This window comes from Saccopteryx leptura, chromosome 11, assembly GCF_036850995.1.
Source record: "Saccopteryx leptura isolate mSacLep1 chromosome 11, mSacLep1_pri_phased_curated, whole genome shotgun sequence".
Lineage (NCBI taxonomy): Eukaryota > Metazoa > Chordata > Mammalia > Chiroptera > Emballonuridae > Saccopteryx > Saccopteryx leptura.
Genome location: NC_089513.1, coordinates 47,746,633 through 47,799,107, shown reverse-complemented (window position 1 = coordinate 47,799,107; position 52,475 = coordinate 47,746,633). Strand labels below are relative to the sequence as shown.

Here is a 52,475-nt window from a genome sequence, read left to right as displayed (position 1 = left end):
TGTCACCCAAAAATAAGGATTACTTCTTCCTTTCCAACGTTGACATCCTTGCAAACGCTGCAAAAATGTGACTAGGTCCAGGGGAGCCAAGAGCCGGACTAGCAGCTTTGGTAGGAAGGGTCTGGAAGTTCACTGCATTGCCCCGCCCCCAGACCGCGCAGCCAATCAGCACCCGTTGTGCTGGGCTCTGCCTCCGCCCCACCTTCCGCAGCCTTCCGCTGCAACCACGGGTCTTTATCCGAGTTTGCGACGGGAGCGACTCTGGGACTTGCGGCGACATGGTATGTGGCAGGATCTCCCAGCTCTCGGTCCATGACGTGCGTTTAGCCACGTCACTTGGGGGCTACGGCCCCGACGCCATGGTAAGTGCTGCCCAAGCTCTGGGTGCCCTCTCCCCTACCTATCCCAGGGCTCGCTTAGGCCTGGGAGCTCAGCAAGTCGCAGGGAAGTTCCCAACTTTGCAAGAGTTTCGTAAAGGAGAGGCAAGGACAGAGAGTAAAAGTATACAGAAACTTTCCACCCCTCTAGATCTTTTCTATTTTCATTTTATTTCTTGCTGGCGTTTAATATTTCCTGCTTTTACATTTATGACTTGCATTTTGCTGGAAATGGTAGAATAGGCAACAAAAGCAAAATGGTTTTGTTAGGGCTCCACCGATAAAACCTCAGAATATAACACTGGCTGCTTCTTTACTGAGAACTTGTAGGGTCCTTGGTGCTGGGCATTTTGGTGGGGATCCTGATTATGCCACAGCTTGCTGCTGTGTGACCTGAAGAAGACGCTACCCTCTCTGGGGCGCTTGAGCCCGTCTATGAAATGAAAGAGTCACAGTCTGGCTGGGAAGCCAGACAAAGAAGCTCCTTCCAACTCTGAGTCAAGTGAGAGAGAGGGGCCCTCATGACTAGCTGAATATATGGTTAGAAAGGACTTGTCACTGCGAAGAATTATGCAAATACCAGTCTTTAGAAATACTGGAAAGGCACAGACTGACACTGAGGGGCGTTTTGCTTACCAAGAGGGCCCCCTGCTTCCTGCCCCCACGGTCTAGTGCAGTGGTTCCCAAATATATGTGCAGGGTCTCCTTGAGCTCTGTCACCCACGGAATTCTCACTGCCTCACTTGGTCCACTGGTGAGATGACTACACAGAAAAACAAAGTTGCATGAGCCTGAATGTGTGAACCCACGCTGGGAAGTGAAAAACATTCATGTTACAATAATAGTGATTTGTCACCTGAGCAGAGGGAAGAGAATGGGTCCCTGAGGACTCTTAATTCACACTGTAATGTTGTGCTTCTTAAGTGGGTGGAGAGCATAGTGATGTTCATTACCTAACCTGTGCTGTTTGTGTACCTGAAATATACTGCTCACAAAAATTAGGGGATATTTCAAAATGCATATGAAGTGATAAAATATACCCCCTTAATTTTTGTGAGCAGTATATTTGATAAAAATAGGCTTCTCGCCCTGGCCAGTTGGCTCAGTGGTAGAGCGTCGGCCTGGCGTGCAGGAGTCCTGGGTTCGATTCCTGGCCAGGGCACACAGGAGAAGCGCCCATCTGCTTCTCCATCCCTCCCCCTCTTCTTCCTCTCTGTCTCTCTCTTCCCCTCCCGCAGCCAAGGCTCCATTGGAGCAGAGTTGGCCTGGGCGCTGAGGATGGCTCTGTGGCCTCTGCCTTAGGTGCTAGAATGGCTCTGGTTGCAACAGAGTGACGCCCCAGATGGGCAGAGCATCGCCCCTGGTGGGCATACGAGGTGGTTCCCGGTCAGGCACATGCCAGAGTCTGTCTGACTGCCTCCCCGTTTCCAACTTTAGAAAAATTAAAAAAGAAAAAAAAAAATAGGCCTCTCCTTAAAAAACACTATTGAAGTCGTTATTACATTTAAAAGACTGTCCTTTATTCTGAGATTAACTTCTTCCTGCCTTTTAAAAACCTATTTGTCTTTTCTTATATGGTATTTGTTGGAATCCATGGGAATCCGAAAAGACCAGAGTAACAGGCTTTATTGAAAGGAAGAAAGGAACCCTGCTGGGCCCTTCTCCCAGGGAGAAGAGCACCAGTACAAGCTAGGGGGACGAATTTATAGGGTAAAAGGAGAGTCTCGATCAAGTGGGTGTTGAATCAAAAGTCCTGGTATGTCCAGAATGCTCCTCCTTGAGGGGCTTGCCAGCTTCTTGGAATTCCTCTGCCTCAGGGGCGATAGTCCAGTAAGGGTGAGGTCTGACAGGTAAGCGGAACATCAAGACAGCAGTTTGATGTTCACATATCTATCATTTCTCAACTCTGTGGTTACATATAAAAGAAAAGCAGTTATTAATTTTATAATATACAGTGAGGGGTGACGAGGAGAAAGAGGAGAAAAAAATAGAAAATTATTGCTTCTTCTGGAGAATACTCAAGAAAAGAACCTTGCCAAGCCAAGTCCCTCATCCAGTTAAGGAGGTCATCAATTTCCATGCTGTAAGGTCTGAACCAGGCAATGGCTTATAAAAAATTTTGCGAGGTAATAATTGTGAATTGCTTGCTGCGAGTGCTGAGTGGACAGAGTGACATGGTGATACATGGTCTCCTGGATGAGCCTCATGAGATGTGCTGGTCTGGTTCTTCTCAAATGGGAGGACATGTGGAGATTTTTAGAGACAGGGAACTTGTTGGTGTAAGTTTTTAGAAGGACTGAATATGTGTGGTTTAAAAGGAAGGGGGTTTGGAGAACATTCAGGAGGGAATTCTCTGGCCGAGGGGCGGCTGCTTCCTGCTCTCATCCTTACCTATTTGATATTTCCCTTGTGAAGTTCTCCTTGAGGTATTGGGGGAATAGGAGTGTAGGAGCATTTGAGTGTAGGTAATCCTAGAGATTTCTCTCATCCGGGCCTGTAGGAACTTGATAAAGAAGGGGGCAAGTATTTGGAGATCAGGAATGCAGAGATAAGGAGAGTTGTATAGCGGGGGGTGAAAATTCTTCCATGTTAAAGTTAGAGATATTCTTTCCTGGCAGCCCTGGAGAGAGCAGTTAGCTTGAGCTAAAAGAAATGTTTCATGTCCGTTTGTAGGCTCTTCTTCAGCCAAGAAGACCCAGCAATCTTTTCCCCTTAACTATGTGAAGGGTAAAAAGACTGAGAAGCATTAAGAGGTGAATGCTATTCATTCTCCTAATTCTTCAGGGATACAGGAGAGCTTTAGGGTTAGGGGACCTGTAGGGGTTGAAAGATAGGATTTAGGAGGTTTGCTGATATAGGGTTTCAGATTTTTCTGTTTCACGAGGGCAGGTTTCAGGGTTGGTGCATAGGGTTAGGTAGATTTTTCCAATTTTCTGATTGGTGAAGGTCTGCATGCAGTTCTGTAAGAAACTAGTGAACAAACATAAGAGGCAGGGTTCAAAAGTTAGAAAAATAGGAGAGACAAGATGGCGCTGGAGTAGGCGGACGTACCAGCATCTACATCCCAGAACCAATGTGGATTACAAACTAATTTTATGAACTATCAGCTGGAAAAACCAACTTTGGACTAAACTAAAAGGACTCTTCAACCAAGGAACGCTGAAGAAGCCACACAGAGACTGTTTTTAAAAATGTAAGCAGACCGCCTGACCTGTGGTGGTACAGTGGATAAAAAAACATCAACCTGGAATGCTGAGGTTGCCAGTTCAAAACCCCAGGTTTGCCTGGTCAAGGCATAAACGAGAGGTGAGTTGGTACTTTGTGCTCCTCCGTCCTTCTATCTCTGAAATCAATCAATAAAATCTTTTTTAAAGAAATATAAAAAAAAAAAAAAAAAAAAAAGTTAGAAAAATAAATAGGAGAGTGAGTGGACCAATTAAAGGCAATAGTCAAGACACCCAGTTTGTGCGAAACCACTGATTCCATGACTTGGTTTGTTTTTTACAAATTCGCTGTGCTTCAGAGAAGAGAGAGAGAATGAGTAGGAATAAGACAGGGAAGTAGCCAGTCCCTCTACTCCTAGACCTATTTTTGTAGAGATTTCTTTTTTTTTTTTTTTTTGTATTTTTCTGAAGCTGGAAACGGGGAGAGACAGTCAGACAGACTCCCGCATGCGCCTGACCGGGATCCACCCGGCACGCCCACCAGGGGCGACGCTCTGCCCACCAGGGGGCGATGCTCTGCCCCTCTGGGGCATCGCTCTGCCGCAACCAGAGCCACTCTAGTGCCTGGGGCAGAGGCCAAGGAGCCATCCCCAGCACCCGGGCCATCTTTGCTCCAATGGAGCCTTGGCTGCAGGAGGGGAAGAGAGAGACAGAGAGGAGGGGGGGTGGAGAAGCAAATGGGCGCTTCTCCTATGTGCCCTGGCCGGGAATCGAACCCGGGTCCCCCACACGCCAGGCCGACACTCTACCGCTGAGCCAACTGGCCAGGGCCTGTAGACATTTCTAAAGCAACAAGAAGAGGGATTATCTGTACAGCTCGTTTGGTCCTTAGATTGATGGCTAATGTACTAGGAATTGAAAGAGGCTCATGGGGTGGGATTAGGTTGATATTTGGGGTGAGATAGACTAGGGTACAGGTTTCTGTCCAATTAGTAGGGGGAGACATATAGGTGTTGGTCCCACACAAGTAGAAAGCCCCTGATTGGTTGAGGCAGGCTGAGAGGTGAATAGAGAATAGAAGAACAAGGGGTCGGTTTCGTTTCTCTGTTTCTGAGCTTCAGATGGTCAGGATGGAGGAAAGAGTCACCCTTAGCAGCAGTGGGAGTTGTCAGGATCACGGTGTGTGGACCTGTCCACGTGAAAGTCAGTCCTTGGGTGATGTAATGCTGGAAGCGCCTCTTGGACAGTCTTTGAACAGTTTGCTGAGTAACCTGTAAATCCTGCAAGTACTTAGGGAAAGGGTGGTTACATTTTTATACTTTGCAGTTAGAGTTTAAGTCCTAGTGACCACTGCTTCTAGCTGGAATTAGCAGCAGGTCCCAGCCTACAATAGGCATGGGGCATTGAGATAAGAGGAATAAAAGGAGATACTATACATTAAATAAAGCAGCAAAATCAGACTGTCAATACCCACAGTAGAGATCTTCGAGGGATAAATAAAACTCAAATATTCAGGCAAGGCATAGTAGATGGCCCTTGTGTTTACAAGAAATGAGATGAGCTTATCTGCTACTTGGAAGAAATACCTTAGGCTCATGAACTATGTCCTTGGGCCTTCAGTGGCAATTCCCAGCATGCTGGGCAAGGTCAGGTCACAGGTAGCTGGAGCAGGGCTAGAAGAGACTGAACCCTCCCTCCATGGAGCAAGGGGGAAGCTTACCTTCTCATATCCGTCTTTCCACAGCAATGATGTGTCCCTTGATGGGGCCGGGAAGCCTAGCAGGCTTCAGTTTAATGACCTTTCTTTCCACTCTGGAGCAGAGCCCTGATGGAATCCTATAAAGCCCTTTAGGGTACTGGAGCCTTTAAGGACATATGTCAAAAGCTGGTATTTCTGACTTCTTTTGGGTCTTATTTGCCTTTTCTGTTACTTCCTTGGCCATTATAGACCTTAAAAGCCATGCTCAGAAGATCTTACTGAGGGGCTTGACTAAGAGAGCAAAATTGGGAATTCAGTGTCTAAAGAAGCCTATTAGATTGAGGAAAGAAAGGATTTGATTTGCGGTGGTGGACTGAGAATGAAGTTGAGCCTTAGCAGAAAAGACACGATATCCCTTTACAGCAAGGAAGTTAAAAAGGGTGGTGGTGTGTCTCCTTGAGGCAGGCAGGGAGGGGCTGCAGAGGAGTAGGTTATCTACATATTGTAAGAGAGTACTAGTTTTGAGATTGCATGCTGCTAAATCCTGAGCTAGTGCCTGCCGAAACAGGTGTGGGCTGTTTTTGATCCCCTGGGGTAAGACAGTCCATGTAAGTTGCTGGGCTGCATTAGTGTCTGGGTAAAGGCAAACAGAAAGTAAAAGGGTGTAGAGGAATGGTAAAGAAGGCTTTCTTGAGGTTTAGGATTGTGAAGTGAGTGGTGTCTGAGGGAATGTGTGACAGTAACTTGTAGAGATTAGTGACTACTGGATGGAGGGGAATTATTGCCTCATTGATTAGGTGTAAGGCTTGTACGAGGCGATAAGCCCCTGAAGATTTTCGAACAGGAAGGATGGGGGTATTGCAGGGAGAGTCGTGGGGATGAGTAAGCCTGGTTTAAGAGGCAGGTAATTATTGGTTTAAGGCCTTAGAAACAGACACAGTTACACATTAAACAAAGACTTCATGTATAAATTATGAATTAAGGAATTTAAATGAGTGCGCTTTACTTGTTTCAATTAAAATTATACTAGAGATATTTTCTGACAAAGAGACAAAACAGATTGTTCACTCACACTGCTCAATAGACAATTCTGCTTTTTTAAGCTTTTCGAGATGGCAGGGAGTTGTCAGTATAGAGGGGAGGAAGAGAGAAAGCAGACGGATGGACAGTGTGAGCAGCTGGATGGAAAAGAAGGAGGGTCAGAATCTGCAGGAGGAGAAGGTGGTGGCATCACGTGGTCAGAGGAGTCAAAAAGATTTGGAGCTCTGAGGAGAGAGAAGAGGACGAGGGGTAGTGGAAGGCAGAGTCAGTCTCTGCGGAGGGGGAAGGATGGGGGAAGAAGAAAAAGAGACAGAGCTGCCAGTCTTTAAGGAGGGAGGAGGGGTTTAAGAACACAGTGGAGAAGGGAGGGGCCCCTGGCCAGCAGGGGAGGAGAAAAGAGAAAATGGTATTTGCAGGTGAATGAGAAACAGATTTAGCGAAGAGAGGAGAGGGGGCTCTTGGAGAGAAGAGACTCAAGCGGAAGAGATCTGCAGAGGGACCAGAGAGGGGTCCCGAGAGAGGGGCGCCCCCGGGGGTCAGGCAGGAGAAGGAGAGAGTTGGGAGTCCGTGGAGAAGGAAAGATTAGAAGCGGAGGTTTTAGGTGAGGTTTCTCTGGCCAAAAATGGCCTGTATGTAGAACAAGCAGCACAGAAATTAAGGACAGGAGCGAAAGTAAAAGGAAGCCTGCACGTAAGGAATTTCTGATGCCCTCCTCATCCGGTGGCAGAAATTGTCAAGATCTCTTAGGATATTGTAATGGTAGTAGAAAGCAACCTAGCTAGGCATCTAGACTTTTGAGGAAGCCCGTAGAAGCTAGCCGCCTGGACTGGAAACCTCCCAAACTGTGAACCTCAGAGAGTAAGGAGTAGTCTCTGAGGCCTGGATTGGGAGGAGCCCATGTTCCGAGGGGAGCATGGCTGGACGGTTTGGACTGAGAGGAGCCCAAAGTAGAGGAGACTGGTGAGAGAAGGGGGCGTCCCCGCCTTCAGTCACAGTTCTGAGAGGAGAAAATCTCCGTAGAGAGTCTCAGACAAGAGGTCGTCACCCCAAGGCCGAGATCTTGGTAGGAGAGGGGCCTGGGTAGGTGCGCCTAGACTTTTGTAGAAGTCCATAAAGGAGTAGAGGCAGACCACTCGTAGATATGGGGTCCAAAGTCAAAACTTTCCAACCAGGAAGGGGTGTTTTGGTGAGAAATTTGGAGGCCAACCAGGAAAGGGGAAAGGAGAAACTCCTTACCTTTCTGATCCGGCAGGGATTTAGGACAGGGTTAGACTTTCTGCCAATCAACCTACAATTACACGTCCAAACAGAATCAGGGAGTAAGCCCAGGACGAGCTGCTGCTGCCCATTGCTTCCCTGGTTGTAAGTTTGGACGGCAAAGAAGGATCGTCCAGGCAGTTAGTACCCTGTCCTGGGTTTCGGCACCAAATGTTGGAATCCATGGGAGTCTGAAAGACCAGAGTAACGGGCTTTATTGAAAGGAAGAAAGGAACCCTGCCGGGCACTTCTCCTGGGGAGAAGAGCACCAGTACAAGCTAAGGGGACAAATTTATAGGGTAAAAGGAGAGTCTCGATCAAGTGAGTGTTGAATCAAAAGTCCTGGTATGTCTGGAATGCTCCTCCTTGGGGGCCTTGCCAGCTTCTTGGAATTCCTCTGTCTCAGGGGCGATAGTCCAGTAAGGGTGAGGTCTGACAGGTAAGCGGAACATCAAGAGGACAGTTTGGAATTCACATATCTATCAATATTATGGTAAATGACTTAAAAAAAACCCCACCCCAGTTGTTAATCTTTGGTGGATCACCAAATAAGTGAAATTTTACTGGCTTGTAAAATCTAAGCACCTGACCCTCTGAGGTAGGGGTCAGGAACCTATGGCTCAGGAGGCAGATGTGGCTCTTTTGATGGCTGCATCTGGCTCTCAGACAAATCTTTAATAAAAACAATAATAACATTAAAAATATAAAACAGCCTGACCAGGCAGTGGCGCAGTGGATAGAGCATCGGACTGGGATGCAGAGGACCCAGGTTCGAGACCCCGAGGTCGCCAGCTTGAGCGCGGGCTCATCTGGGTTGAGCAAAAGCCCACCAGCTTGAACCCAAGGTCGCTGGCTCCAGCAAGGGGTTACTCGGTCTGCTGAAGGCCTGCGGTCAAGGCACATATGAGAAAGCAATCAATGAACAACTAAGGTGTTGCAACACACAATGAAAAACTAATGATTGATGCTTCTCATCTCTCTCCGTTCCTGTCTGTCTGTCCCTATCCCTCTCTCTGACTCACTCTCTGTCTCTGTAAAAAATTAAAAATAAATAAATAAAAAATAAAAAATATAAAACATTCTCATGTATTACAATCCATTCATTTTCTATTGCTCGTGTTCATTGTTGCGGGTGGCTGGGGCCAATCACAGCTGTCCTCCGGGACAACACCAAATTTTTATTGGATAATGTATAACGTACATGGGTCATTGTATGGCTCTCAATGAGAATGGAATTACATTTTAAAATATGTGGCGTTCATGGCTTGCTCAGCCAAAAAGGTTCCCAACCACTGCTCTGAGATATACCATCTCAGTCTCTCCCAGCCTAGGTTTTTCTCATCTGTATAATGATATCCACTTCATACATGTAAATGAGATGCCTGTGGAGAGCCTGGCACAGAGAAAGTCATCATTAAGTGTTGGCTCTAACTACTATTTACATATTAGCAAACCAAAGCAGAATAGGCTCTGACCTAGGCTTTCTTCTACTTTGAAGTTGTGAAGTGTTAAAGTGGCCTGTTTTACTGTAGAATGGAGTTTCTCTGCTTCTGAGTGGTCTGTGACTTCTAGGTCAGGAAGGATTATCTGACCCATATTGCAAGTTCATAAATCCTTAAGTACTTATCTCCTGGAGATATGGGTGTGTGTGTGTGTGTGTGTGTGCGCACGTGCGCGCGCATGTGCTGATTCTCAAGTACCTTCTTAGTAGATAGAATGTGCTGCTCTGCAGTTCTTGGTGGTGCTGCCATAACACGCGTGCTTGCTTTCTGTGCCTTCGTGGTCTGCTGGACTCAGCACTTAGCAGCAGAGTGAGCTGCTGATGGAATCAGACAATATTCCCAGAGCTCTCTCATTTTAAAAAAATTCTTGAGTCTCTCTCTTCTTTCTTCTATATCATCTCTGGTTCCCTGTCTTTGATGTCACTGATTCTGGCCTCTATCTGGCCTGTTCTATTAGCTAAAGTTGCTAGCTCTTTTTTCTATTCATGTATTGAGTTCTTCATTTCTGTTTTTAAAGTTTCAGTCTCCTTGGTGAGGTACTTGTTTTGTTTTCTGAGCTCATTAAGTTGCCTATCAGTGTTTTTTCGCACCTTGTTGAGTATTTTCAGAACTTCAATTTTGAATTCTCTGTTGCATAACTCCAAGGTTTCCATGTTATTGAATTGCTTTCTGGAGATATTTCATTTTCTTTCTGAGTGCGTCACTTTCTTGGGTATCCACAGTATTCGGTATTTTTTCTGCCTTGAGGGCATTTGATAATAGTATTGTTAAGAAATCAAGCAAAAAGAAAAATTAATTAAAAAGATAAAACTGAAAAGAAAATTAAATAAAGTATAAATATAATAAAAGAAAAAAACACAAAATAAAGAACAAAAACAAAACAACAAAGAAAAACTAGAAAAAAAGAAAAAATTAGAAGAAAAGGAAACCCCCCCCAAAAAAACTTCTAAGCAAAAAGTGGCTTTTCTATTTTTTTCCAGTAAGTGGCTCTGGATACAAGTTTTAGCTCTGTGGAATTCCCAGGCTGATCTCTGCTATAAGTGGCTCTTGTGAGACGGAGATGGGGCTGCAGTCGCAATGATGAGTGGGGCTTTATGGCGTTAGCCATGGTGAGCTCAGGCCTCTGGTTGCTCCTCCCTGTGTCCCAGTAGACCAGGGACCAAACGCTGAGCATCTCTGTTCCTCAAGGGAAAGAGTGGTCCTCTAGAACTAGCTGTGGGGTATGTATCTGCCACTCTCCATACCCACAAAGGGAGGGAGGTGGCATTTGGGAGATTGGGGGCCACACGCTGTATTTTTTGTCCAAGTGCAGCCTGCCAGTAGACCATGGGAACACTGGCAGTGACCCCTAGTTCTGCCGCTGCTTTGGTTCAGTATCACACCAAATTCCCCCCAACCTCTCCTTTCCTCCTGGCAGAAGGAGACCCAGTCACTCTGGGTTTCTCCTCTCTCTGGAACCCTTGTGGACAAAAACCCAGACAGTCCGGGTTTCTCAACCCCTCCAGAGCCCACCACAGGTGTTTCTAATCTCCCACCTCACTTCTCAATCCTTCCCACCTTTAGTCCATTCACTGCACTGATTCTCTCAGACAAGCCTGCCAGCCCAGCTGGGGTGATAGCTATTTAATTTGTTGAAATTTCAAGGGGAGAGATCGTGGTATCTCACGCTGCCATTACTTTGGCGTCATCTCCTGATTCTGTTTTGATAGAAAACATGCTCAAGTGTATGGTTCTTCTATTCTCAGTGATGTCGTCGTCAGGTGTCAGATTTCTTATGTGTTGTTGTGGGGTGGGGGGGTGGGGGCATTTTTTTGGCAGCACACAGACCCTGACTACTCGGCTGCACACAAGACCCTGACTACTCAGCTGCCTATGTTGTCTTAGAGACTGATGCAGAAGATGGACTCAAGGGGTATGGAATCACTTTCACGCTGGGAAAAGGCACTGAAGTTGGTGAGTTGAACATTCTCTTAAGGTTCTAGAATGCTAAATTTTTACTTAGATTCCAGTTCTCACCTTATTTTTCTCTGTATTTACTGCTCAACATGAGTGAAAACAATCTTTCATGCTTTCTTTATTTCATTGGGAGAAACTAAAAAATGGCAGGATTTGGCCCCTCCCCTTGTAGTCATGGATAGGTGGAGGGAAAATCCTTGGATCTCAATTTCTCTGCAGAGCGTGAGGCCCTCAACTAGGCGAGTGACTGAGGAACATGAGAGGGCCGATGTGCCCTCACATAGCAGGGCTTATTGTGATGTGCACAGTGAGGCTACCAACTTTTCAAAATACTTCACACTGAGTTGCTTTCAAGTCCGTTGTTTGTCATGCAGAAAAAAAGGTCTTTGGGCCGGCCCAGTTTCTGAGCTCTCACCTGGAAAGAGCAGATCGTGTAGGATGCATGGTGAGCCATGGGTCCGTCGTTCTTCTCTCAGAGCCTGACGGGAGCTCAGTGGTGGTCTTCAGCCCCTCATTTTTCAGAGATAAGGAAATTGAAGTCCAGACAGTTGTTCAGCTAGTCACACTGAACCCCCTGACTGCCCAAATCACTTTCTGTCCGGAACATTTAAATACAGGTTATTGGGTTTTTTCTCCCAATGCATAATTCATGCACAGGATACAAAATTCAAGAAGTACAAAAAAATTATCTTTGCAAGATCAATTTCAATGGATCATTGGGGCTGAAGCCAAATTGTGATAGGTTCAAGAGTCAGGGTTCGGGAAGGGAGGACACCGATTATCTATATTTGGTTGTGATTCTCCCCTGGATTTTTATTTGCACTGTCAGCGGTCTCTTAGTTGCAGAATCAGTCTTGCCCCACTGAAAGGTTTTAATATTGCTGAGCAGGTAATAGGAGAGATAGAGAGGGTTTGTGTAAAAGCAAAGGGGAACTTTCTTGAACATCCAGGGGGTACCACCAAGGTGGCCGCTGTCCCAGCTCTCCACAAAGCTAGCATTCTGTCGTGCCCTCAGCCAGGCCTTCTACAAACTTCTCTTGAGCATTCCTGTGCACTTTGCCAGGCACCAGAAATAATAATCTTAAAAAGAGAAAGGAGACAGTTATGCAGGTAAGGACAAGGAATGCCCAGACTTCTCAAGGTGACACACATAAAGAACATAATAGTGCAATGTGAGAAGAACTATTTTTTAAAAGTGGGTACAAGTGAATTGATTGTGCAGGAGGATCGGGAATGGCTTCAGAGGGTAGGTGAAGCTTTGAGATGAGCCTTGATGGGAGACCAGGAATTTGCCCAGCAGAATGAGATTCAACATTGATTCCCTGTCCCCTTCTTCATTAAGTCAATGGTTTATAGTTAATATTTTCCCCAAGGCAGTGACTGTTGACCATGATAGGTTTACAAGCTGTGTTTCAGCCTCTCCTATGATTTTACTTGTCTCTGGTCTGTGTTGAGCACTTTATGAAGCTGCTTTTTCCATACCACAGCCATCCAGGGCAACCCAGAAAAGTTGCATAAAACTGAGCAAAGTTACAAAATATGTTATTGGCTATTGTACCTACTCTCTGTTAACCCCTGTCCTGACAGGCATCTCAGGTGTGGTAAATTAATTTCCATCTCTTTATGACTTTAATAAGTAGCTCTTTTGTGGTGATGTTATTGGTTTCTGCCTTTTTCAGACCACAATATAACAGAATCCATTTTAACTTTAACCTTGCTACATATATCAGGTGACTCACTGCGGTCTCAATGAATGTGTTACAGAGTGTTCGCATTAAAGGAAAAAAAAATCCCATTAGCTCATCACTGTTTTCCTGCAGCCTTTATCAGATTACTTACCTAATCACTCTTTTATGATCCAAAAAGAAAGAAAGAAAGAAAGAAAGAAAGAAAGAAAGAAAGAAAGAAAGAAAGAAAGAAAGAAAGAAAGAAAGAAAGAAAGAAAGAAAGAAAGAAAGAAAGAGGAGGGGAGGGGAGGGGAGGGGAGGGGAGGGGAGGGGAGGGGAGGGGAGAGAGGGAGGGAGGGAGGGAGGGAGGGAGGGAGGGAGGGAGGAAGGAAGGAAGGAAGGAAGGAAGGAAGGAAGGAAGGAAGGAAGGAAGGAAGGAAGGAGAAAAGAAAAGAAAAGAAAAAAGAAAAGAAAAAAGAAAAGAAAGAGAGAAAGAAAGAAAAACAGTCTTTCCTCATTACCATGAAGAGAGTGCTTATGAGGGCAGGGGGGCAGGGGAGTTGTAGTTGTTTTCTTAATGTATAAAATAGACAATGTAGTTGTTGTTTTAAGGTAGGAAAAGAAAAAGAGAAAGAATGTTTAAAGAGACCAAAGACAGCCTGAAGGGCTCACACGAGCTCTCAGGCTAGGCACCCATGGTTATCCCCAGGCCTTACTAACTTGTCCTTCTCATGGCAGAGGGTCCCAGAATTGAGCCCTGGGTGGATGGAGTACAGGAAAGAACGCTTGGGTGTAGTCAGCAAAAAGCTGCCTTCAAGGGCCAGTTTTTTTCCAGATGAATTTTCCAGCTATGGCATCCAACATTCAAAGCTGAAGTGGACTTTTTCTCCACACTGAAATCAGACCACCACAATCAGCATTTCTATCGAATGCACCAAACTTATTTAACTTCTGGCACTGGCCACAGTTTGAGCAAGGAAAATCCATGTACTATAGAGTAGGGATTTTCAACTGGTGTGCCACAAGAGTTTTAAAAATAAAACATGCAGTATCTGACTATTTAGTCAGGGGCACTCACCTCGTTTCCTTTAGATTGTCAAATAAAGAAATGACAACAGCCAACACAATAGCCATCTTGTGTGAATGAGTCAAAATTACTGTCAGAGCAGCAAAAAAAATGAATTTTGGTGTGCTGCAGAATTTTAGTTATTAGTTTATGTATGCCCTGAGATGAAAAAAGTTGGGAGTCGCTGCTATAGATGAACATGTTAGTGTTGCTTGTGCATCTCTCAGAGCTGTAAAAGATGAGACCATCCTTAACTTTAGATAACTGCACTTGCCCTTGGAACACAAACCAGAGGTATGCTTCATTCGCTGATTTCAAGCAACCATTTCATCAGTGAGATGAAGGTTTGATGTTGATAATTATACACCGCTCTCTGAGTTGCTGACTTACTCTTCAGATGGCTTTAATCCAACCATCAAGGACTGAGGAGGATTCTGTCTTCTCACAACTCTAGGGTGTGAATATCTGAGCTATAATGATTCTGTATCTCATTAACAAAAGCCCTAGAGAACACAGGATGGTTGGTTCAGCCTTAAATGCTCCATAAGAGAGCAAGTACGTTATCATCTGAGATCTATTTCACTCAGAGGCCAGGCGTGTTTTAAGAGCATGTTTCAGATTCTTTCAAAGGTCTTTCTCCTAGGATATGATTGAGATAGTAAAACTGCACCTCAGCAGCTATCCTAGGCTCTGGCCAGTTGGCTCAGCGTTAAAGCAGCAGCCTGGCATGTGGAAGTCCTGGGTTCATTTCCGGTCAGGGCACACAGGAGAAGCAACCATCTGCTTTTCCACCCCTCCCCCTCCTTTCTCTCCCTCACCCCTACCACAGTCATGGCTCATCCAAGCAAGTTGGCCCCGGGTGCTGAGAATGGCACCATGGCCTCACTTCAGGTGCTAAAATAGCTTGGTTGCTGAACAACAGAGCAACAGCCCTAGATGGGCAGAGCACTGCTCCCTAGTAGGCTTGCCAGGTGGATCCCTGTTAGGACACATGCAGGAGTCTATCTCTCTGCCTCCCTGCCTCTCACTTAATAAACACACATACACACACACACACACACATACACACACACACACACACAAAACAACAACAACAACAAAAACAGCTATCCTATTTATTGACCTGACAATTTTAATATTGAAGTAATGGCAACACCAAACAACAAATTTATCAGATTTTTTTCTAATAAGTTAATTGTTTGGGGGATATGTTGATGATTTGATTATTTTGGCCATTTATACATAGACCAAGTATTTTATAGACTGAGCAAAGGATGGACAGAATATCAATTCCCCTTCAATTTGTTACTTATTTTTCATCTGTAATAACAAAATAAAGCCTTTTTAAATAAAAAACACCAAAAATAAATAATTGATGGTAATGCTGACTCAAATTAAGTTTAACCTTCCAATTATTCACGGAAAATGTGTATTATAAGTAACTCAACAGTAAGTAACTTAATGTTTATGACTAGTATTTTCATGTACTTTATTTTTTATTATTATTTTATTTTTAGTGAGAGAGAGAGACAGGGACAGACAGACAGGAAGGGAGAGAGATGAGAAGCATCAGCTCATAGTTGGGGCACCTTAGTTGTTCATTGATTGCTTTCTCACATGTGCCTTGATTGTGGAGCTCCAGCAGAGTGAGTGACCCCTTGCTCAAGTCACCACCCTTGGACTCAAGCCAGTGACCTTGAGCTGCAAGCCAGAGACCTTTGGACTCAAGCCAGTGACCATGGGGTTATGTCTATGATCCCACGCTCGAGCCTGTGACCTCGCACTCAAACTGGTGAGCCTGCGCTCAAGCCAGATGAGCCTGTGCTCAAGCTGGCAACATCAGGGTTTTCTCAGCATCCCTGGCCAGTGCTCTATCCACTGTACTACCACCTGGAAAGGCATGTTTTCATGTACTTTAATTTTGCATGTAAGCTAATTGCAAATTTATTTTATTTCACCTTTAATACTATGTTATCTTGTGAATTCAAAATATTTTCTATACTTGATAATAATGAAAAGGAATTTTTTTAAAATTCTGTAAGTTAGTCTTATTCCTTTGGAAAAATGAACTAGCAAAGTTTGGTTTTGGATCTGGCTGTCGGGACACTTCACAAAGTGAACAAGAAAATATTTTGGGAACATGATTTAAATGTTTACCTGTAAAGTCTGTTTTCCACATGACAACCAATCAAAATGTGTTTTCTTGACTCAGAAATTAACTTCAGTACATAGATTAACAACTGTTCTACCTGTGTGATATCACTATGATAACCACAGAAACCATATGTGGGGCAATTTATAAAAACATACACCTTTTATATTTAAAATTATTTTCATAAAAAGCTAACATTAGTTTGTTTGAGGTAGTTGCATGTCTTAATTTGTTGACCTCATACCAAAACATACACACGAATTAAAACCTCTTTTAAATTATTTTTTTTATTTATTCATTTTAGAGAAGAGAGAAAGAGAGAGAGAGAGAGCTAGAGAGAGAGAAGGAGGGGAGGAGCAGGAAGCATCAACTCCCATATGTGCCTTGACCGGGCAAGCCCAGGGTTTTGAACTGGCAACCTCAGCATTCCAGGTCGACATTTGATCCACTGCGGAATTAAATCCTCTTTTACAGTCGTCTGTGCTGTGAATGAACTTGCCCACCATGTGCTTAATAAGGACCTTGTGGAGACTGTTGATGACTTCAGAGGCTTCTACAGGCAGCTCACGAGTGATGGGCAGCTCAGATGGGTAAGGGGTCTATTATGTAAAATGCTTCCATAAATAATGCTATTAAGGTCTAAGACGTTCTTTGATTGTGAAAAATGTGAAAATAGAAACAGGTGTCCAATTTTAAGGTAAAATATTTTATTTAGATAAATTAGGACTTGAACCATTTAGACAATCAGTGTTTTAAGGTAACTGATTCCTTTCTGTAAGACTTGAATCTGGAATTTGTATTCTGATAACTGTCTCTGCCCTTCTTGGCTTCCTGCCCACTCCCTGAATGGGAAGAAGTGGTCTAGACCCTGGATTAAGCATGGAATGGACCACCTTTCTGGGGGAGAGATAATGTAAGTAGTATAGGATTCAGGACAGAAATGCAAGCGAACACAGAGACCAGAGCACCTTTTGTGTGTATAGATCTATTTGAACCTTAAGTTCAAGTCATGAAAAAAAGTGAACTTCCCAGAGAAAGGATTTTGTCATATTAAGATTGGTCCTGGCCCTGGCCGGTTGGCTCAGCGGTAGAGTGTTGGCCTGGCGTGCGGGGGACCCGGGTTCTATTCCTGGCCAGGGCACGTAGGAGAAGCACCCATTTGCTTCTCCACCCCTCTCCCCTCTCCTTCCTCTCTGTCTCTCTCTTCCCCTCCCGCAGCCAAGGCTCCATTGGAGCAAAGATGGCCCGGGCGCTGGGGATGGCTCCTTGGCCTCTGCCCCAGGCGCTAGAGTGGCTCTGGTCGCAGCAGAGCGACGCCCTAGAGGGGCAGAGCATCGCCCCCTGGTGGGCAGAGCGTCGCCCCTGGTGGGCGTGCCAGGTGGATCCCGGTCAGGCGCGTGTGGGAGTCTGTCTGACTGTCTCTCCCTGTTTTCAGCTTCAGAAAAATACAAAAAAAAAAAAAAAAAGATCGGTCCTGTAACCAGGTACTTGCCCTTGCCTCCTAATGCTGGCTCTGTCTCTGTCCATGAATAGAGGAAAAAGGCACAATAGAATGCCCTTTCACACTGCTTCAGATTTCATTTGCAAATTCTGCAAAGTTAAGCTTGATTTTAAAGGCTTCCTCTTGAAGAAGCTCCCAGTGGCCAAATCTGGGACAATTCGAGCATCAAAATAAATATGGTAGCAATGGCTTGTAATACATTGAATAACATTGGAGTCCATGAATCCATTAAGATAGTAAACAAACAACTAGGGAAAGCTTGTCATTACAATAGAATACAAACTGGTATAAAAAGAAGGAGGTCTGGCCTGTGGTGGCACAGTGGATAAAGCATTGACCTGGAACACTGAGGTTGTCGGTTCAAAACCCTAGGCTTGCCTGGTCAAGGCACATATGGGAGTTGATGCTTCCTGCTCCTCCCCCCTTCTCTCTTCTCTTCTTCTCTCCTCTCCATAAAATGAATAAATAAAAATCTTTAAAAAAAAATTTTTTTAAAGAATGATAACATTAAGGCCTGACCTGTGGTGGCACAGTGGATAAAGTGTTGACCTGGAAATGCTGAGGTTGCTGGTTCGAAACCCTGGGGTTGCCTGGTCAAGGCACATATGGGAGTTGATGCTTCCAGCTCCTCCCCCCTTCTCTCTCTCTGTCTCTCTCTCCTCTCTCTCCCTCTCTGTCTCTCTCCTCTCTAAAAATGAATAAATTAAAAAAAAATTAAAAAAAAATGATAACATTAGACAATCACCATATTAGACAATAACCATGATAACTATAATCGTCTGAAGCAAGAACATTTCAGTGCCAAAACTTTGAGGGTAATATTAATCTCCTTACTTAGATAGGAAACATGGCAGCTTCATAGTGCAACAGTCTAATGAGCACTATCTTATCCAGGCACTAAAGATTAAAAGACCTAACAGAAAAACAAATAGCAACATCACTTATGTAGAATTTATGCCAAAAATGTACAGACTGAATCTACTCATGAAGGAACTTCAGATGAACTCAGATGGAGGTACATTGTACACGTCAACTGGCCTGTACACTGTAACAATATCAATAGCATTTTTTTAAATAAAAAGAAAAAATTGTTCTGGATACAAACAGACTAAAGAGACATGACAGCTAAAAGCAATATGTGAATAAAATAAAGTACATTATTGGGACAGTTGATAAACTTTGATTATGAACTGCCTTTAGGTAATAGAATTCTATTAGTGTTCTAGTCCCTGAATTTGATTGTTGTGCCCTGGTTATGTAAGAGAAATATCCCGGAACTGAAATATTTAGTTTTTAGGAACACTGAAATATTTAGGATTAAAGGAGCATGATATCTGTAACTTGGTCTCAAATACTTCTATAAAAAATTTTTCATTTATATTTTATTTATCTGTATAAATATACAAATAATCTGTGTACATATACAGATAAATAAAATATTATATATTTATAAAATATATATTTACAGGGTCAGGCAAAGTAGGTTTACAGTTGTGAATATGCAAAACGCAGAGTTAAAATGAATTAAATTCTTGCATTATTGTATTATTTTCAACATATGAACAACTATAAACCTACTTTTGCCACCCACCCTGTATGTGTGTGTATGTGTGTGTGTGTGTGTGTGTGTACACAGAGAGAGAAAGAGAAGAAATATATGTATACAGGAGGGTTTTTTGCACCATTGTTACAACTCTTCTGTAGATTAGTCACTATTTAAAAAAAAAAAAGCCTGGGCCCTGGCCGGTTGGCTCAGCGGTAGAGCGTCGGCCTGGCGTGCGGGGGACCCAGGTTCAATTCTCGGCCAGGGCACATAGGAGAAGCGCCCATTTGCTTCTCCACCCCCACCCCCTCCTTCCTCTCTGTCTCTCTCTTCCCCTCCCGCAGCCAAGGCTCCATTGGAGCAAAGATGGCCCGGGCGCTGGGGATGGCTCCTTGGCCTCTGCCCCAGGCGCTAGAGTGGCTCTGGTCGCAGCAGAGTGACGCTCCGGAGGGGCAGAGCATCGCCCCCTGGTGGGCAGAGCATCGCCACTGGTGCGCGTGCCGGGTGGATCCTGGTCGGGCGCATGCGGGAGTCTGTCTGACTGTCTCTCCCCGTTTCCAGCTTTAGAAAAAAAAAAAAAAAGTTTAAAAAAAAAAAGCCTGCCTGACTAGGCAGTGGCGCAGTGGATAGAGGGTCAGACTGGGATGCGGAAGGACCCAGGTTCGAGACCCGGAGGTCACCAGCTTGAGTGTGGGCTCATCTGGTTTGAGCAAAAGCTCACCAGCTTGGACCCAAGGTCGCTGGCTCGAGCAAGGGGTTACTTGGTCTGCTGAAGGCCCACGATCAAGGCACATATGAGAAAGCAATCAATGAACAACTAATGTCGCAGTGCGCAACGAAAAACTAATGATTGATGCTTCTCATCTCTCTCCATTCCTGTCTGTCTGTCCCTGTCTATCCCTCTCTCTGACTCTCTCTCTGTCTCTTTAAAAAAATAAAATAAAATTTTTTTAAAAATTTAAAAAAAAAACAAAAAAACCCTTAGCATTTTATTTTATTATTTTTATTTTTTTGTATTTTTCTGAAGCTGGAAACGGGGAGAGACAGACAGACTCCCGCATGCGCCCCACCGGGATCCACCCGGCACGCCCACCAGGGGCGACGCTCTGCCCCTTCCGGGGGGCGTCACTTTGCCTCGAGCGACCAGAGCCACTCTAGCGCCTGGGGCAGAGGCCAAGGAGCCATCCCCAGCACCCGGGCCATCTTTGCTCCAATGGAGCCTTGGCTGCAGGAGGGGAAGAGAGAGACAGAGAGGAAGGGGGGGGGGTGGAGAAGCAAATGGGCGCTTCTCCTGTGTGCCCTGGCCGGGAATCGAACCCGGGTCCCCCGCACGCCAGGCCGATGCTCTACCGCTGAGCCAACCAGCCAGGGCTTAACCCTTAGCATTTTAAGTGAATATCTATGGCTGCCTTTTCATTCTTGAAATGTGACTCTGGCTAAGGAACCCAAATCTCTCTTTTATTTCTAAGATGCGCTTGTGTGTTTTACTTTCTAACCAGATCTGTCCTGAGAAAGGTGTTGTGCATCGGGCTACAGCGGCTGTTCTCAGTGCTGTGTGGGACCTGTGGGCCAAGCAGGAGGGAAAGGCAACGGGCCCAGCAGCATGTCTGTGGAACAGCACAGTGTGTGCAGAGGAATCAACACTCCTCTGTGAGCAGCCTGAAAGGCAAATACTTCACAGGCTTTGCAGGAAACAGAGGCAGCTGTTGGATTTTTTTCTCCCTTAGAGATGTTGGCCGTAGATAAGAGATTGTCACAGCAGGTTAGAAAGGGCTGAGAAAGAAGTGGGGGCAGCAAATGTTAGGAGGCAACATTTGGGACCAGTGGGCCGGTGAGCAGGGGTTTGTTAGCAGGACTTTGCATTTACGTTCATACTTGACACACATGTTTTATTTTTATACATCTTTTCTTTTTTTTCTTTTTTTTTCTTTTTTTTTTTTCTGAAGCTGGAAACAGGGAGAGACAGTCAGACAGACTCCTGCATGCGCCCGACCGGGATCCACCCGGCACGCCCACCATGGGGCGAAGCTCTGCCCACTAGGGGGCGATGCTGTGCCCATCCTGGGTGTCGCCATGTTGCGACCAGAGCCACTCTAGCGCCTGAGGCAGAGGCCACAGAGCCATCCCCAGCGCCCGGGCCATCTTTGCTCCAATGGAGCCTTGGCTGCGGGAGGGGAAGAGAGAGACAGAGAGGAAGGCGCGGCGGAGGGGTGGAGAAGCAAATGGGCGCTTCTCCTGTGTGCCCTGGCTGGGAATCGAACCCGGGTCCTCCGCACGCTAGGCCGACGCTCTACCGCTGAGCCAACCGGCCAGGGCCTCATCTTTTCTTTTTTCTTCAAGCCTCTGTGGAAGTTACTTGTTGACATGGTAAGTAAATTCTTTCACATTATTATTGTTTCTGTAAATGAAATGGATTTCATGGATTATTTGCCTTTCAATAATCAGTAAATATACTCAGGATTGTCCAGGGATCACTAGTGATGATAAAACATTAAACCAGTAACATCTGATATTTAAGTAACAGTTGTGTCCCCTACAAGCAGGGTGGCCCTGTGGGAAGCACTGAGTTAGGTCACCACCTGCCAGCCCCCCAACGTGGAGCTTTCACATATAAGACAAACTCTCGGAGCCTCCATTTCTAACGATGAAAAAAGGGATTATCATGACTTCTCTGGGTACCTGATAGAATTAGTTCAAAGACCAAATGAGAAAAGTGCTTTACAAACCCTGAAGAGCAAGATATTATAAAGATGTTATTCGGTCACTTTGACTTTGAAAGAAAGTGACAGATGAGATTATTGTGTCTCTGCTGTATGATTCCAGCTGGGCAGGAACCAAACACTGAATTCAAAAGATCCACACGTCGCTCTCCTTTCTCCTCCACCTGTCTGTCTGTAGCAGGGATGAGCACTTGCAGCATCAGGCAGACCTGGCTGGGTGACCTTGGGCATATCACTGCAACTCTCTTGAGCGGCAGCTGCCTCAGGGTGATGCCTAGAATGGTCCCTAAATTCTAGTAGTTAACAAATGAAGGCCCTATTTCTTATTTGGCATTACAATTACGGAGGAAAGAGAACACCATGGCCTTGAAGATTGTTGGTCCCTTCTCTGGGGAAAGTGAAGACAGGAAGATATCACGCCATTTCTCCACGTGGCCATGGGTGGCATGAGGGCACCATCTGAAGGGGAAGCACAGGGACCTTTTGGAGCCCCCTCTGGCTCAAGGTCAGCTTTTCAGAGGGTTTCAGGAGGAGGCCCCCAAAACTGAATGACCTGAGGTGCCTGCGATCCCAGCTGTGGACGTGCCTGTTCCGGTTTCAGTGCCCATCCTACTTTTTCTATTATTGATTTTAGGGAGAGAGAGAGAAACATTGGCTTGTTGTTTGGCTTACTTATACATTCATTGATTAATTTTTGTATGTGCCCAGACCAGGGATTGAACCCACAACCTTGGAATATCAGGACGATGCTCTTAACCAACTGAGTTACTTGTCAGGGCATCCAGTACCCTTAAAAGAAGCAGAATCTCAGCACTGAAAGAGCTTTTATGATTTTTGTTTGTTTGTTTGTTGTTGTTGTTGTATTTTTCTGAAGCTGGAAACGGGGAGAGACAGTCAGACAGACTCCTGCATGCGCCCGACTGGGATCCACCCGGCACGCCCACCAGGGGGCGACGCTCTGCCCACCAGGGGGTGATGCTCTGCCCCTCTGGGGCCTCGCTCTTTTGCGACCAGAGCCACTCTAGCACCTGGGGCAGAGGCCAAGGAGCCATCCCCAGCGCCCGGGCCATCTTTGCTCCAATGGAGCCTTGGCTGCGGGAGGGGAAGAGAGAGACAGAGAGGAAGGAGAGGGGGAGGGGTGGAGAAGCAGATGGGCACTTCTCCTGTGTGCCCTGGCCGGGAATCGAACCCGGGATTTCTGCACGCCAGGCCGACGCTCTACCACTGAGCCAACCGGCCAGGGCGCTTTTATGATTTTTAACAGTTATAATGGAGTAATATCGGTCACAGAAAACCTGAGTGCTTCCCATGTGACTGTTAATTGGGACTGAGGGAGGTCTCAGCCAGAGGCCTAGCTGACTCTGCCTCCTGGTGCAGCCCAAGCCCTGAGCCTGCAGAAGGGAAGGGTGTGGAGAAGAGGAGAGGACAGCCAGTGATGATCCAGGGACTCAGCTCGCTGGGCACTCTCACATTTAATCCACTCTGTTCCGGTCAGGGGAGTGAATTGTCCCTATTTGACAGCAGAGGAAATCGCCCAAGGTCATGCTGCTAATAGTGCACACAGAGCAGACCCTGAGTGGCCTGGCTCTGAGACCAACCTTCTTTCTTCTCCCTCTAAGCTGCTCCAGTATCATGCTCAGCCCTGAAGTGGGGAGCAGTGACATGTAAAGTGATATCATACACGCTTCTATCCATTTAACGGGTGCTGAGTGATTGCCTCATGCCCTGTCCTCTTTTCAGAAGCCTGGAATAGGGAGCTAGGTTTTGAGGGAAAGGAGAGGCAGGGAGGGAGTGAGGGTCAGTTGGAGCACAAGGAACTAAGGATTTCATCAGGAGGTGGCGATGACCCCTGAAGGACTCTACACCAAGGGATGAGAGAATCAAACAATGTACTTTCCTGAAAAGGATAATCCCTATGTGTCAGTGTAAGCAGATTCTTAGAAACACAATCCACTTGTGAATTGCTTCAAGCCTTTCACCCTCCTGTCCCACTGCCAGGACCCCAGGACGCTGCTATCCTGCATAGATTTCAGGTACATCACCAATGTCACCAATGTCACTGAGGAGGAAGCCCACAGTGCGTCATGTTCAGGGGATGGAACTGAAGCATTCTGGTACATGTTGATGTGTAAAGAACATAGTGTATGAAACATTCGTTGTGTAAGAGACTGATGTTTTTATTTTTTTCCAGAAATACTGCAGAAAAGTCAAGTTGGTAAAAAAAAAAAAAAAAAAAAGAGGTGGGTTGTGAGGAAATTCCCTTCATTATTTTTTGTTATCATGGCTTATTTTTGAGTGTCTCTGCCCTTTGGGGCTTCACATTGTCCTCCCGAATGTCACATGCCCAGCAGCCCGCACTGAGCAGATTGAGTCTAGAGGAAGAGGCCTCCTGAGTATGACTGCGGAAGGCCCTGGGCTAGTGGTCAGTCCTGGAGGGTATCCTAACCACCCCTATTCCACACTTCCCACACACCCCCATCCCCCACTTCCTATTGACATTCTCAGAATGTGTGTGATCCTAAACGTGGCCAGGGGCTGCAGGGGTGGGGTGCGGGATCAGAAGGAGATTCTCTGAGGGGTAGCAGTTTAGCTACAGGCAGGAGTCTGAAGGCTCCTGGAAAGAGCAGTGTGTTGACAGGTACTGTGTTTCCACAGACGAGCAAATGCTAATGCATGGCTACCCTGCCTACACCACATCATATGCCTGGCCGGGGTACTCGGACGACACGCTGAAGCAGGAGGGCATTTGAGCCTGCTTGGGTAGACAGGTTTTATGTTCCAGGCTTTCTGGAAGAGTTTTCATATTTTCTTGTTAGCCTTTCTAAATCCTGTGGCTCCAAGGCCTCATTCTGGAAGTACTTATACTCAGACAGAAGCAACGCCATTCACATTGTGGACACGGGACTCTGTGGCCAGTGGCTTTCACCTTGGGTTCTGAAAGGTGACAGCCTAGGATTTGATTCCCAGGCAGAGAGCAGCGTAACATTGTACACTGTCACACATCAGGCTGAGCTTCAGTTTCCTCACTGTGAAATAGGGAAATAATCTCTTATCTCACGGGTAGTATTGAGGATTCAGAAAAATGCTCTAAGTTGTGCAGCAAGTGACACAGTCACTGTATGACTGCCGTGTTACTTTCCTATCATACTGTCCTCATCCACAGCTGAGAGGAGAGACTAGATGCAGGGGTCCCCAAACTTTTACACCGGGGGCCAGTTCACTGTCCCTCAGACCATTGGAGGGCCGCCACATACAGTGCTCCTCTCACTGACCACCAATGAAAGAGGTGCCCCTTCCGGAAGTGAGGCGGGGGCCTGGATAAATAGCCTCAGGGGGCCGCATGCGGCCCGCAGGCCATAGTTTGGGGACGCCTGGTAGAGTTTGTACCTCACTCTTACATGTATTAGTTCTGTGGATGCCACAGAATATCACAGCTTTAAGAAGGGATATAAATGCGCCATTCTCCCTTCAGCAGTGTTGTGACAATTAAAGAAATGTTCCCATAGAGATGAGTAAAGAAAGTCACCCTGCAAGTACAAAGACTTATGCTTGTGGGCTAAGCTGTTTCTGCTGAGTTCCAACAACACATGGCTGTTCCTCTGGTTCCCGCTGTGAGAGCAGAGCAGAAGTGACTGGGTGCTCATTAGACCAGGAACACTTTTCAGTGTTGGGTCGGCTGTGCTCCTCTCCCCGCTGCTCTGCACTGAAGGGCGGCTGGACCGGGTCACTTATTTGTGTGAGAATGAACTTGACTCTTCCTCTTGGCAGCATGAGAGGCTCAGCAATGGAGAGGAGCCAGGATCAAAAGGCTCTAAGAAGGCCACGATCCTCCAGGAGCAGTCCAGTGTGTAGGGACACGTAGGAGACATTTCAGCCTAGGCAAGGTTCTTTTCCCAAAGATAAGATGTGGACACTAATTAAGAATCATAGGACATCAGAATTGAAAGAGACGTTGGAGGTTACTGGTTTCGAGCAGCATTCAGTGTAAGCTGATTCTTAGAAATCCACTCTACTGTATCAGTAACAGGCGTTGATTCCGCTTTTACTTGGAAACCTCCGGAAGTAGCGAGCTTAACTGTTGAAGGAATTTTTGCATTGTTGGAGGGCTTCAAGTGTTAGAAAGAGCTTCAGTGTCCTTTGTTTCCATATAACCTCTAGTCACGGGTCCCAAATCTTCGCAGAGTTCCCAAGAGCCAGGCCCCCATGCAGCCCTTCTCTGCCCCGGGCCCATGTCCTCTCCGGACTAACCATCTGTGCTTCTTTCCTGTCTCCCTCCGGTGTGGTTATGGAGCCCTCAGCATCCCACGGTCTTCCTCTGGATAAACTGATTGTCAGTGGCCCTGAATCCTAACAGTGCAGGGCACAGTGGGACCACCATCACTTGACCTAGTAACTCTAAGTCCATCAGTACAGCTCAAGGTGGTTTGTTTGCTGGGATAACTCACTAGGATTTACATGACTCTCGGTCAGTCTGGGTTGCCTGGCCTCCTGCTGCTCCAAGTGTGGCCTGTGGAGCAGGCGCTCCAGCATCCCCTGGAGCTGATCAGAAGTGCTGACCCTCGGGCCTCTCCTCAGACCTGCTGTGTGGGAATCTGCATTTTAACAGGACCCCTGGGTGATGTTGTGTTTGAGAGGGCTGAATTCTTGTGAATTCCTCAGCTAAACACAGGGTGGAGGAGTGAGAACTCAAAGGAGGCAGCATGATGGCGGTGTAAAGAGGCTTAGAGATGTGCTGGATTTGGGATCAAATCTTACCCTTTCCCTCATTGCCTGCATTGCTGTATGATCATGGGCAAATCACTTAACCTCTCTGAACCTCAAGTTCTCTCTCTATAAGTAGGGAATAGTACTGACTCATACTTTTCAAACTTGCTGTGTCTGAAAAAGACCAGCACAGTCAGTCTTCATAGCAAGGGCTCAGTCAGTGCCGGGACTGTTCCTCTCGGCATGTACCCAGGAAAGGCCGGAGCCTTCACGGCTGATGAGTCAGAGAAGGCTGAGGAAGGACTGCTCTGACCTCCCGTTGCAGGAAGCCCACCTGGGACAGAAGCATGTTCGGTGCCGAGCGGAGGGGAGAGAAGGGCAGAGGCCAAGAGCGTGTTGTTCTGCAAGGGGGTTTTGTTGGCACAGAGCGTGGGTATCATGGAAAGTACAGGGAGGACCGCAGGTTCTGTCTGGAGTAGAAGCCGTGATGTTGAGTGTGCAGGGCAGAGAGGCTGGTGAGCAAGTGGTGGTAGCATCTCTCCCACATGGCATTGTCACACTCAGGCCAACTGCGCCTCTCCTGACAAACAGAACAGCTGCACAAAGTCATGTGGAACAGTGCGGAGGCCCAAGTCTGAGCAGTAGTTGGATGTCAGCACAGATTAAGGAAGCTCCTGAAGTAGCTACCTGTGACATAAAGGAACCCTCTGCTGCTCCCTAGTTATGTGACCAAATAACTGAAACCCCGAACCTCAGGCCCCTGAGCCACAGGGTTCCTGTGGCTGACCTCTCAATGAGGTGACTTAGGATGACTCACTCTTATAAAGGAGCATGCAGACAGGTATTTTATCAACTATTCCCTTTCATTCAGGATATAACAGGATGGCCTACCCAGCCCCCTTCCCAGTCCTCTGCTCGTCTTCAAGACTGGCCTTTTTGTTCTTAATTCTTTTTCATGGCACAGCAGAAACTCAATGTTACTAAAGATCTAACTGCTCTCTCAAGTTTCTTAACTTTATGTCAGCAGGTAATGTACAGTCATTGGCCCTGGTAATGAGTTGAGCAATACTGTCTGCAGGGTTGTTGTCTAAGTGATTTGTCTGAGGATTGATAGGGAAAGAGTAAGAAGTGATGAGAAAATGTGATCTGTGAATTATTGACAGAGACAGTCACTTCTGCAGAAAATCCAAGTATCTTTGACCAGAAAGGGAACATAAACTATCAAACCAAATTGATGTTACATGTTTAAGGTAAAAGTTGGTGCTGATCTCTAGGGTGACATCCGTAGATGCCGACGCATCAGAAATGTGATTGGACCTGAGAAGACTTTGGTAAATATCCTCTCCTCCTGTTGAGAAATAAGAAGCCTTACAGGAAGCCTTTGTCCAGGGCCAAACTACAACTCATTAAAGCAAGGATTAAAGAGTAGTGGGGCCTCACCAGGCTGTGGTGCAGTGAGTAGAGCATTGGCCTGGGATGCAGAGGATCCAATTTTGAAACCACAAGGTCACCGGCTTGAGTGTGGGCTCATCTGGCTTGAATCCAGGGTCGCCAGCTTGAGCATGGGACCATAGACATGACCCCATGGTTGCTCGCTTGAAGCCCAAGGGCGCTAGCTTGAGCAAGGGGTTACTCACTCTGCTGTAGCCCCCCAGTCAAGGCACATATGAGAAAGCAATCAATGAACAACTAAGGTGCCGCAACAAAGAAATGATGCTTCTCATCTCTCTCCTTTCCTGTCTGTCTGTCCCTATCTGTCCCTCTCTCTGGCTCTCTCTTTCTCACTAAAAAACAAAACAAAACAAAAAACTAGGAATTTTAAAACCAAATGCCAGAAGTACCACTTTATGGTCTTGTTACACTAGCTGAACTCTTTAAAAAACAAACAGCTGAGGGGGCTGATAGTTAAAAAATTTTAATTCTGCAGAACTAGTTAAGATCAGTATTAGGGATTGTTCCTTCTTGCTAAAATGTATATACCTGAGCAAAAGATCTTCCATTGGTGCCCTGATGTGTCAATCATTTAATATCCCTTCTTAAGAAGTCCACTCTACACATAGTTTATCAGGTAAGCAGGTCTTAGGGAACCATTGTTGAAGAAATGCTGGAATTTTTAGATAAACAAAAGGACAATATTCCTAACTATGTAGTTTTGAAAACATTACTTATTATGTGTAAAATATTTTCATAAAAGGAAGTCACAGTAAGATGTTTTTATGAAGTTTTTGAGATGTTTTTCCTAAGTTAAAATCAAAATTTGTGGAGTCCTTGACCTAGGATCAGATGTCTTATTATTATACATGAATTAATGCTACTTTTGTCTTATGAGGTCATACTCATCCTAATTATTTATAATAATTGATTCTGGGTGTACTGTCCTCTGGTTCTCATAGAGTCCCATAGGCACTCTTACTTCATCGCACATCTGCTAGAGCAGCGATTTTAAACCAGTGTGCTGCCAGGATTTTTAAAACATGCAACACCTAACTATTTAGTCAGGACCACTGACTTCTTTTTTCTTAGATTGTCAAATAAAAAAATGACAACAGCCAACACAACATTAGCTGTCTGGTGTAAATGCCCTGTTTGAACTTTAAATACCTAGGTCATATAATAGATTTGCATCTTATTGGTCACATCACCTAATAAGGTTTGTCTGGTTGGTTACACTGGGGAACAAAATTTTTGTTACATCCACAAAAACACTTGTTCTTACCTAATTCGAGTGGGCTGACCTCAAATCTGACATTAGTTTTTCTCTGTAAGCTAGTTTTTTTTGCAATTCAAGATTTTAGGTTTTCATCTTATTGTAAAATTTTCAACATTTAGTTTAACATAATGAAGTAGAATGTCTTCTTGGGCATCATCTTTGTGAAAATATAATAATTTATATAATGCAGTAAATACACTAATATACTAAAAGATATGATTGCATCAGAATTTGTCTACAATTTCAAAATAGAACATATTAAAACACTTATTTTAATCATAAAATTTGTGCAAAACTTATTTAAATTCTATTCAGACAAAAATTTGCGTTTGTAGCTCTTGCATTTGTGTACTTGTTGAGGACAATCTCATTTGATGCTCCAGCAGTAGTCTGCTCATCGTAACAGCTCCAAGATTTTCGGGAAACTTATCAAGGTGACTGTTCAGGAAGTGAATCTTAATGCTCATGTTACATCCAATGTCACAGAAAGCCAACAGCATCCTTTGAACCAGAAGTTCATAGTTTTCTGCTTTTTTGTTGCCAAGGAAGTTCTTTGTAACTACCACAAAAGACTGCCATGCTGCTTTCTCCTCCTTATTCATCTTTGTGGCAAATTCTTCGTCACATATGAGGATTCGAATTTGAGGTCCATCGAATACACCTGCTTTTATCTTCTCAAAAGACAAGCATATGTTGAAAGCATTCACTTTCTCTATTCAAAGCCTGAACAAACTGCTTCATTAAGCCAAGTTTGATGTGAAGTGGGGGAAAAATGATCCTGTCTCGATTAACTACGGGTTCATTCACAATAATTTGCATCCCTACTTCCAGAGCTTCACGGTTCGGCCACTCCTTCTGTGTCCAGTGTTTCTCCCGAGCTCGGCTGTCTCACAAACACAGAAAGCAAGGATACTTTGTGAAACCTCTCTGTTGTCCTAGCAGGAAATTTACCATTTTAAGATCCACACAAGCCTGACCAGGCGGTGGCGCAGTGGATAGAGCGTCAGACTGGGATGCGGAGGACCCAGGTTCGAGCCCCCAAGCTTGCTAGCTTGAGCGCGGGCTCATCTGGTTTGAGCAAAGCTCACCAGCTTGAACCCAAGGTTGCTGGCTTGAGCAAGGGGTTACTCGGTCTGCTGAAGGCCCACGGTCAAGGCACATATGAGAAAGCAATCAATGAACAACTAAGGTGTCGCAAGGAAAAACTGATGATTGATGCTTCTCATCTCTCTCCGTTCCTGTCTGTCTGTCCCTGTTTATCCCTCTCTCTGACTCTCTGTCTGTGTAAAAAACAAACAAACAAAAAAAAACACACACACACAAATGATCCAGTTATGATCCTCATACTTCAGAAAATCGAGGACAATTTTTATGTCATTCTTACTAAATCATTCAATTTGGGTTGGCTAAACTGCTGAGTGGTTAATGACTGCTTGGCATCAGAAGAAGACCCTTCAGATTCTACAACCATTGCCTCATGCATCTTATCAAAATACACTTGATCACCATGTTCACTTTTTTTGTCCTTAGAAGAAATAAAACCATTGAAAGCTGGAACCGGGAGTGTCTCAGAGTGTGGGATAGGGCGTATTGCTGAAGGAATATTAGGATATGTGATCATATGCCATTTTTTCTTGCTGATGCCCTTTGTATGGATCAGACAGAAATAACAGTCACTGCCGTGGTCCTTAGGTTCACGCCAAACCATGGGAATACCAAAAGGTATTCCTTTGCGTTTTCCTTTAGTCCAGTCACGAAGCATTTCCTCACAATTATGACACACAATATGAGGAGCCCAATTCTTGTCTTGATCGCCAAGGGGAACTTGAAAATAGGCAATATATGCATGCGTCACAAATAATGAAATATTGCGCCTTTGACGTTGAAGTGTGTAACAGCCACATATATAACAGAAGGTGTCAGGACTATTCTTACATTTACGCCTACTCGAAGAAGCCATGATTCAATCTTAAAACAAAATAAGAGGGTGTTTTTATCAGATAATAATTTTTTACATTTAAAAACAACTACAATTATGTAAAAGTGATGTTTGTAAAACATTAATTGCCTTGTGGTTATGTTCAATCCAAGAGTCGTTGCCCTTTTACTCCAGTTTAAAAACCAATGCATGCCATTAACTGTAACAAAAAAGCTATTAAAATTGCATAAAAACTAGAGCATGCACCAAAAAACAGATTTCAGATTTGGAATCAGTGATACAGAAATATATAGAAACAGTTCTAAAACCTCATGCAACAGAGAATAAAAAAAAAATTGTTCCCCAGTGATTGGCACCTAAAATCCTTATATACAAGTATAGGCACCAGAGTTTTTAAAAAGAAGGTACCTTGAGAACATTATGCTGAGTAAAATAAGTAAATCAGAAAAAGTTAAGAACTATATGATTTCACACATAAGTGGGATATAAAACTGAGACTTATGAACATAGATAAAAGTAAAGTGGTTACCAGGGGGAGGAGATTAAAGAGGGGCAAATATACGATGACAGAAGATGATCTGACTTGGGGCATACAATGCAATCAACATGAAATGTTCATCTGGAACCTGTGTACTCTTCTTTTTTTTTTTTTTTTTTTTTTACAGAGAGAGAGTCAGAGAGAGGGACAGACAGGAACAGAGAGATGAGAAGCATCAATCATCAGTTTTTCATTGTGACACCTTAGTTGTTCATTGATTGCTTTCTCATATGTGCCTTGACTGGGGGCCTTCAGCAGACCGAGTAACCCCTTGCTCAAGCCAGCAACCTTGGGTCCAAGCTGGTGAGCTTTGCTCAAACCAGATGAGCCTGCGCTCAAGCTGGCAACCTCGGGGTCTCGAACCTGGGTCCTCCGCATCCCAGTCTGACGCTCTATCCACTGCGCCACCACCTGGTCAGGCCCTATGTACTCTTTGTTGTTTTTTTGTTTTTTGTATTTTTCTGAAGCTGGAAACGGGGAGAGACAGTCAGACAGACTCCCGCATGCGCCCGACCGGGATCCACCCGGCACGCCCACCAGGGGCGATGCTCTGCCCCTCCGGGGCGTCGCTCTGACGCGACCAGAGCCACTCCAGCGCCTGGGGCAGAGGCCAAGGAGCCATCCCCAGCGCCCGGGCCATCTTTGCTCCAATGGCTGCGGGAGGGGAAGAGAGAGACAGAGAGGAAGGGGGGAGGGGATGGAGAAGCAAATGGGTGCTTCTCCTATGTGCCCTGGCCGGGAATCAAACCTGGGTCCCCCGCACGCCAGGCCGACGCTCTACCGCTAAGCCAACGGGCCAGGGCCAGGCCCTATGTACTCTTGATCAGTGTCATCCCAATAAATTTCATTTCTAAATGAAATAAAAATAAACATACACAAAGTCACTTTGGAACAAAAAGGGTAGATAATTATAATACTATTTTTTTTTTTGTAAAACAAATCAAATTATGTCTATTTCTTGTCAGATCAGCAAAAAATATATTTTTGGTGTGCTGCAGAATTTTAGTAATTAGTTCATATGTGCCATAAGATGAAAAAGGTTAAAAATCGCTGTACTAGGGATAGCTGTCTCTGTTTCTCTTCTGAAGCGAGATAATGTTGGGGGTGGAGGGGCCCTTCGTTAGTGTCTGCACACCCAGCACCTGACTTATAGGCAGGATCTCTGCACAGAGCTAGGGCCTTGGAGTAAAAGGCCTAGACTTGAACTCACCATTTACTTGACTTATGATTCATGGGCAAGTTACTTCTCTGCATGTCAGTTTTCTTATCTGTACAATGGGTTAATATGAACTGCCTTGTAGAGTTATTATAAATATTAAATGGGACAAAATGAGTAAAATTTCTGGTGGCATAGGTGCTAAATTAATGGTGGTGTTTGGGTTATTTATTGTACCAGTCACATGGAAGGCAATAGTTAATAAACTCAGTATTGGCTGTGCATAATTCACACTGTGATAAAGCAGTTCCTACAATGAACAATGCAACAAAAATGTTTTCATGTGGCATCTAAATGCAGACTGAGTCAGAGCGCCAGGGCCAGCGAGTACAGGACACCTTCTGGCCATCTCCAAAGACAGTACAGTGAGCCCTCACATAATGTCAATAGGTTCTGCGACCTTAAGCAAAATGATATATAACAAAACCAGTTTTATCATAGGCTAATTGATATAGACAAGATCTAAGTTCCTACGGCATCTTATAACATTATAACGTTAAGTAGGACTTGCAGTATCTAGAGCCAAAAATCTGGCCTCTGTGGCTCCTCTTTGGCACCCTTTGTTATGGCTGTGTGCTGGTCCTTCAAAGAGGAAATGTCAGGTGCCCCAGGGGCGACTTGCCAAGCACCCAGTGGCAGAGTGACAGCGTTTCCTCCCTGGGAGCCACAGCCCAGGTCAGCACCCGGCAGACCTCACTGCTAACTAAGGCTCTCTCCATACAGATGACGGACGCCAGCCAGCACTGGGATGTGCCCGAGGCAATGGAGTGGAAGTCAAAACTGGCTGAGTTCAAGCCATTGAGGATTGAGGAGCCAACCTCCTCTGATGACATTCTGGGACACGCCACTATCTCCAAGGTAGAAAAACTGCAACTGCTGCTGTCCTGTCATTTCCATATATTTTTTGGTTGGTTTTCCAGAGTGGTCACAACAGATCCTAAAGTTTCTTTGCCTATTCCCCTTTACTTTTCTTGATGAAATAGTGGAAATAATTGTTACTTATAACAAGTACTGGAATTACAGACCTGACATTCGTTTGTTCACTACAGTTTATCCACTGCCCTTATTTCTATTTATTTTAGAGAAAGTAAATGACTGCAAGCTGAAAGGCTACCAGCCATCCTGTCAACATTAACAGACATGGTTCTCATGCTTTGTAAATATAGAAATCTGTCTGGTATTAAAATATTTTACTTACCCAGAATGAAAAAAAAAAAGTAGATTCCTCTAGAACAGGGGTCTCAAACTTGCGGCCCGCCGAACAATTTTGTGCGGCCCGCAGACTAATCCATGAAGTTCAAAATATTTTGGATAAAATTAAGTAAGCCTAGGGGCCTACTTGTATTTTTCATTTCTCTAGCATCCTAGCTAGATATTAGCTTAGTTAACAGCAGTTGTGATGCGAACTACAGTTTCTGGTCGTTTTGTGACACTGAGTAAACTGCATTTACGATTGTGCTTGTTGTACTGATTTTTTTTTGTTTTCAACTGCAGTGAGAAAAGTGTTGCGTAACAGTTGCCTTTTGTAGACCTAGTGTGGCCCGCCGAACCTTGCTCTGCGGCCCACATGCTGAGTTGAGTTTGAGACCCCTGCTCTAGAATCTAGATGACTCAGAAGGGAAGGCTTGCTTGGCTATGTCAAGGTCAGACCTCCCCAAGAGACAAGACTGCCTGTCTGTTTCCTCACGCCAGGGCTCTTCTGCAAACCCACCCTATTTGGGGGCTGGCCTCTCTCCTTTTTAGGTTTAGGAAGAACCTGAATGGACCGAGCCTCTGAGAAACACCCCCATCTCTGAGGCAGGAAGTCTCCTATTAACCCAGCTTACAGCACTGATGTATAAAACCACAGTGCCAACTGGTTTATTTAGAAAGCACGTTTACTCCTAGGAGCTCTAGGTTTTAGTATTCTCTGACCAGAGCAAGCTCCATGAGTAGCCATAGCCAACCAAAGTCTGCTGGACGAGTGAGTAATCAGGGCAGGAACTGGTTATGGGATTTGAACAGGTGGTGACATCAGACTAAGACAACCCAGCACATGCATCTTTGCAGTGCAGTGACACGGCTCCTGCCCAGCCGGGTCAGTCTGCAGCCTCCACAGGTAATGCTTGTACAGCTGGTGACACACACCTCTGAGCCCGTTTTCATCCAATAACCCTTCCCCACCTCCCTGTGCTGCTGGATTAGTACGTTCATTGGGCTTGGAGGCCAGTTCCACCCGCCTGGGAGCCTAGGGACTGTATTTTCTCTTTGAGGTGACTTGACATTGCTCTACTGTTTCCCTTTAGGTGTTGCTCTTAAATTTTTCCCTCTGAGGAGAGTCTTAGTCCCAAGTTCATTATGTACCTACCTGAGGTCACAGGTTCTTCTGGGGTGTGGGGACTATATATTTCAGTAAATCAACGTATGATCTCTGTATGTTGGACATTTTACAAAAACCTATAGAGAGGAATGGCCTCCACTTTCCTTATCTTACAGCCTGGCTGGAGAGAGAGAACTAAGATCCATGAAACAGGTGGAACCCAGGGCCCTGAGAGGAAGGCCACTTGAAGGGAGACATGGCTGCGTGCTGGGCAGAGGAGCCAGCCTCGTGGAGCTGACGGAGCTGACGCTGTAAGGAGAGCTGCAGTACAGATGCGGGGGGCTCGAGCGGGAGCCATGGCGTAACCACAGCCTTTGATTTCAACACAGTGGAAACCTTCTGAGGGATCATTCCCAACTGAGCACCTGCTGAGGGTCCCTGGATAAACAAGACCTTTGCCTTGGGGTTCTTGTGGCATAGCTATGTCCTAGTGGCTGTCAGCTTGTCCAAACAGGGACTAGAACCCCTGCCACCTGGAGTGTCTCCTCAGAAGCTCTTCTGGGCTTCGACCCTCCAGGTTTTGTTGAGGTTGGGGAGGCCAACCCCTCAGGTGCTCAGGAGGCACCTAGAGAAGAAGGGAAGAGGAGCCAAGGTTAGGGGGAGGCTGGGAGAGCCAGCACTGGGGCTGTGGAGGGACCCAGTGGAATGGGAGTGCACGGTGGGGGCTTTGGAGGAGGCTAGCAAGCGGCCAGGTGAGGGTCCACCTGCTCAGATGCAGCTGAGCACAGGGAGGCGCCAAGGTCCTTGAATGAGAGAATGGGAATAAAGATGATTTCACTGGTGACAACACGTAGGAGAGATCAGGACTGGGCAGAGAGAAAGTGGAGGCGGGATAGGGGCCAAGAGGCTTTGCATTAAGGAGGCAGAGGGCAGCTAGGATAGGGTAGGCTCAGGAAGTATTTAAAAGAAGAAATAAAGTTTGGTACCTATTCAGTCAAGAACTCTGCTTTAAAGGTGGTAAATGATTAAGTCAAATGGCTTTTCCCTCTACCACTCGTCCTTCCTCCCCATTTCTGTTTTCCTCTGAGATAAAGAACTAAGTCTACTGAAATCAGGAGTTTCAGGAGCCGGAGGCTATTAGCACTAGGTGGCACCTCATCGACCAGCCGCTCTAATTCCTGACCTGTGGGTAGTCTGTGACTCGCCCAAGTCCTATTGGAGGAAGGCAAGTAGTGGGATTGGAGACACCTGGCTCCTAAATGAAGACTTTTCCTACAGGAAAGTCAGCATATCTAGTGATTCGGATGCCTCCTCTGGCTGTGGAGTCAGCTGAGATTTCAAGCCGCCCTGCTCCAGAACTTTTTAGGCTTTGTGATCCAGGACTGACTCTGTGCCCCTTTCTCATCTGTGATATGGGGATCATGATGGCTCCTGTCCCAGTGGATGAGGAATCAGTTCAGTTGGGGTTTTGCACAGGGCTGGATTATTAAGAGCCCAGAAAGTGTTAGCCATTAGTGTCATTGATACTGTTCCCTAAACTGTGGAATGGCCAAGCCAGGAGAAACCAAAAATGCCTGAGAGGAGCATGTGGCTCTGCAGTCCTAGTGGGGGGAAGGGGGGTGCTAGAGCCCAGGTGTGGGAAGTAAAGCAGCTTCAGGGGGGGAGGACAGGAAGAGCACCATCACTAGAAGATTCCAGCACCCACCTCACCAGCTGAGCCCAACCTGTAAAGTCGGATCTGTGGCCACCCACTGAGCTCGAAGGGACAGGGTTCTAGAATAACCACTGAAGGCAGCTCATCAGGGAGACAACACAATGGGAATAAAGGAAGTGACCTATAAGGAGGAGTCAGCCAGAGGCTGAACCCTTCAAGTCTGTGACGAGCCACTGCTGCGTGGCTGTGTCCTCTCCCAGTTCCACACCACTGCCCAGGCTCCAGAGAGACTCTGCATAGCCAGGAAAGGAGCGAATGGCAGCAGGACAATGCTGTCTTCTGTGGAGACACACACAGCCCCTCCTGTGCGCACACGACTGCCTCACGCCACGCCACGGCATGGGCGTTTCTTCAGCTCTGAACAAACACTAAATAGTTAAATAGCTCTGAATTTTTAAACACTAAATTTTCAGTTTGAAAACTTAGGAAAATAATACCTGTTTCCTTTTACTTTATAGGCATTGGCCCCATTAGGCATTGGAGTTGCCACGGGAGAACAGCAAGTGACATCTCCTTGGGGTCAGCCCACACTGGCCACTTACTGAACACATCATATGTAAGGCTGTATCACATGCTGTATTTTGAGATGGGAAACTTTCATAATCTTAGAAATTGGGTCATTTTACAGCACTTCATTAGAGTTGAGTCAGATACAGCCAAAAGTTTCTGGATTGTTCTGTGATTCATATGACTAAGGTCATTTATCCCTTTCAAAGTGTCTAATGGAAATTTATAAGGCAGCAACTTAAAACTCACTATTCCAAGGGCATGAAATGCACTGTGTGGGTCTAAGAAAGCCAGCTTCCAGTTTGAGTAAACATTGCGTTCACTGTCTGTGCTTACAAACCAAGCAAAAGCGACTGCCAAGACCTGCAGCAGCCAGCCCACGAGCAGAGCAGGGAGAGGGAGCAGGCTCTTGCTTCTCCTAGCGCAAGGAGCAGTGCCGCTCTGCTCCGGTTCTGTTCTGCTGCCCGTGCCATCTGCTCATCATCGTCACCGTGCTTCACTTCACTGTGACAGCTATTTGTTAATAGATGGCTAGCAGTGTGCCTTTGCATGACTCACTGTTCCACCAGCATTTATAGAGTGAGCGGAAGGTCCCCACCTGGACTATCAGGGCTCACCCCGTGCCAAGTGAGAACAAAGAGTAAATACAGCCCAGGCTTCCTGAAGGTCACTGATGAGTGGCTTGTAATTGGCATGTTGCCAGGCTTAAGAGCTCCTCAAGGCCAAGTCGGATTCTTCTGTTGGTTTCATTGTAATTTTATTTCCAGTGCCACAATAGAGTGATATTTTTTTTTTTTTTTATTCATTTTTAGAGAGGAGAGAGACAGAGAGAGGAGAGAGAGACACAGAGAGAGAAGGGGGGAGGAGCTGGAAGCATCAACTCCCATATGTGCCTTGACCAGGCAAGCCCAGGGTTTCGAACCGGCAACCTCAGCATTTCCAGGTCGACACTTTATCCACTGCACCACCACAGGTCAGGCTGGACTCTAGCCGCTAGAGTGATATTTAAGCAGCTCCTACAGGCGAAAGGACTGCAGTTTCTCCAGATTGACAGCTGCAGGCTGGAAAGTATTAATGAGATCTCTCAGTGCTGCTGATGGCCAAAAGGTTAGAAAGTAAGGGTGCAGCAGCTTGCAGACCAGACTTCCATCCCCCACCCGCAAGACGCCTGTGCTTGCCTCTGTGGTTTGCCATTTTTATTTTTTTCTAACTCTTTAAGGCTTAATCAGGTAATCTTTGATGATTTTCATCCTGGAATTTCATCCCTAAACATTAATGAATGACAGTCCCTCACGGGCAATAAGAGAAACCACAGGTTCTCACCCTTCCCCTGTCTGCCCTGCTCATGGCATTCAGTAAAATCTGCCTTCGTTTTAGTTCCCGTCTGCCCCCATGCTGGTGGAGTTGGCCTCTGTGAATTGGTACAGCACCTGATTATATTTGACTTCCTATCAGTCTCTGCAAGCCTTACAAACAGGAGAATACTGTGGCATTAACTTCAGTAGCGTCCCCCAGTCCAGGCCAGATCTTTCCGTCCTGCTTTCATGAGCAGAGGGACTAAGGACCCTGCCCACTGGCACATCCTGCGGCTCAAAGGCCAAGTTGGTTTTGCTCTCCCTTCTCCACATGGGGCAGTAACAAGGAGACCCAACAGTGAATAGTCACTTTTCTTTCAGAGGGGTCAGTTCTTGGCAGCTGAGTCACTTTGTAAGTACATGGAAGTGGGGGAGAAAGTGAGTTTTCAACCAGATGGAAATCAGAACTCCTTCCTCAACCAGCACCTGTTTCTGACTTTCTAAAGCCCTACTTCCACCATAGGTATATGCCCTGCGCTGCCCAACCTCCTGTTCCTAACACTAGTCTTTCTCCCTGATCTGGTCTCATCATTACTGTTTAGTTCCATCTGATTTCTCAACATGCCCCAGGTGAGCTTTATATTAAGACACTATTCTTCTAGTCATCTGCACACATACAGATTGTGCTTTCTTTCCTCCTGGAATTAAATGTGGTGTTGCAGAAAGATCATGAGGTAGAAGCGGAAAGGCACGCATGGTAAAGGTGAGCGCGAAGTTTAGGGTTGTGAGAGGGGAACGGGACCTGTAAGCGTGTCTAGGGGCTCCATTATGCAGCGCTGCTTTCTTTCTCAGGCTGGGTAGTGAGTAGGCACATGCTGCGTTTTAATATGCCTTAAGTATTGTAAACTCTAAAAAATAGGTTTTTCTGCTTTTGCCCCTCATTTCAGTTCCTGAAGGCAGTACCAAGGGGTGTTGCATCAACTTTGAAAGGCTCTGTAGGTCCTGAGGGATGAGAAATAGAGGGTCAGCCCTGAGCCACTGTGCACTGACTGCCCAGGAATGTCACTGTGCAAGTAGAGAGCCACCAGATACTATGTTCACACCCCAACACCTCTGCTTGGTAGTTTTCTGTGTGGAACGCTGTTCTCTGTTCCTTGTTCCAAGGCCTACTCTCTCCCATGGGACTGGTTCTTCATTTATTTGTAGGTTATACGTAGCAAACAGTATAGTGATGACTTAGTACCTATGTCTACTGAAACCATGAGGCCCTCTCTTGCCAGTTTCTGTGTGTCCGCTGCACAGGGCGCATGCCTGCCCCTCACAGCAGCTGTTCATTAGCTGAGACTAAAGTTAGGCTGCAGGGGCCCTGGCCGGTTGGCTCAGCGGTGGAGCGTTGGCCTGGCGTGCAGGAGTCGCGGGTTCGATTCTTGGCCAGGGCACACAGAAGCGCCCATCTGCTTCTCCACCCTTCCCCCTCTCCTTCCTCTCTGTCTCTCTCTTCCCCTCCTGCAGCCGAGGCTCCATTGGAGCAAGGATGGCCTGGGCACTGGGGATGGCTCTGTGGCCTCTGCCTCAGGCGCTAGAGTGGCTCTGGACATGACAGAGCAATGCCCCAGAGGGGCAGAACATCGCCCCCTGGTGGGCATGCCAGGTGGATCCTGGTCAGGCACATGCGGGAGTCTGTCTGACTGCCTCCCCGTTTCCAGCTTCGGAAAAATGAAAAAAAAAAAAAGGCTGCAGGGTGAGGCTACTTCCCCTAGGTCACAAAACTAGATAGTGGCTGACAGCAAATATGAACACATTGGTCTGATCCTAAAATCTGTGTTCTTCTAAGTCATGTGTATAGCTGGGACCCCATTTGGTGATTTTAATCTATTCACCTAACTTTTGGCTAACGGCACCCCAATAAGGCCAGATCCTTACTGATTCTTTTTGGGGTCACAAAACCTTAATCAAGAGACTTCACGGTTCATTTCATCCAAGCCTCCACAGTTTATTTCAGACAAGAACCTGCGGCACAGAGGTCGAGGGAATCGTTCTCATCAGCCAAGCCTTGCCACGTCTGCCCTTTCTTCATCGCGGCGCCACCCTTTCTGCCGTAACAGTCCCAGTGAATCATCTACCGTAAGGCGTTACTGCCCCACCTTCTTCCTTCCTCCTAGGATGTGCGAATATGCTGACCACCTTCACGCACATTTCAAGTATCCTGTGATAATCAAGAATGCTTCCTCCATGCCTCCTAAGGTGAGCCTGGGCAGGAAGGCCTTCCGGAGCACGCCACTGCTGTGCTGGTTCTCATGAGCTAGACCCTAGAGCACAAAGCTTCGACTCCTTGCAGTTTATTTTCATATCTAGAAACAAAGGGCTCTTTAGTCAACATGAAATTCCCAAGGCCTGCAGGTCAGGGTCTGAGGTGAAGTTGCCCCTGACAAGGCTTCCTTGCCCGATGAGACCTTAAAACGTCCACTCCTTGTGCGAAAAACCTAAACAATAATCTGGCACAACCAGCAGGTTAGTTAGCTGACAAGTTTTGACTGCAGTTGTGTTATCTGGACCATTTGTCCTCAATACATTCAAGAGGTCAGGCCTCATCGTCACAAATAGGTTAGGTTATCAGAAGAAGTTTGATCTGTTCACTAATCCTGGGAAACAGCCAATTAGTTTGTCCCTCTCCTCCATTTCAAACAACCAAAAAATTTAAAAAATATTAATTCACTTGCCTCTGGCTTAGATTTAAAAGCATTTCTAGGAGCATCAGTAATGTATAAAATAATTGTTTTCTGTTCCAGGTGGTTATTAACACTGCTCTTTTTGTTTGTTTGTTTTTGGCCTCTGATAGGAAGCTGGGTATTCAACAGAAATGAAGGAAGAATTGTGAAGAATCACCAATATCCAGATGGGGAAGTCTGGAAGAAACTCCTCGCTGCTCAAGGGAGTTCGTGTTCAGCTCTCACACCCATTTCTTTTTTAACTGAAAGGGCTTAAAATTTCTTGGGTATGGTTTTACAAAAATAGGGAAAGAAAATCATCCTACCAATGAAAACAAAATCAGCTGAAAGTCCTGTTAGCCTCAGGAATCAGCTCAGTAATTATTACTTGATTCTTTTAGCAAATAAACGCTCTCCTACTTAATCCTTAAACAAACTTGCAGTTAACTAACTCCAGGTCCAGGAAGATGTTCTTATTTCTACCAAGTATTAAAGAGTACTTGGAAAATAAGCAGCATGTTGCATAATTGGTTGGAACAATTCCTTATTCTTTTTATTTAACATTTGTCATAAATTAGCAGGATAAAAATAGTTGTGCAGTACCACGGGGTACCTGGTATGCAGCAAGGATAAAAAGATTCCACGGATTAGCCCTGAAGTGGGTTAGCACCTTTTCCCCAGCTTAGTCTAACCACATTACAGAATTCACACCATACTGAAACTATTGAGGGCGAGCTGCTGTTTCATATACTATTTACAACCCTTAAGGAAAAAAACCCCTCTGTCCTAAGTAATTTTAATAATAAAATGAAGCTAGAATTAGATAAATCATAGGAAATTGGAAAAATATAGCCAGCATTTCTAAAATATATTCTAACCTCAGCAGCATCTAAGCAAGAATATAGCACGTTTATTTAGGAGGATTCAGTTCCTCTATTTTAGGCAGGAACTGTGCAGAATGGCAATAGAGAATTAGAAACAGAAGACCCAGATGAATGCAGAACACTTTATCATAACAATGTATAAAACAAAACTTTAATGTTCATAACCACACATTATCATAACCGATGCTATTCAGCTTGCTCAAATTGGAATAGCTCCTAATACTTGAAGAAATTTGCGACCCTTTATGCAAATGAGGAATTGAAAAGTATGTGCATGTTTAAATATATAAATTCTTACTCTCCTTACTCTATTCATAGTCTCAGCATTTTCATACAGCCTCATTGAGGTAACCAAACACAAGGCTTTTTATTACTAAGAGAAGCAGCAGTTAAATTTGCCAGTGGCAACAGCCTTAGGTTAATGAGTAGTAACTAACTCATTACCAACTGATTTCTGACCTAGTTCCTTCTTCCAGAGCAAAAAGAACTTTCACCTCAGCATTCAGTCCAACCCCTAAAGACTGATAGTATCCTTTAAACAACTCCTTTAAAAGCACTCTAAACAGCCATTTCCATTTTAATAGTCGGATGAGGATTATACCCTTCAATCTGAAAGTCTTCAGTTTTGAAGTCATCAATTGTCTCAACTTTTCGAAGGATTTTGAGCTTCGGGAAAGGCCTTGGTTCTCGCTGAAGCTAAAAAGAACACAAGACCATTATTTTGCTGTATCTAGGCTACTGCTTCAATTCAGTTCCACACATCCCTTCATGAAACAAGCACGCAGTATTTTATCAACAAGCATCTTTCAGGAGTAATACTGTAGATACCTTTTCCCTGGTTATGCAGAACTGGTGGAGCAAAACTAACCAATTCTCTCACACGCTTGAAGAGTGGAGGGTATCTGGAGGAGTCATTCATTGTCGGGAGCCTTGTGGTTCACCATGTTAGTTTTTATGATTGACTGCTCTTTGTAAATTTAGTGAGGGGACATGATCTTTTACTTTTGTATCTGTAACTCACAGTAGGCGTTCTGAATGGTTACGTGAGTCCTGCTATCCCCATCTGTCAACTGTCCCTGGCAGAATGGATGAGGAAAGAGGACGTCTGTTGACAATGACAGAAAGGGAAGCAAGCCAGGGTTCCTGGGGTGAGTACTGGCAATTAGGATGTGGACACAGGTCCCGACCTCATGTGACTGGCACGACAAGAGCAGAGCTAGAGAAGCATCTGGATAAACCCTGAAGTCGTCCTCTGATCAGAGCAGACACATCTGCTCAGAGGAGAAACTTCCCACACCTGGAGGGAATCTGGAAGAGCCTAAAAGGGTTTGGGCTTGAAATTTTTATTCTTGGAGCTCATTGTGCACACTCTTTATTGTCATTTCAATTCGTTTCTTGGCTGCTAATAATTTACGGATTTGAACAGATTTTCGATCAAGTTCAGACCTAAATAATGTACTTACCATAAACTTAAAAAAAATTTGCATTTAAATTCCTCAAGTAAAAATACAAGTTGAAATGCTACCTCTGGGGAGGTCCCAAAGTCCCCGGTCTGAATGTGTTTCTCCCCCTGACCCTTGTCCTAAGTCCCCCACATCACTGTCACGTTAGGTGCCTGCAGTTGTTGAGGCACGTATCTGCCTTGTCCCCATCCACCTGCCCACTACCTGTCCCTAAACTGAAGCTGCAAGTCACCTTACCTCAGTCATAGCATGGAGAACAATGCCTATTACAGGAGAGATGTTCTATACATCAGTCTTTCAAGAGAAGGGACCAATTTTCACGGTGTGACACATAGGATTCTTACCTGTGTTTTCAGCGGCTCAATGTGATTCAGGTAAATGTGTGCATCTCCCAAAGTGTGTACAAAGTCACCCGGCTGAAGCACGCAGGAGGAAGCACAAACAGTGTGTGTCTTAGTTTTAATTCCTTTAAAACACATCACTTAAAAACACATTGTGTACAGTACGCAGACATCTCAAAGCTTTTCAGAAAATAAAATTTAACCAGTCTGCTTTTAAGCAAAGTTAAATCATAAAAGTTATCTTAACCTCTAAACTTTTTCATATAGACCATATAAACCTCTAAACCAGGGGTCCCCAAACTTTTTACACAGGGGGCCAGTTCACTGTCCCTCAGACCGTTGGAGGGCTGCCACATACAGTGCTCCTCTCACTGACCACCAATGAAAGAGGTGCCCCTTCCGGAAGTGCGGCGAGGGCCAGATAAATGGCCTCAGGGAGCCGCATGCGGCCCGCGGGCCGTAGTTTGGGGACACCTGCTCTAAACTTTTCATATAGTTCTAAAATGAAGTTCCACAGTGAGTCAGTTCATTTATTTAGAATCCTGTGCACTTGGTTTTTTCACGTTAAAGAAGCTAAGAGCTCAGCACTTGAGGCTAGCAATAACTGTTCCTTCCGAAGAGGAGCCCACCTTCAGGCCGGTGATGTGCGCGATCATGTAGGTGAGCAGGGAGTAGCTGGCGATGTTGAAGGGCACACCCAGGCCCATGTCTGCTGACCTCTGGTACAGCTGGCAGGACAGCTCGCCATTCACCACATAGAACTGGCAAAGGGCATGGCATGGAGGTAGGGCCATGAGAGGCAGATCTGAGGAGCCAGCACACAGGAAATAAGGAGGGGCGGGGGTTTTCAACACCACTGTTGGCAAAGTAAAACAGGAGCAAAACACACTCCAACTCCTAGGATGGAGGTCATGAGAAAGCCACCGAGCCACAGTAACCCCCATGACCAAAAGCAGACTGTTCCAGTCTCAGGGATGGCACAAGCCAACAGAGACCCATCCATTGACAGGAGCCTCTGTGCTGTATGTTTACAACTGAAGCAACACTCTCCCATCCACGCTGAAATTCAATATTTGCAGGAGCCATAGGCACATCTTACTGTATTCCAAGTCTCTATTATAAATGTAAATATTCCACTCTGGGTCTTTCTTACATGTTGGGAAAGTTTAATTTTATAATACTGTTGTTAAAAAATATTAATATCAATGTGGAAGGGACCTGAAACTTTATCTGCCCCAATTTAAAATGTTAAAATTTTATATTTTTATGGGCAATTTAAAGTCCTTTATGGAATAAGTATGAACAGACAAACTAAGGTCATACGGGTCCAATCCCATCCTCTGAAGGAGAAACGGGGGCCAAGTGTCACTCCCCCAGGGTCCCCCAAGCGGAGTGGGGCTGCCTCCCCCTGGGGCTCCTGCTCACGGCCACGTTGCCTCCCTTTGTGCTAACTGTACGTTAGGACATAAGAGGATCAGCAGGAGGCTTTCAACCTTTTGGGTTCCAAGCACACAGGATGATTCTTCTGTCATCAGGGTTGGTTTTGATCGTGTCAATCACCTTTTGAAGTTGGTCTACTCCGTGACCTGAATAATCTGTAGAATTGTCAAGAGAGAAGATGTACACACATTAATCACAGCAGCTCATGAGATGGCCTTATAGGTTGGTCATCACTCAAACTGTCCCTCCACAGGCCCCCTTGGCTCATGGTTACAAGATATCCAGTGCACTCTATAAATTTTCAGGTCTTCAAGGCCTTGTCTAGGCTCCTAGGTCTGTCCTCTGGAGCCATAACAAAGTCTATTTACATGAAAAGTCCTTGAAATATGTGGTTGGTCGTGGTGTCACTTCTCCTCCTCCCCAATTTCAAGTTTTAGTGGTGCCCAAAGGACTTAGTCTCTATACCCATCAACCAAATTTTTTTTTTTTTTTGCAAGAGAGAGGGACAGGAGAGAGATGAGAAGCATCAACTCATAGTTGCATCACTTTAGTTGTTCACTGATTGCTTCTCATATGTACCTTGACCAAGGGGCTGCTGCTGAGCCAGTGACCTTTGGGCTCTAGCCAACAACCATGGCTTCATTTTGACGATCCCATGCTCAAGCCAGTGACCTTGGAATTTTGAACCTGGGACTTAAGAGTCCCAGGTTTGCCTGACCAGGCGGTGGCGCAGTGGATGGAACGTCGGACTGGGATGTGGAGGACCCAGGTTCGAGACCTCGAGGTCGCCAGCTTGAGCATGGGCTCATCTGGTTTGAGCAAAGCTCACCAGCTTGGACCCAAGGTCGCTGGCTTGAGCAAGGGGTTACTCGGTCTGCTGAAGGCCCACAGTCAAAGCACATATGAGAAAGCAATCAATGAACAACTAAGGTGTTGTGATGAAAAACTGATGATTGATGCTTCTCATCTCTCCGTTCCTGTCTGTCTGTCCCTATCTATCCCTCTCTCTCTGTCTCTGTAAAAAAAAAAAAAAAAAAGTCCCAGGTTTGAGCTCTAACCACTACGCTACCACTGGTCAGGCCTATCAGCTACTCTTATCATGCTTCATTGATATGATCTAGTCTATACATGTCACAGAAAGTAAATAGAATACACAATTCCATACACATTAACAACTAACAGAAGACTGGATTCCTTTCAATGACCTTGACAGTATCCTTCCAACACTTCCACCTAAAATTACAACTTAGCCAGTAAACACCTATGCATCTGTAAACATCAGAAAACCTCTATAATTATACCACTTTGTATTTTCATGCTGTTATAATCCAGTAGTTTGTTTTCTCTCTCTCTCTCTCTTTTAGGTGAGAGGAGGGAAAGATAGTGAGGCAAACTCCCACATGCGCCCCAACTGGGATCCTCCAGCAACCCGGTCTGGGGCCAATGCTCAAGTACCAAGCTATTTTTAATTCCTGAGGCTGATGCGCTCAGACCAACTGAGCCACTGATTGTGGGACGGGAAGAGGGAGAAGCTGGGGAGAGGAAGGGATGATCTCTTCTCCTGTGTGCCCTGACCAGGAATAGAACCTGAGACAACCATATACCAGGCTGACATTCTATCCACTGAGCGACTGGCTAGGGCCCAGATGTTTTCATCTTCCTAAACCAAGACTTCACACCTGTAATACTAATTCCTCACATCCCCCGCCCCCCAGCCCCTGGCTACCACCATTCTATGTCTATGAATTTGCCTATGCCAGGAATGCACAGCACTTTCAAACTTAACGAAGTTGCCAACATTCAAAAGATCTCAAGATTGTACATAAAACAGATTTTAGGCTTTTATTGATGAGTTATGATAATATCAGGCCCACATCCTTCTACAGGCTGAGACGTGACTGTCCCCTTTAGGAGACTCATGCTCTCCGGGTGGCAGGTCTGCTCCCAGCTAGCAGACTTACTTTCTGCACATACACACGGACACACACACACTGAGGGACACATTTGCTTTTGTAACCTCTAACCTCAGGATCCGGGGGCCAGGGCAGAGAACCAGGGCTGGACTCGGCAAGTGATGCCACCAAGTGATAGAGGAAAGTGGCCATCAGTAGTTTCATCTTCTTCCACCCAGCAGGGTGGGGAGCAGAGGGTGACCGGGGAAATGAGCTATCATCAGTGCCACCTACCGTGTGATGGGCGGCTCAGTCTTGAAAAGGGAGAGCAAAGCCCCTGCAAGGCAATGTCTGGATGTTTAGTCCCCCGATGAACTTCCTACCTTATTCTCTAACACCGTGACCAACTGTGTCACTATTTGCTGATGAAACAAGGTACAGAAAGTGCCAAGCACCAGGAGTGTGAACTGATCCCAGTGAGGTGTGATTCCTGAACCTCAAACAGCTATAACAAGCTTAAAGTTATACACCAGCTTCCCAAACACTGGCTTCTTAACCCCCACACTTTACGTGAAACCATGGAGCTAATACGGGCACTCAGGAATTTTTTTTTCTTTACATGGACAGAGAGAGAGAGTCAGAGAGAGGGATAGATAGGGACAGACAGGAACGGAGAAAGATGAGAAGCATCAGTCATCAGTTTTTTGTTGTGACACCTTAGTTGTTCATTGATTGCTTTCTCATATGTGCCTTGACCGCGGGCCTTCAGCAGACCAAGTAATCCCTCACTTGAGCCAGGGACCTTGGGTCCAAGCTGGTGAGCATTTTTTTTTTTTTTTTTTCCAAGCCAGATGAGCCCATGCTCAAGCTGGCGACCTCGGGGTCTCGAACCTGGGTCCTTGGCATCCCAGCCCAACGCTCTATCCACTGCGCCACCGCCTGGTCAGGCGAGGGCACTCAGGAATTTGAGGCAGTACTTTCTCCTCACCTGAATCCATATCTTGGTACTCTGCCCCAAAATGTCTCCACTGAAAGCCATAAACGGGGCCTAAATCCCCTTCTTTTCTGTTGAAGAATCCCAGGTGGTCCAGGAAGCCACGGGACCCGTTGGCATCCCAGATTTTCACTCCCTTGGATGCCAGTTCTTTAGCATTGGTGGACCCCTTGAAGAGATGGGAGAACAGAGCTGGTGAATTCACTCACCTAGGAGCCTTTGGAGTCACTGGGGCTACTCCCTCAAGAGCCCCCTCCAGGCCAGCAACAGGCACTCGGCACATCCCTGCACAGCCTGTCAATTTTCAAGCAGGCTGGTCCCAGCCCAACTTTGGAGGACCTCCAGGTCAGTCTGATCCCTTCTCTGGAACCACTCTCTCAAACCTTTTTTCCTGTTCCCCTCAACTAAAGTTTCTAGACTAAACACGTCCCAAGTCCGCCAAGTATTCTCACTCCGTCTAGCAGTTTTGTCTCTTAACCAAATGTGTTGTGTCCAAGTGTGATACCCAGAATGAATTGATTGCCTCACGTGCAATCCACTGAGCGTACTTTATTTTTATTTATTTTTTTTGTGGCAGAGACAGATAGGGACAGACAGACAGGAAGGGAGAGAGATGAGAAGCATCAATTCTTCATTGCAGCACCTTAGTTGTTCACTGATTGCTTTCCCATATGTGCCTTGACCACGGGACTTCAGCAGACCGAGTAACCCCCTTGCTCGAGCCAGCGACCTTGGGTCCAAGCTGGTGAGCTATGCTCAAACCAGATGAACCCACGCTCAAGCTGGCGACCTCGAGGTCTCGAACCTGGGTCCTCCACATGCCAGTCCAACGCTCTATCCACTGCGCCACCGTCTGGTCAGGCCATTGAGCGTTCTTTTTATTTTTATTTTTTTGTATTTTTCTGAAGCTGGAAACGGGGAGAGATAGACAGACTCCCGCATGCGCCCGACCTGGATCCACCCGGCACACCCACCAGGGGGCGACGCTCTGCCCCTCCGGGGCGTTGCACTGTTGCGACCAGAGCCACTCTAGCGCCTGGGGCAGAGGCCAAGGAGCCATCCCCAGCGCCCGAGCCATCTTTGCTCCAATGGAGCCTCGGCTGCGGGAGGGGAAGAGACAGAGAGGAAGGAGAGGGGGAGGGATGGAGAAGCAGATGGGCGCTTCTCCTGTGTGCCCTGGCCGGGAATCGAACCTGGGACTTCTCCACGCCAGGCCGACGCTCTACCACTGAGCCAACCGGCCAGGGCCATTGAGCGTTCTTTAGATCTGGTATATAGAACATTTTTATTAATTGCCCTAATCAGTACTAGTTTTTCAGGCGAATGGATCTGTCACTTGCTTTATATGTACCACTATCAAGTTACATTTACCCCAACCTATACTTGCACAGTTAAGTGTTCATTGTTTTTGTTTTTGCCAAGTATAAGACTATGTTTATTTCTCTTATATTTTGTCTTATTAGATTTGGCTCTTGTCATTCTAACCTGTATCCAGATTGTGTGTTCACTTCAAGGACAGACCCCTGGTGTCTTCAGGTATGATGTACTGTAAAGGTAACAAGCAAGGCTATAGTGCCACACAACCTGGGCTCAGTGCTCTAACTTCCCTGCTTTACCTTGATAAACCACAGCAACTCTTCCAAAACACCCTTCCAGAATACACGCTTGGTTGTCAGCAGAGGAAATTCATCTGCAAAACAGTTTGGAAACAGTTTGTCACATAATTTCAAGATGGCAAAATAGCACACATGCCATCTAACTTTCTCTATGGAAGAAAAATGCCCCAGGACATGTTGCTCTGGAGTGACCACAGAAGCCACTGGAAAACTGTGACTCCTGCCAAGTGCATGCCCAGGATCAGGGTGGAGCTCCCATGCGGCAGTGCAAGTCAGTGGCACAATTCAGACGGAGACCACCCTTCTGAGCCCCGGACTCAGCAGACATAGGAGTTCCACACAGTGAGATGGGACAAGGGCAGGGATGCCTGTAGGAACAGGGAAAATGCACCCACCCACTACCGTTAGTGAGACTCCTTCACAGAGATGTGACCACGACACACAAAGTATGGCCCTTGGACAAAGCCTGGAGGCTCCCAGGGTTAGTCCATGCTTGTCCTGCTAGGCAAAACTTTCTCAGGACCCAGGAATAGTAGATATCACACTGGCCCAAACTGAAGAATAGTTTTTAAACTATGCAAAGTAAATTAACATCTATGTTTTAAGTGAACCAAAGACAGTAACTCTTTAAACACCTTATCTACCTGATCCTATTTAATCTTCAAAACAACCCTCCTCGAGGCACCTTTATGATCTATCTCCATTTTACAGGCACAAGAATCGGATACAGGTTTGTAACAGGAAACAGAACAATAAAAATGTAAAAGTTTATCTCTATTCAGTTGTATAATTGACATTCAGGTAACAAGAGTACATGTTTTCAAGCACCTACTTTCATCGTTGTTGCCCCAACATTATTTCCTTTATTTCAAATACATGGGGAAGCTGAAGACAGAGAGGTTAAGTAACCTGCCCAAGGTCTAAGCAGAGGAGCTGGAGTGAAAACTAGGTCTGTGGCTCACTGGAGGCCACTGCTCTTGGACTGCAGGAGGGTGGTCCCCTTTGCTCAACAAACCTACCAGAGCTGCCCAAGACCAGACGTTTTCCACTGAAGGCTCTAGGACGCGGTGGGCTGCAGTTTCACACCCGACCTGGGCGAATCTGCTTTTTCCGTCATGAGTCTACCCCTCAAATCCACCCTCCACACCAGTGTCCTGTGCCCACCCCGCAGCGCCCCTGTCTCCTGAAAGCCTGACCCCGGTACCCCCCAAGGGGATACTTCATCCCAGGAGCCCTACTGTTTTAAAGGAAAATACGAGTAGGAATGTCTGCTCGGACCATCGAGTTGGTTTCAAGGTTTAAGAGGAAAGCTGGTTCGTGGGCCTGAATGGGAAAACTATGCGGAACGGTCAATTCCAGCCGCCGCCTCTTAGTTCACTCTTTCTTCCGGCCGTCGTTGCCCCGCCCACAAAATATTGGCTCCAATTTTGAAAAACTTCGCGAGGCGGGAACAGGCGACACAGGGAGGGGAGGGACGAGAGCAGGGACGAGCCCAGGCAGGTCCTCCTCTCCCAGTCCAGTCCTGGGCAAATTCTACTGGGTCGAACCCGCTGGCGGGGGACAACATAACAAGGTATTAGGAGCACAGGCCCAGGGGTCGGGAGAACCCGCGTGGTTCTACCTCCCAGCTGTCACCTCTGTCTGTGTGACCCAACGCAAATCAGCTCTCTAACCCAAGCCTCAGTTTCGGCGTCTGCAGAGGGAGTCTAGGGATGCTTCCCCCATCCACGGGGCCGGCGCCTCCCCAGCGGAGCTGAAGGCCCACCGCCCCCGGCGCGGCCGCGGTCACCTCTCAGGCTGTAGCGCGCCTGCATGCCGAACACCGACAGCGTGCCGGTGCCGGTGCGGTCACCCTTCTGGAAGCCATAACGGAGGATGTGCTCGATCTGCCCCAGGTACTGCAGCTCCCCGTGGGGCCGCGGTTCTGCGCTCAGCTCGTGCGCGGCGGGCGGCGGCGGGCACGGCAGCTCGGAGCCGGAGGTAGGCATGGCGCGGGCGCAGCTGCGGGCACCGGGACAACGATGGGCGAGGCGGCCAGACCTCCTTTAAAAACCTCTTTTTTCGCAGACCACGGTAGGAATGGCAGCCAGACTTCTTTTAAGCACCTCTTTTCCCGCCGCGACCCGGCGACTCCGCCTCTTCCTGGGCGTTGACGTCGGATTCTCCAGGAACTCCGGGACCCCGCGCCTGGCGCGTCCCGGGAGCGCGCAGAGCTGGGGGCGGGGCTGGTTTCTCCGAGGAATACGCTGACCCCGGGGTTCTGACTGATTTAATACTTCTTGGAAGTTACGAACCTTAGGTCTAGAAAGTAGCCCTAAGACACGTGTCTTGGTACTCTGGCTGAGAAAGGCCGCTCTAGTTGGAAAGTTTCGCATCATTTACTAATCAAGGAGAGCTTGGAACAGTCTCCGCGTATTGTTATAATCTATAAACAAAACGCAGGTGTTAGAGCTGTGTGTTCTTACAATTGAAGGAGGCGTTCTAACAGGTGGTTTGCATTTCCATATTCACTGAAGGCTGGCATTTGGAGTGAGTAGAATAAGGCAGCTTTTTTTTGCATTTTTCTGAAG

The 52,475-nt window shown here is 46.1% G+C and overlaps 2 protein-coding genes across 2 annotated transcripts; one reads left to right on the top strand and one right to left on the bottom strand.

Moving 5' to 3' along the window:
• The first annotated feature begins 260 nt into the window (after window positions 1–260).
• ENOSF1 (enolase superfamily member 1) lies at window positions 261–41,569 on the top strand. The gene is given in 20 exon segments (XM_066352337.1): window positions 261–362; window positions 7,235–7,241; window positions 10,892–10,993; window positions 16,356–16,471; window positions 20,425–20,511; window positions 21,266–21,292; window positions 23,644–23,722; window positions 23,837–23,889; window positions 24,306–24,379; window positions 27,515–27,680; window positions 33,476–33,610; window positions 37,224–37,268; window positions 38,040–38,051; window position 38,185; window positions 38,272–38,349; window positions 38,352–38,387; window positions 38,650–38,758; window positions 40,730–40,811; window positions 41,407–41,437; window positions 41,440–41,569. Coding segments are annotated over 20 exon segments (1,437 nt in total). The 5' UTR covers window positions 261–278; the 3' UTR covers window positions 41,553–41,569.
• Window positions 41,570–42,291: 722 nt separating this feature from the next.
• Window positions 42,292–52,036, bottom strand: TYMS (thymidylate synthetase). The gene is made up of 7 exons (XM_066352339.1): window positions 51,695–52,036; window positions 49,906–49,979; window positions 48,284–48,458; window positions 45,457–45,558; window positions 44,593–44,768; window positions 43,967–44,038; window positions 42,292–42,855 (listed from the first exon to the last, which is right to left on the bottom strand). The coding sequence occupies exons 1-7, from the start codon at window positions 51,891–51,893 to the stop codon at window positions 42,718–42,720; spliced, it is 936 nt and encodes a 311-aa protein (XP_066208436.1). The 5' UTR covers window positions 51,894–52,036; the 3' UTR covers window positions 42,292–42,717.
• Between the last annotated feature and the right edge of the window lie 439 nt (window positions 52,037–52,475).

What these genes read in the sequence shown, in the direction of transcription:
- TYMS (XM_066352339.1), bottom strand. Translation starts at nt 51,893, where the DNA reads ATGCCTACCTCCGGCTCCGAGCTGCCGTGCCCGCCGCCGCCCGCCGCG. An exon ending in GTGTGCTTGGAACCCAAAAG is followed by an intron (nt 44,769 to 45,456) that starts GTTGAAAGCCTC and finishes CTGGCTCCTCAG; the next exon opens with ATCTGCCTCTCATGGCCCTA. An exon ending in CGCACATCACCGGCCTGAAG is followed by an intron (nt 44,039 to 44,592) that starts GTGGGCTCCTCT and finishes TGCGTGCTTCAG; the next exon opens with CCGGGTGACTTTGTACACAC.